A 72089-nucleotide genomic window follows, 5' to 3' on the forward strand; every position below is an offset into this window, starting at 1 on the left:
CAATTTTGAATGTGCAACCCCCCCCCCCCCCCCAGCTAGCCAGCCCTTCAAGATTACTTATCATTTTAGATAAAATATAAGTTTTGCCTCAAAATAATTTTATAAAAATGCATTTTTACAATCAAATCAAACGTTTATGATTTGTGTATATTTTTAAAGTTAAAAGTAACCCAACTACTTTTAAAAAAAACTTACTCAGTGTAGCTTAATAATGAGAGCAAAATATATATTAAAAACAAAAATAAAGTTAAATTGAACGAAAAAAACTTTTATTGGCACACAAACCTTTTCTTAAAACACACTCAACTTTTCAATTTTAATGATTTGTTGATAGGCATTCTTTATTTTTTAGGTATAAGGTCGAGTCCATTTTTCTTCTTATTAGAAAATCATTAAAAATCTATATAATCAAACACAATAATTATCTTTCTAATGTCTATTTCCTACAAAGAGGGGTTCAAATTCAACCTCTCCACTTGAGGATAACTTTCAATTTTATTTCTTTTATCTTTTCTGTTTATAGTCTATTTTCAATAATACTCATTCAATTTTATAGATTGTCTTTCTTTCTTTCTTTCCTTTTTTTTTTTAATTATTATTATCAATAATACCCTTCAAACTTGTCTTACCTTTTTACCCCCCTATTCGATATTAACCTTTAAATTTTATGCTTTTTTTAAAGACTTTATGGAGCCTTTTTTAAGATTCTTATAGGATCTCTTCTAGTTCGAAAAATTAACCTTTTTTTTTTTTTTTTCTTTTGTATGTATGATTTCTTTTAGGCTTTTGAAATCAAATTCGTTATATTTATTCTCTTTCTTCTTCCCTCCACCTCTCTCAGTTTTTTCCTTCGTTTATTTTTAGGAATTATTTTCTCAATCACTCATTCTCATTTTCTCTCTAAAATTTTGGCTTTCCCCACACACTTTTTTGATTGGAGTAGTTCTTACGATTGCGCATCCTGACCCCAATAAAAATTCCCTAAAAACTTTTTTTTGTATCTATTTGACTTGTGATGCATATAATTTCATTAGGGGGGTGACAAGTTGCATATCATATAATACCCGTTGCTTTTGATCGCTTAAAAATAAATCATTTTTATAATTGCATAAAAAAAATGTTGCACTAAAAAAAAAATGAGATTGAACTATATTGTTGTCCTTATCAATTTGTTCTTGATTGACAAAAATCTGTAATTATTTGCTTTCTTGTTATTTTTTTTCTTATGCTATCGATTGCATTCCATATGTACATCCATAAAAGATGTGTGTGCATTCATCCACTATTGTTAGTAACACTAAGAAAATAAAATATAAAAGGAAAAACTCAATTTAGAAGAAAAGATGAGGATTTCTTCTGTAACAGTGGAGCGAAAGATTTTCGAGTTTAAGGAGGTATGGATCCAGCGTAATAGAGGAATAGAGATTAAGGAAAAAGGGAGAAGATTGGAATCGACACTTCAGCTATTGGAGGAGGAAGGAGTATGGGCTGCGAAACAACTCGAGTTAGCGAGAACTTCATCGAAATCATTCAAGGCAAAGTATTCGAAGGGTGGAAGAATCTTTCTGATTCAAGGTGAGCAGAACCTTTACAGCAGATTTCTGAAATTTCAACAGTAGCGATCCCAGAAGGTGTAAGAGGAGTAGGATGGGGGGAAGTTAGTAATGCTGTTAAAACTTGGTTCAACCCAATCGAAAAGATGAAGGCGCAGGTGGAAAATGGAGGGTTAATCAACCCGTGGGTGAAGGATATTATTAAAGTTCCCGTCGATGAAGCAGAGCGTCCAGCTTGGTCAGGGGAGGAAAGGAACTCTAGTAGTGTGAACAAGCAAGCTCACAACAATGGTTCATTGTTCGGCAAATGGAGATGGGCTTTTATCGTTAGCTCAAGTTCATTATTGGAGGCAGATTGGGATGTATTCTTGTCTGATATGAAGAAAGGCTTACCCCAGCTTTCCAAGATCAAACTGTTAGTTTGGGAACCTCGCACTCGAATCTTGATGGTGGGTAACAGAGACGAATTCTTAAAAGTGAAAATGAGAAGTACAGTCTCGTCGGGTGACGCTTCCTTCAGTTTACGTCCTTGGTTCGCGGATTGCAATACTTTAAAGCCAGCACGGAAGGAGAAGGGTACTTGGGTGGGCATCAGTGGCTTACCGTTCCATTTATGGATCAACCACGCATTCCAGAAAATAGGTTACCAACTCGGGGGTCTTCTTGAGGTGGACCCAATCACCCTATCTTGCGCAAGATTAGACAGTGCGAAGCTTAGGGTCAAATGCTCGCCATGGAACATGCGTCGAGGCTTGAATCTATGGTTCGATGGCTTTTGTTATAAGCTAGGTGTGGAGGTGACAGGTGAGGTAGGTGAGGGGCAGAAGTATTTAACAAAGCTGAGAATAGGGATTAATGGAGGCGGCAGCAGTAGCAGCTTTGCAGAGAGAAGTACCCAGGTGGCTGACGAGCATAGTATGTCAGGAAAAGACGCAGGCTTGAATCTATTGTTCGATGGCTTCGTTTGATGATTTTGTTTTTAGATGGAACTCTTTATGTAACCATTGATGTTGTTTGCTCTTCTTCTTTGTTGCTTTCTATGAGGCTTTCTCGGCCTCCTTGTATTCTATTTTTTCTTTCTCCTTGAAATATATTATACTTTTTTATATATATATATATATATATATATATATATATATATATAAAAGGATGAAGTGCATTGAAGAAGATTTAAAAAATTCAATTTATGAGGTGCAATTAATAGGATTATTAATTTAAATAAAGAAATATGTATGGGGCACGCTATTTGCACCCACATAGTTGCTCGTCTCACTCACGTTACTGCTTTCTCCTACCTTCTCTTATCGAATCTAATTTGATTTCCTCCTTCTCCTCCCTCTCTCATTTGTCTCTCTTGCTTTCTCATTCTTTTTTTTTCGAACTTACATAAATTTTAATTGGGGTTTTGTGGTGCAAGAAATTATAATTTTAGAACTTACAAAATATATTAGCAATAATCATGAAAACCTCAGCTATTAATCTAGTATTTAATAAAAAATATCAATAGTGAAAAAATGATTCAAACAAAACTTCATTTGATAGGTTAGTACCAAATTCATGAACATAGATTTGGTAGGAATTTATTAAATCTAACTAAAATGATTCAATAAATTCTCAAAGCGTTCCTGTTGGTAGGTACCTACCAAGTCCTTTCAAGTGGATTCGGTAGGATTCTATTGAATCGTTATGTAAATTTTCAGTAATTTCATATCATACAAAGTTTTTCTATTGAATAAAAAATTAATGTTTTTTTTTCAAATGGGTGTGACGAGTAATTTTACTATTTATTAGAAAATAGCGTTTGTGTGCAAATAGTTCTATTGTTCAACCCTTACTAATAAATTGCGATCTCAATTATAGGTTCCCTACAGTAACTAGTGTGATTAATAAAAATCGGCGTGCCAATAGAAATTCTCATAATAAAACCACCGCATCAAAAACCCAAAACTATACGCTCTCTCTCTCTCTCTGTGGAGAAGCTCTTCTTTCTTCTCCACTCGCTAGGGCTTCTGGGTTTTTGCATCAACACGGTGCGGAATAAGCTCCCGCCGTGATCTAACGTACGCTGCCGGAGGTAAGATCCTTAATTTACACTTCTCACAGATATATTTTATACTTGTTTATATTACCCGACATATCTTCCGCTCTCTTATCACTCTTAATCAAGAACAGGAAAAAAAAACCAAAAAACCCTAATAGTTCCCTTCATTTTTGTGATCGATTTTCAGGGAATCTTTGATCAAGGTTTGGACTTTGTGAGGGGATCTCTTGGGTTTGATTTTGATCACTGTATTACGGAAATCAATTAGGGGATTTTTACACATTTTTCCTGGTTAGGAAGAAATCTAGGGTTAGGATTTTATGCTTTGGCAGAGCACATCATCCGTTGATCGGGACAACAATTTCAGTCTGGTTCTGCGATGGCCAATCCCGGGATCGGAAGCAAATTCGTTTCCGTTAATCTGAATAAGTCATACGGGCAACCTTCTCGTTCTTCAGCAAATGCCGCAACAAGCCGAGTTCGGCCAAGCAATCATGTCGGAGGCAATGGTGGCATGGTTGTTCTTCCGCGACGAAATTCGGTTATGGGTGTGCAGAAGAGTGGACCAAAGCTTTCGGTGCCACCCCCCTTGAATTTGCCATCATTGAGGAAGGAACATGAGCGATTCGATTCTTCTTTGTCTGGGAGCGGTTCGGCTGGGGCTGGAAGTTCTGGTTCTGGATCTAGACCTACTTCTTCGGGTATGGGCTGGACGAAGCCTGGACCTTCTGTACTGCAAGAAAAAGATAGTGTTGATGTTCGTCACTTATCAGGTGGTGGAGGGCAGAAGATTGACAGAGTGGATTCACCGTCTTATTTGGCGGATAGTGGAACAAGAGGCAGCAGTGTTTATATGCCTCCCTCTGCTCGGCAACCACCAGCTGTGTCAGCCCTTGTTTCTCCACGAGTGGAGAAAACTGTGGTTTTAAGAGGCGAAGATTTCCCTTCCTTGCAAGCTACCTTACCTGCGCCATCAGGGCCTAGTCAGAATCAAAAGCAGAAGCAGAGAGTGATCGAGGAAGCATCACGTGAGCAGTCGGGCAGTTCCCATTCAAGGCCGCTCCTTCACATGCGTCCACAGATGCAACAACAGACACCCCTTATTACTGATGGAGCTGTGAGTCATCGGTCAAGTGGTTCTGACATGGTGGCGCAATCACGAAAACAGAATGATTACTTTCCGGGTCCGCTTCCTCTTGTTCGGCTGAACCACACATCTGATTGGGCCGATGATGAGCGTGATACAGGACTCAGTCTCGACAGAAATCATGGTTTTTCGAGAATTCGGAATAGAGAATTTGATAGTCCCAGGGGTGGTGTGTTGGCACACACGTCGGTTCATGATACGCGAGGTTTGCATGATGATGAATCTGGGAAGTTTCCTTCGAGGGATGTTCTCAGGGAGGGTTCTTATGGCAGAGATGTAAGAACTCCTAGTAGAGAAGGTCAAGATAGAAACTCTTGGAGAGCTTCCCCACTTACAAAACCTCGATTTGGTGCCCAGGAAACAAGAGCTGACATAATTGGTGCTGGTGCACGGTCTTTCAATCAGAATAGAGAAACAAATAATGGGAGTAAGTACGGTCAATTACCTTTTGGAGGTGATGTTCGGGATGGTTTTGGTAACCCAGTCTTAGGAACTCAGAGTTTTAGGTATGGAGGGAGGGATTCAAGCTATAGCCAAGGAGATAGGCAGAATGGAAACCTTATTAGTGGCAGAGGGGCTGAACAAAATATACGGGATTCATATGGTGGTGATCCCTCCAATCGTTACAGAGGTGATTTCTTCCAGAATAGCTTAACACCAAAAACATCTTTTTCTTGGGGGAGTAAAAGGGTTCCTGTTAATGACCCAGTATCTAATTTTGGTAGAGAAAAACGTCCGTTCAACAATGGTGGAAAACCATATGTAGATGATCCTTTTCTGAAAGATTTTTCCACTGATCCTAATATTGATGGAAATGATCCTTTTACTGGGGGTCTTGTTGGGGTGTTTAAGAAGAAGAAGGATATATTAAAACAGGCTGATTTCCATGATCCTATTAGGGAATCTTTTGAGGCTGAACTCGAGAGGGTTCAAAAGATGCAAGAGCAGGAGCGGCAACGGGTTATGGAAGAACAAACAAGAGCCTTAGAGCTTGCTCGGAAAGAAGAAGAGGAGAGAGAAAGGTTGGTGAGGGAAGAGGAAGATCGACGGAGAAGAATTGAAGAAGAAGCTAGAGAGGCTGCTTGGAGAGCAGAACAGGATCGCTTAGAGGCCATGCGAAGGGCTGAAGAGCAGAAAATAGCAAGAGAAGAGGAAAAAAGGAGGATTTTTTTGGAGGAAGAGAGGAGGAAAGAAGCCGCTAGACAAAAGCTTTTAGACTTGGAGGCAAGGATGGCAAGGAGACAGACTGGAGCAATGAAGGATGACAAGTTTCCTTCTGCTATTGGGGATGAAAGAAAATCAACAATTGTTAAAGAAAAAGAGGTTCATAGGGTAGCAGAATTGGGAGATTGGGAAGATGGGGAGAGAATGGTGGAGAGGATCACTAGTTACACACCTTCTGATTCTACCAGTATGAATAGATCTTTTGAGATGGGTTCTAGACCCCACTCATATAGAGATGGTAAACCTGCAAACCCATGGAGAAGGGATGTGTTTGAGAATGGGAGTGGTTCAGGTTCAGCCTTCCTTTTACAGGATCAGGAAAATGGTTACCGCAGTTTAAGGCATGATGCATTTGGTGCGGGGAGAGCATTTCCTAGAAAGGATTTTTATGGAGGTCATGGTGTCATGCATGCTAGTACATCTTCTAAAGGAGGGATTCCGGAGTCCCATATGGTAGATGATTTTACTCATCTGAGAGGGCATGGGTGGAACCCGGCTGGAGATGGAGATCATTATGGCAGGACCTCAGAGATTGATCCTGAATTTTATGATAATTCGGTTGACAAGTTTGATGGTACGGGATGGGGACAGGGTCGTTCTCATGGTAGTCTTCATGCTACTTATCCAGAAAGACTATATAAAAATTCCGAAGGTGATAGGTTCTCTTCCTTTGGGAGGTCAAGGCACTCTATGAGACAGCCTCGTGTTCTACCGCCTCCATCAGTGGCTTCTATGCATCGAAACACCTTCAGAGCCGAGGCTGATAACCTTGGTTCTTCAGCTTTGGTAGGTAGTGATATGAGGTACCATGTACCGAGGAAAAGTGAACCAACTGTGCAGACAGGGTATAACAGGGTTTCTCAGGAGAAGTACAAACAACCTGGAATAATGGAGGCCCAGCAAGAGAATACCATTCCTCAGGAACAGAAGGGAGAGAGGGCTACAACGCCAAGGTGCGATTCACAATCGTCACTCTCGGTTTCAAGCCCACCCAACTCGCCTACTCCGCATTATGACTTGTATGACTCAGGGGATTCCCCAGCGTTGCCAACTGCTTCAAAAGGTGAAGAAATTCATTCATCTGACGATGAAAATGTTTTGTCAGCCACTGAGGTTGGGAACATAAATCCTGTTGAAGACGAAGAATGGGCTGTCGAGGGCAATGGCACTTTGCAGGAACAAGAAGAATATGATGAAGAGGAAGATGGTTATCATGAAGAAGATGAAGTTCACGAGGGAGATGATGAGAATATTGACCTGAGCCATGACTTTGAAGACCTGTGTTTCGAAGAGAAAGTATTAGGCTTTGATGATGGTGTTCAGGTCAGAATACCGAGTGGTGATGAGTTAGAAACGTCATCAAGGAATGGCGAAAAGGCATGTGAGACACAACAGGCTTCTGTTCATGTTTCAGAAGGACCGGGATCTTTAGATGGGTTGGTTGTCAATGAGCAAAGCCTTCCACATGAGACAAAATCTCCTGAAGTTAGCATGGAGAGTTCTTCTAAAATAATCCAGGAAACTCAGAAAGCACTCCAAGATTTGGTTCTCCAACCTTCAAATGTTTTGCATATTGACAGCCTGGAAGCATCCAGTAGTTCCATTCTTCCAGCTAAGCTGCCAGTCACATCTTCTGTGGACACGGGCTTATCCTCTCCTTTAGTCCAGCCTATCGTATCAACAGTTTCTGCTGTTCCAAATCAGTCCGAGATACCTGTTAAGCTTCAGTTTGGTCTCTTTTCTGGTCCTTCACTGATACCATCTCCAGTACCAGCCATACAGATCGGTTCTATACAGATGCCTCTCCATGTACATTCCCATGTTGGCCCACCTCTTACTCAAATACACTCCTCACAACCTCCTTTCTTCCAGTTTGGTCAGCTCAGGTATACATCTCCCATATCTCAGGAATGTTGCCCGTAACTCCTCAATCGATGTCTTTTGTTCAACCCAATGTTCCAGGCCAGCAATCTGTGAACCATGTGGTGAAAGCTGAGGTGTCATCTGTTCCGGTGTATAACGATCCCGGTGTGCCAAAGCTCTTGGATCCTGCTCATGGTGAAAACAAGCTTAGGTCTGAGTCTATTTCCCCAGATGAAGATCAGGGACATAGTGACATATCTGTAACGAAAAGTGGCAAACCTGTAGCTAGAGAATCGCAACACCGGCTGCAAGGCGAACCCACCACATCTCAGTACATTTCAAAAGCTCCAGGCTCAATGTCTGGAAGCAGAGGAAAGAGATTTTCTTATAATGTCAGGGATTCAGGGTCAAAATTGTATGCTCCAGTTTCTGATGCTCCTCAAACAGATCATAGTGGATTTCAGAGGAAGGGTCGAAGAAACATTCGGAGAACTGAGTATAGAGTGCGTCAGAATGTGGATAAGAAGCATGCGGAAGGGTTAATATCATCCAACAACTCTGGCTTGGATGAGAACTCGAGCTTGAATGCAAGGGTATCAGGAACTTCTTCAAGAAATGGAGGTACGAAGGATGCCATTCTTAACAAACCATCGACAGCTTCACTCAACATCTCGTCCAGAAGTCATAGAAGTTCCGGGGAGGATATAGATGCTCCTTTGGAAAGCGGTGTTGTACGTGTTTTCAAGCAACCTGGTATAGAAGCCCCAAGTGATGAGGATGACTTCATTGAAGTGAGGTCTAAGAGACAGATGTTGAATGATCGCCGAGAACAGAAGGAAAAGGAAAACAAGGCTAAGGCTAGGGTCATAAAGGTTTTGTTTCCTTTTCAATTATTTTTCTTTTTTATTCTTTCATCATCCTTTACTTGTCACTATTTTCAATGTACTGAGGAATATATTGATGTATTTCTCTATTTGGTCTGTCCATGCCAGGCACCCCGGAAACCGTCTCCTTCACAGAAAATTGTGGTTACGACTAATTCAAATAAAATAGATACACCGTTGGGTGGAGAAGGAGCAAACAGTGTTCGTTGCGAGTCTGTTGTTACTGATGCAAGGGGCTTAGTGAATGTTGAAATATCATCTGGATTCACTACTAATGTAGTATCACAAGCCTTGCCCCCAATCGGCACCCCAACTATTATTGCTGATACGCAGGCGGATAAAAGATCCCACACTATTAAGTATGTGACAAACAACATGAAAGAGTTGTATTTAGTAGATACAATAGATGTGTTAAAGGCTTACTGTTCTCTCCTGTATTCTTCTACAGTTCGCACCAGGGAGGCCTCATTCCTGCTGTATCTGGTATTGGAACAAGCATTGGGCCTGGCTTATCATTTGAGAACAAGAATGTTGTTTTTGATAATGTTCCAACATCTTTGGGTTCTTGGAGTAATGCGCACATCAATCAACAGGTATACCAAGATTTATTATTATTATTATTGTTTTGTGGTAGTTGTGCCAGTATTTTCAACATGATTCCCTTTCTAAACTGACCGTTGGATAAAGTTTATTTGTATAAATTTTGAATATCTTCTATGTATGCCTTGGGTTTCTTGGAACATCTAGTAGTTTGATGCTATTTTAAAGGTTTATGTTTATTGATTGGTTGGTTTGTCTTGTCCACTTGGTGTATATTTATATGTTCAATATGATATTTTGCATAGACTTCATGTGTGTTGGTTGTAGGGACCCAGATTCTTCTTTGATACTTATATGGTACATATATTTGTGATGTAACTTTCTGAGATCAGTACTTGGATATATTTCTGATGCATCATGGATCAACAAAAGCTTATAAAATATCATCTTTTACTAGTTTAGCAAGGGGACTAGCTGAGGTTTTATATCTAAACAGTGCTACACTTTGTATTATCTAGAAGTGTGCGTATGTTCTTTCTTTTCATACAATTTGTATCTGCTTGATATTTATTTTTGTTTGACTTGGGGTCCTAGCACAATTGTGTTCTGTAATAAAATCAACAAACATCAGTTTTTTGTGGTCTTCCTTTGTAATAGGAAAGGGCTTCAATGTATGCTTCCTTTCAGCTTGTAGCTGAGAGGGGGAACAGATAAACATCAGTTTGTTACTTAGATAGATGTTATCATTCAATTTATATTTTACTATATTATGAACGAATTTGCTGTTATGTCATCTGTTAATTTTTGTGTACTTGCTTTTAATCCTTGGCTGGTGCACAATGCGGAATCGGACATGTGGACTAACAAAAGGGTGTCTTTCTTAGTGAGCATCTAGTTTTAAAGTCTGAAGCATATCTTAGTAGTCTTAATTCTTTAACATGAATAGTTATTGAAGTTGACATATCTTAATATACTAGTTACAATCAGTTTTCATTTTTCCTTCATTTCTGTCATGTTATTTTCGTTGGGTCCTTTGTTTTTGGTTTTGTTTTTTGGATGAAGGGGGTGTCTGGACCTGTAGGCTCGATTAATAGTGGCGAGGCAACTGGCCTCTTAGAGCACCATATCTCGCCCAAATCCCCCGGGTACATCATAGTCACCAAGTCGGGGTTCAGGAATAAGTTGGCAATGGAAAATTTCGATAAAATTGGGAAACATCAGAAAAAAGTTGGGAACAAATCTAGCTAGGTTGGGGCTATGTAATTGTTCCTACTAGTGGGTATTCCTATATTATATCATTAAGTTTCATATTAAACTAGAATGATAAATTACTGATTCCCATATTGATATCATTTATGCATCCACAACAAGTAACTACAGATTCACCACATATTCAAGGTTTATACTATTCAAAAGATAAAAAAATATGACAATTATGAATCCAAATTAAGATTCCTTAAAAGATCGAAAACATCAAATCAATGTCATTCTCATTTGCATCCACATTATTTTCGCATTATTCGTGACTTAATCGTGAAGTTCGTAAAAGTCACATATTATTTAAAAAGTCATGATAAAATCAGGGATGGAAAAAGTCCTGATTTAATCACGATTTTTTCAATAAGTCGGAGACTTTGGTGACTATTACATGCAATACCCCACAAACCACACATGCCAGGTAAGCCGGGATAAATCCCTGTGGGTGGCGGGTGAGGGGGCTTGAACTCAAGACCTCTCCCTTTTTGGAGAGAGGCCCTAGCCACTACACCCAACACTCGTTAGTTTCATTGATTGATTTTGACAGTTGCAGTAGTATTTATTCATTGAGCTGTTGTAGTTTTTGGCTCTGTTCTCCAAGCGCTTTGAATCCATGCTTGCCCATCTGCATGTCAGTTCTCCTGAATACAAGGCACTGTACAAATACAGCCCGGATCCTATAGCCTTCAAACATATGGTGGTCTTAGATGTGCCTTATATTTCACTATTTTGGCTGATCAAGTCCGACTTTAATTTCAATTAGGGAAAATTACTTAATGGTCCTGGTGGAAGGTATTCTTTTTAATTAGTCCTTGACTTTTAGGGGTTAGCTAAATAATCCATTTAGTAAAACTTTCTTTTCTTAATGGTCCCTCAACCTCATCTCAGGTTATAATATCTTAGAAATATTGAAACTACCCCTTTTTCATCATTTTCATATGCTTAGGTTTTCCAATGGCGATTCCAATCATTTCTAATGATTTTTTATCGTGAATGATGAATGGTAACGATATACTTACCATTTTGGACTTTTAGATTTTTTTTTTTTTGACGATTTATAACAAAAAATAAAGGAAAAATTACTTAAAGGACCCTTGCAGAGAGACTTCTTTCTAAATAGTCCTCAAGTTTCCAGCGATTCCTTGGCAGGACATTTAGTAAATTTTTTCTTTCTAAATGGTCTCTGGACCTCACCTCCCACATTTCTCACGATTGAATGCCCTAATCGTTCAAACTCATTGCTTTCATCCAAAAATTGGATTTTTGACATCTCAATCGAGTTTCGGAGACTCCATTCCATCAAAAAGAAGAAAAAGTCATTTTCAAGGGGTTTTTTAAACATTTTGAAGATGTGTGTAAAAAACTAAGGTTTTTTTTTTTTTAATGAAAATCGATCAATAATGGTTCTTTTGGGTTGAAATCATTTAAACAAGTTGTTATCTCAAGGTTTTAGTCAATCTTTCCATGTATTTTAGTAAAAAAAACTCGAAAATTGAAAATGGGTGGGTTTTATTAGTGTTGAGTTCACACTTTTTATTTAAAAAACGGTGAACTCTACAATAATTAAAAAAGCGTCGAGTTCGACAGTAAATAAAAAGTGATGAACTTGACAGTAAATAGTGGTGAGTTCGACAGTAAAAAATGTGAACTCGACACTAAATAAAAAAGTGTCGAGTTTGACAATAAAAACTATGAACTCGACAGTACAAGGGACTATTAAGAAAGAAAATGCTTATTAAATGTCCTTTCAAGCTAACGTTCAAAACTTAGGGACTATTTAGAAAGAAACCCTTCCGCGAGGGTCCTTTAATTAATTTTCGCAAAAATGAAACTAGGGTTTTTCAATTGGTTTGCTTTGTTTTTAGATGAAAATTGATCAAGTATGGTTCTTTTGGTTTGAAATCATCTACACAAGTCGTTATGTCAAGTTTTAAGTTGATCTTTCCATGTGTTTTAGTTCGAAAAACCAAAACGGGTGGGTTTTATAGCGTTGAGGTCAACAATTTTTATTTTTGACTTCAATATTTTTATAGTCGAGTTCGACATTTAAAAAAAAATTGTTGAGCTCACCACTTTCTATTGTTGAGCTCACCAATTTTTATTGTTTGAGTGCGACAATTTAAAAAAAATGTCAAACTCAGACAATAAAAATATTGAACTCAAAAATAAAAATTGTCCAACATGACGCTGTAAAAATCCACCTGTTTTCGTTTTTTTTTTTTTTTTCCGAGTTTTTCCAACTAAAATACATTGAAAGATTCACTTAAAACTTGACATAACGACTTGATTAGATGATTTCAAACCAAAAGAACCATCCTTGATCGATTTTCATCAAGAAACGAGGTAAAACAATTGTAAAACCCTAGTTTTTTACATACATCTTCAAAATGCTTTAAATGGTTTCTTCCTTCTCAAATCATTTTCACTGGAATGGAGTCTCCAAAGTTCAACCAGGATGCCGGAAGTCCAATATTTTTGGATGAAAATGGTTAGGGCAGTTTCTACATTTCAATTGTGAGAAATTTCTAGAGTGGGGTCGGGGGCTGATTATAAAAGAGGGATTTACTAAATGGACTATTTAGCCTAAAAGTCACGGACTAATTAGAAAGAAAACCTTCCGTTAAGGATCGTTACGTAGTTTTCCCTTGCAATTAAGATTGATGAATCGGCCAAGTTCAAAAGGTCACGCACTCACATATTAGCACCATTTATTTCTGTGAAGCACCTTTTGATTAAAAGGTCGTTTGATTTGTGCCAAAGATTATGATGATTTCTCGTGGGTGGATCACTCCTAATTTTTGTCTTCTTTGTAAGTGATAGAGAGTCTGTGGATCACACCCTTATTCACTGCTCTTTCTCCGAGGTATTTGGTCGTCTTTCATGTCTTTGTTTCATGTGTTGGATTTTCCCGAAAAACTTCTTTTTGATGTTAGAAGGCTGGGCTTTTAACGTCTTTTCTCATAGAAAAATGCACGTTTGGGTTATCATTCCTTCGGCCATAGCTTGGGGTCTTTGGAAAGAGAGAAACAACAGAGTGTTCCAAAGCAAGGAGAACAATTCACATACGGTGTATATGAAGATTTTAGGGTTGCTATTTTTTTGGGTGAAGTTAAGCAAGGACTTCTTCGGATTTTCGTTTGAGGACTTTGTTTTTAGATGGGATAGCTTATGTAACTAGCAAGCTCTTGTTTTTGTCTTTCCTATTTTTGCTTTCTTTCTTGGAGACTCTCTCGGTCCCCCTTTGTTATCTTTCTTTTGATATTTATAAAATCTTTTTACTTACAAAAAAAAAAGAAGATTATGATGAAAATGTTGTGATGATACATGGCATGCAATGTCAAATGGTCATCATCATCCTCATCAAAGCATTTCCTCAAAATGTTTGGTTCCTTCATTCGATTCTATCTAAAGTCCGATGTCAGAATAGTATATTCATTAATTGTCTATAGATATACCGTTGTTTGGTCCACGTGTTGTTTTCTCTAAGTACAGGTCTCGGTATCCTTCAGCCTATATCGATTCCCCTCAATCCTTTGAGCTTGTCTGAGACAGGGAAGGTAGAAAGGAGAATAGGAAGTATGACATTCAGTTAGCTCTGGGTATTACTCTCTACTTAGACAACAAGAAAGAGGGAAGTTGCCAATCATACAGAGGTGTACAGTGATGGAAGTTGGGCTAAAAGAGACATGGGTGAGCCGACAATGGAAACTCGTGAGGCAGGGATAGTCAGGACAAAATTGGAGACGGTGGAATGGCTGTTGAATTTGGCAGAAGACTTTGGCTTAATTCCAGAGGTAGAGGATAGGGAGTTTTCCCTAATTTTGAGAGTGGCTGTAAGGGATTTGCAAGATAGAACTATTCTAGAAGAGGATTGCAAACGCATCAATCAAGTGTATGGAATTGAGGATGGTGATGAGCAAGTGGACTATGAGTATCCTCAGGAAATCTGAAGTTATAGGGATGGAGAAAATAATGAGTTTGTGGTGGTCGCCCCCTTGGAGATGATAAGGAGTTTAATCAGAACAAGAGCGGAAAAGGAGTTGGTTAGGATGGAGAAGAGATAGGAGTCTCTATCTGTGGTGGGTTTTTGTTAGGTGTCCAATGTCGCTCACAAAGTTTTGTCCTGGAATGTTAGGGGGTCAGGGGATAGGAGAAAAAGGGCAGCAGTGAAAGCTTTTATCAGGAGCAAAAATCTACTCATTGTCACGTTTCAGGAATTGAAATTAACTAGTTGTGATGATAAGATCATTAAGGAAATTTGGGGGAGAAACATTGACTGGATAACCCTTCCTTCTCTAGGTTCAGCTGGCGGTATCCTTACGATGTGGAATAAAGAACGGATTCAAGTGACAAACAATTTAGTAGGGCCTTTTTCAATTTTTATTTTATGCAGGAAACGGGATGAAGATTTTCAGTGGGTGTTTTAAGGGATTTATGGCCCAACTATTAAGAGGGAGAGACCGCAGTTTTGGGAGGAACTTGAATATGTATCGGGTTACTGGAAGCAACTTTGGGTTCTGGGTGGGGATTTTAATGTTACTAGATTTACTCATGAGAAGAATAGGGGTTCTAACATTACTAAGGGGATGAGAAACTTCAACGAATTTATAGGAAGACACAGCTTGATGGATTTCCCTCTCCTAGGTGGATGTTTCACCTGGTCTAACAACCAAAGCAATTCTAGGTTATCCAGATTAGACAAGTTTTTGGTCGATAATGAGTGGGAGGAAAAGTTTCAAAATGTGATTCAATCAGCTAGTCCTAACCCAGTTTCAGATCATACCCCAATCTTTCTGGAAGCAGGTCAATCTAGACAACACCCTCTTCCTTTCAGATTTGAGAACATGTGGCTGGTTCAACCCAACTTCTTAGACCTCATTAGGAATTGAATGAGTGCCCTTCTTTAGGAAAATCGGGTTTTGTGTTTAAGAAGAAGCTCAAATTCCTGAAAGACAAGTTGAAGCTTTGGAACAAAGAGGTTATGGGGAGTATTGATGAGAAAAAATGGAGATTCTGACAGACATCGAAACTTGGGACAAGAAGGAGGAGGAAAGGGAGTTGAGTTTAGAGGATAAAAGTAAGAGAATGGAACTAAAATTGGAGTTCCAAAGAGTGGCTCTTATGGAGGAGATTAGCTGGAAACAAAAGTCCAGGGTCAAATGGTTGAAAGAAGGGGATAATAATATTAAATTTTTCCACAAAGTTGCCAATTTCCATAGAAGAAGTAACTAGCTTGACAAATTTAATGTCAATGATGTCACGAGGGTAGGAGAGGAGGAAGTTAGGGATGGGGTGGTGTGCTTTTACAAGGATCTGTATAACGAGAAGGAACCCTTAAGACCGCGGCAGGATAATTTAGAGTTCAAGTCCTTGAATCAGGAGGAGAGAGTGTGGTTGGGAAGACAAATAGGGGAGGAAGAGGTTAAATCGATTCTTTTTTCTATGAGTAGGGATAAGACACTGGGACCGGATGTTTTTAACATGGAATTTTTTAAACATTGTTGGGAGGTTGTCTCGAGAGATTTTATGGAGGTCGTTAAGGAACTGCAAGATAAGATGTGTTTGGAGTATAGTCTTAACAACACGTTTGTGGCTTTGATCCCTAAGAAAGCCTGGGCGGATAGGATAGAAGATTTTAAACCAATTAGTTTGGTTAGCTCGGTGTACAAGATTATATCCAAAGTACTAGCGACCCGATTGAAAAAAGTTCTTCCTAGTCTTATTGGCGATGAGCAAGGGGCTTTCATTAGAGGTAGACATATTTTAGACGGAGTTTTAATGGTTAATGAGTGTCTTGATTCTAGGATTAACAATAAGAAAAGGGGAATGATAGGGAAAATTGACTTACAAAAGGCTTATGACCATGTGAGTTGGGACTTCTTAGAGTACATGATGGGGAGGATGGGTTTTGGAGAGAGGTGGATCAGTTGGATAATGAAATGTGTCACAACGGTGTCTTATTCAATTTTTGTCAACGGGAGTCCGACAAGTTTTTTTAGGGGTTCGAGAGGGTTGAGGTAAGGGGATCCATTATCTCCGTTCTTGTTTCTTATTATTGCTGAAGCCTTGGGTAGACTGTTTACAAGAGCGGTTGACTTAGGCAAGCTTTTGGGGTTTAGAGTGAAAGACGGACCATTGATTTCTCACCTACAATTTGCGAACGATACACTAGTTTTCTTGGAGCATTCGAGGGATCAGGTGAGGATGCTTCGTGTTTTATTATGCTACTTTGAGGCTATGTCAGGATTACATATTAATCTGCAGAAGAGTAAGCTTTTCGGGGTAGGAGAGGTGATCGATGTTCATTTGATGGCCACAACGCCGGGCTGTGGGTATGATACCTTGCCCACGTCATATTTGGGATTACCGTTGGGAGCACCATATAATAGTATCAAAATTTGGGATGGTGTGATTGAGAGATTGGAGAAAAGGTTGAGCAGGTGGAAGGCCAATTATTTGTCGAAAGGAGGGAAGGTAACTTTGATCAAAAACACTTTAACGAGTATTCCGGTTTATTTCCTATTGTTGTTCACGCTTCCTAGGTTTGTCAAAATTAGAATGGAAAGGCTTATAAAAGATTTTTTGTGGAATGATAGGAATGGTAGGAGAAAGTATCATTTGGTCAGATGGAAAGTGATTTGCACGCCCAAGAAGAACGGGGGGCTGGGCATAAGGGGGCTTAGATTAGCCAATAGAGCTTTGTTAGGAAAATGACTTTGGAGATTCGGTGAGGAGAGGAGTAGTTTGTGGAGGAAGGTTATTAGGGCCAAGTACGGGGAGATGAGGTTAGGCTGGTATAGTGGAGAGGCTAAAAACCCATATGGGTGTAGTATCAGGAAAGAGGTTCTTAAAGGGACCGAGGATTTCGAGAGAGGGATAAGATTCAAAGCGGGTTTGGGGATAGAATTAGATTTTGGGAGGATAGTTGGTGCGGCAAATCGCCTCTGACAATCCAATTTCCGTTTTTGTACGCCTGTTCAATTAAAAAGAATCGCTCTATCCGGCAGTGTTTTGTTGGTAACGAGTCTAATCCAACTTGGGACTTGGGTTTCAGGAGAAATTTTAAAGATTGGGAGCTAATTGAGGTAACATCTCTCCTTGATCTCATGCATACGGTTCACCTCAACGACAACGAACAGGATATGGGTTAAGGATTCGAGATTCTCTGTCAGGTCTTTCTATAAGTGGCTCACTTTTGATGTAGAGAGCTCCCTAGCGGGATCAATCAGTTGGTTCAGGTTAGTTCCTTCTAAAGTATCATTCTTTGTTTGGTTGGCTTCCCTTGGAAGGACTCTTACGCTGGATAATTTGATTGTGCGGGGTTAGATCATTTGCAATTGTTGTCCCCTTTGCATGAGTGATGGAGAATCTGTTGGTCATATATTAATCCATTGCTTTTTTTCTTATAACATTTGGTCGACTTTCCTTTGTCTTTTCCGTTTTAACTGGGTTCCTACCCGTAAGTTCTCCTCGTTGTTAGCAGAGTGAACTAGTAACGCTTTCCACACCAGAAAAAGGATCCTTTGGGCTATGCTTCCCTCGGGTATTGCTTGGGGGGTTTGGAATGAGAGAAACAATAGAGTGTTCAATAATAAGAGTAGTAGCTTTCATGCAGGTTTCTTGGAGATCTTGGGTTTGTTATACCTTTGGTCAAAGCAGAATATAAAATTCGTGGGGACTACATTTGATGATTTTTTTTTTTAGATGGCACTCCTTATGTACTTACTGACGATGTTTTTTCTTTTCTTTGTTGCTCTTCTTGAGGCTCTCTCAGCCTCTTTGTTTCTTGTTTGCCCTTTCTGATCAATATATTATACTTTTCAAAAAAAAAAAATTTGTCTAGTTGAGAACTTGGAATTTTGTCAAGGTTAAATGTTTAAAAAGTTGGCATTTGATTGCAACTCAGCAAGGACCAAAATAGTCCTTCTATACATTTTACCCAAGTTTTCATGACTTATGTTGATATTGTCTACTCAAATGTATTCAATCTTAGTCAAGAACTTACCTATCAGGAAAAATATCTTAGTAAAAGTCTTGATCCCAAATTACAACAGTTAAACTCATTGGAGCCTTCAATATTGATTTTCTTGTTGGTGTTATACAATATTACAATATACGTCATGGATCTCTTATATGCTTCAATGCAACGGGTGTATGTTAATAGAGTTGTTGGCATCATTTGTCAGGAATATTGGCATGAATTTGAAGGCACAAGCTTGGTAAGCTGGTAAAGTTTGTGAGTGGTAATACCACAGAACCCTGATCAAAATCCTGCCTTCACTCCAACACATAAAAAAAATAAAAGGAAAAATATGGTCATCAATGCCAACTAGCATCATTGACCCATCAAAATATTTGTTAAACCATTATAATTTACGAGATTTTGATGAAATATCTTGTTAATTTTTTACATGAACTTTTTGGTGGTTTCACATTTTTCTCTCCCCTTTCAGTGAGTTTGACCATATATAAGGACAAATAAACGTTACAAAGTTTCTATAAATAATTGGTTTTTTTTTTGCCAGTACAAGTAAGCTTTTAGAATAGGGAAAGGGATGCCTAAACATGCAAATTCGTTCTCACAAGGCAAAACAAGAAGAAATGAAAAAGGAAGAGAGAAGCTACCATGTTACAATTTCCTTCCAATTGAAGGGGAACTAGGTTATACCCCTCCCTCCTTTTCCTCCCACTTTTTTTTTTTCTTTTCACCTCTTTAATTAACGCTACTGTTTTGGTGGTGCCTGAGGTTTTTAGGATATTAATTTTTTTTATGGGGTGTGTGTTTGGGGGGGGGGGGGACTCTACATGGGCTACTGTTTATTTATATATTTTGAATTTTCCTTCTTCAGAGTGTGGTTATTATTATTATTATTATTTAGTTAAGTTATGTAGTGTGTTCATATTTTTTCCAGGCCCTTACTGTTTTCAGTTTTCTGCATTATGAGGGCATCCTAGCTGTGTGCTAAAAGTTGGGCAGATTGAATCAACCTTAGTTTGTAGCATTGCTTGACTTGTTGATGTTTTTGGGTTGTTTCTTCTTAGCTATAACTAAATTTTTTATGACAGGAACACCATTCTGTTTATCTAGGTGGTTCCAACTTCAAATTGTTCTAATCTTTGACATTTTACAAATATGATCCAATTTTTTTGATACATATAATTGACTTTGACAGGTTATGGCTCTGACCCAGACTCAACTTGATGAAGCTATGAAGCCTACACAATTTGATACACATGTTACTTCCATTGGTGATCGCACTGGCCTGACACAGGAAAAATCCTTTTCTTCCTCCTCAAGTCCTCTCACTTCCTTGCTTGCTGGGGAGAAAATTCAATTTGGTGAGCACTCAAAGTACTTGCTTCACAAATTTTGTTATCTCTGGAACAGTTGTCTCCTGGTTTCTGAACTAATTAAAACGCTTGGGGATTCAGGTGCAGTTACATCTCCAACCATTCTCCCCACTAGCAGCCGTGCAGTTTTAAATGGGATCGGGGCTCCAGGTTCTTGTAGGTCGGACGATCCAATTGACCACAAAATGTCTGCATCCCATAGCAATTGCAGCCTATTTTTTGAAAAAGAGAAGCACCCTGATGAATCATTTGTTCATTTAGAAGATCCAGAAGCTGAAGCTGAAGCAGCTGCTTCAGCAATTGCTGTTGCTGCTATCAGTAGTGATGAGCTAGCTGGGAACGGGATCGGTGTGTCCTCTGTCTCAGTTTCAGATACAAAAAGCTTTGGATGTGCAGATATTGAAGGCTTGACCTCAAGAGGTAATAAAACAAATCTTGCAATTTTTTTGCATTCAAGCTTTTTCTTTGAATAATGATAAACTGACTCCAAAAATAGATTACTCAAATCTCAACTGACGAGGAAAGTGCACAGAACCATAGATTTTCCTTGTGCATCTCGAGGAAAAATCTATGGTTCGTACACGTGTTTGAGTAACTTTTTTTTTTGAGTCAGTTTGTCACAACTCTTTTTCTTTTATTGTAGACAAGATTCAAATATTGTTCAGTCTCATTGTGTTGGTAAGCCAGCAGAATGAGATAATAGGAGGAAAGAACCATGTCTAGAACATATCCCAATTCATTGTTTAATTAATACAATCTTTACAGTTATAAAAAAATGCTTAATTAAGCTTACATATCATTTTTTATGTATGTTATAAAAGACATACAGTAAATATAATGTTCTAAACCAATTTTAATACTTAAATTAGGTGAAGAGAATATATACATATGATTTTTTAATTATTATTTTTTGATAAATCAAGGATATTTATTAATAGCATGGTCGAGGAGACCATGAAGCAAAGTACTAAACAAGAGAGAACAAGAAAGGAGCAAAATGAGAACCAAAACCAAAGCAAACTCCATAGTAAGAGAAGCAGCTCTCACGGCGGTTTCCTGGAGATATTGGGCCTGTTGTACCTTCGGTCAAAACAAAACATAGATTTTGCAGGAATCACTTTTGACGACTTTGTGTTTAGATGGAACTCTTTATGTGATCATTGGCTTTTTATTTTTCCTTGTTTTGTTACTTTTTAGAGGCCATCTCGGCCTCCTTGTATTTTGTTTTCTCTCTTTTATCAATATATTACACTTACAAAAAAAAAAACCAAAGCGAACTCCAAGAAAAAAACTACAAACTACAAATCAATGCTACACACCCAATCCCATTTTGCTATGAACGAGGTGTTTTGGTTGAGATGGAACGTGAAAGAAGAGACATTGAGCACCTATAAAGATATTTTTCATGGCTGTGTTACCCATAAATAGTAAGGATATAGGACCCACACAACATGGATACACAGTTTAAGTTTCAGGTTGAAGTATCTGATGTGGATACAAGACCCATTGTGAAGTTATCAGGTTGCATCAGTTCCTGGGCTTATTGTATTGAAGCAGAAATGAATTTTTTTGCAGGTGTGGTGGGTGAACGGCAATTAGGGAACCAATCAAGGGGTGATGAGTCCCTTACTGTAGCCCTTCCAGCTGATCTCTCCGTTGAGACTCCATCACTGTCCTTATGGCCACCTTTACCAAGTCCACAAAATTCTTCCAACCAAATGCTTCCCCATTTCCCTGGTGCCCCACCTTCCCATTTTCCTTGCTATGAGATGAACCACATGTTAGGGGCCCCCATCTTTGCTTTTGGCCCCCACGACGAATCATCTGGCACCCATTCACAGTCACAGAAGAGTAGTGCATTGGGTTCAGGATCTCTGGGGCCTTGGCAACAGTGTCACTCAGGTGTAGACTCTTTCTACGGTCCACCAGCAGGATTTACAGGTCCATTCATCAGTCCACCTGGAGGTATCCCGGGTGTTCAAGGCCCTCCTCACATGGTTGTCTACAACCATTTTGCACCAGTTGGACAGTTTGGGCAGGTGGGCTTAAGTTTTATGGGTACCACATATATTCCTTCTGGAAAGCAACCTGACTGGAAGCACAATCCTACCTCTTCTGCGATGGGTATTGGCGAGGGAGAACCCAACGCTATGAATGTTGTTTCTGTGCAGCATAATTCCCCTGGCATGCCTGCTCCCATCCAGCATCTGGCCCCAGGGTCGCCTCTCTTGCCCATGCCTTCTCCTTTGGCCATGTTTGACATGTCACCTTTCCAGGTAGATTTCTCACCGCTATTTTACCGCTTTACAATTTACTTGGGTACTTTATTTACAGTAACTGATGATTGATGTGAACCCATTGCTTTACAGTCCTCTTCTGATGTACCAGTCCAACATCGCTGGTCACCTATTCCAGCATCATCACTCCATTCTGTTCCGCTTTCAATGCCATTGCAGCAACAAGTGGAGGGCGTACGGTCTTCACAATTCAACCATGGATTGTCTGTAGACCAATCATATGGCAGCAGGTTTCATGAACCTTGTTCTTCAGCACCCCCAGACAGTAACACAAACTTTTCTGTGGCAACTGATGCCACTGCAGCCCAGTTTCCTGATGAACTAGGGCTTGTGGATTCACCGAGCTCTACAACAGGTCAGGTTTCAACCAGGAGTCTCACTTCATATAATTCAACAAATGGAAACAACAAGACCCAGACTATTGTCAGAAAGAGCTCATCCAGAGGTAGTGTCTCAAATTCTGGAGAGAGTGTGGGTAGTATCCACAACAATAACATTGGCACCACTAGTAACAGCCAGAGTATGAGTTCTGCTTTTAAGACTCAGTCATCCCAGCAGCAGAATTCTTCGACCCAGCAGTACCTTGATCACACTGTACGTATGGATGAGAGAGGAGTTTCTCAGAAGGTGGTTTCAGGAGGTGAATGGTCCCACCACCGTAGGATGGGCTTTCAGGGAAGGAACCAGTCTTCGGGTACGGATAAGAACTTTGCGTCTTCAAGGACGAAACAAATTTATGTGGCTAAACCAACAACGAGTGGAACTAAAACAGTGACTTGAAAGTGAAGATGTGGGATCTATCCCTCCCAAAAAAAGGAACGGCAACAAAGGAACAGGCCAAGATATGAAGTTTTCGAGTTTTAGAGGGAGAAGGGTAAACATTGATCCACTTCTCTGTTATTTAGTTAGCAGTGTTGATTGGGGAAAGTAAGTATGGTGAGTCTTGATTTTTTAATCACCGTTTATAGTGACTGCACTTTGATTTGAGTCAGGTTTCGTCTTTTTTTTAAAAGTGTTTTTTGTGAGGGAAGGAAGATGAGGAGGGAGTGGGATCTGTAGTCACTTGTTGCTAAACGTTGTACAAGATTTGGCTTGGTTTATCTTGTTATTTTTCCATATAAATTATTAAATGATAAATGACGATATTGTTTTTCTCCTATCTTGACTTTTCTTTATTTTTACTTGGTGTTCTTGACTGACTAGTGTGCAACCAAAATATGGAGTTGGATCCCATCAGCAGCAGTTGCAGGTTTGAATTCATTTGCAGATATGGAACTTTTGGGAGCAGCAAAACTGTAGTTGTTGGGTTTTGGTGCCTTCTGCACTTTGATGGGACCATAGTCACAATATTCTCCCAACTTTTCATAAAATTCTCCAAATTAAGGGCTCGGAGATTAAATCAATGAATCCACAAATTAGATGATGATTCCTCAATTAATCATGGAATATGGTAACATTTTTACCTTCAATATATATACTTTTTTTCAACATTCATACCTGAAGAAAATAGGGTTTTTAGAGAGGTTGAAACCTAAAAATAAAGTTTGTATAATCTCTGGAATTTTTTAAAATTTTTTAAAATTTTTTCTTCTTCGAATTTATCCAAATGAACCAAATTGAACCCTCACTGAATAACTACCAAATCGGAACGTTGTTACTATCGATGGGACGGGTAGGATCTTCAAGGCAAGACAACCTTTTTGGGCAATGGATAGGATGATCCAATATTGAGATGAGAATCCCCAGTTATATAGTTTTAAGAAATGATGCATTATTAGATCCCCACAACATGAGACATACATAATTTGCAAGCAAGTCTCACACTGCAATTTTGGATTTCAAAAGAATTTTTTTAATGTAAAGCAACATATGATTTTCTTTACTCACGAGACAAGAAATCATTCTGTTCTCAACGTGAATGGATGGGCCATGGGTGGATTGGCAGAGGAGGGTTAGTTTTGCTAAATGTTCCTCGTACACAGATCATAAAACATAAATAAATGAATTAGGTGATAAAGATGTTGATTAATTGTGGGAATCTGCATGCCTAAAAAGATTGTGCCATGAACCACTTGTATCTTGTTTCGATGAATATAGATTTTATCCATGGTTAGAATTTTGTCTAGGCACATTGTCAAAAGAAATTTGGATGCCTTGGTCGAATAATTTTGGATGGGAGAGTGGTAAGGTGAGTTCATCTTTCGAATGTGGCATCTGGAAAGGTATCCTTGTTGAACTTTCATAATTGGATTGCATTTAGGGTAGTAAGGGATCTTGTGTTTGTTTTTTGGAGGACAATTGGTGTGGGGAGAAGGATTAGTTTTTGGTTTTGGAGGATCATTGGTGTGGGTCTTCTCCCCTTAACTAACAATTCTCAAATTTTTATTGGTTTCCTGTGAAAGGTTTGCCTATCCTAGACTTCATGGTTCTCAGATTTGTCTTGGGACTTAAGAATTTAGTAGAAGTTTAATGACTGGGAGATCGAGGTTTTCTCTAACCTTACTAGTCTGCTCTCTTTCTGTTCTGTCCCCATACTTCTGCCAACAAAGATCACCAGGTCTGGGTGGTTAAGCGAAATGTGAGATTTTCAGTTAGCCTTCATGTTTGGCCACAAACCTCTCATAGCCTAACGTTCACTCAAATGGGGAAGTATCCTTTGTGATTATTAGTATTTACCGTTCAAGTAAATTCCTTATAATTTTTTTTTTTTTTGTCATGTCTGTCTACATGTTTCTTGGGATAATTGAATTCTTTCTATATTGAGGCTGATTGTGGAAAGGCGGATCCGTTGGCGACTTTAAGGCTAGCAAGTGAAGGTACTCAGATAGGGGAGGGATAAGTACTCAGTGTCTAGTTATCATGTCAAATTTTCTTTTCTATCTGTTTGTTAGTTTATCCCGGCCTCTATGATAACTTTGTATCTTGCACAACTCACCAACTACCTTAGGATCTTTGACATCTTGTCTTGTAAATATTAATTATCTCTTAGTTCGAGGCAAAAGATGTAAAATCGTATTTTAGTCCCCACGATAATTATTAACTACTATAAAAAGATCCTTTCACAAGCATCATCATTAAATATGAAGCACAAAAGGGAATAAAAAACATCTTAGTTTAGAGTTTAGACGATATCAGATCCTATATTGTTGGTACAACAAGGTGGCTGATTGTACAAGGAAAGAACAATATGGAAAGCTATGGGTAAGCTGATAACATACACAATGAAGACAAGTTATGCTCCTTTCTATGTTATCTTCAACCACTTCAAAAAGAATTTATGGAAACCTAACAGCAGTGATGTAACAATCCATGATCCAAAATGCAGTGATTTACATTTCCAAATGTTCCATTGTGACTCCACAAAATAAAAACTCACTTCAAGTAGAAATCAAGAACTAGAGCCGGCAAGGGTTTGAACCACAGTCACGTGCCATGGATTAGAAATGTGTGCCACAAGGTTATCAATAGGGCCCACATGAGTCACAGATGCTTGCACAAAGATGCCAAGCATGGCAACCATCGCTAAACGTCCTGCATCACAAGATCCTCATTCAAACAATAACTCTTGATTTGAGAGAAAGATAAGGAAACAATGAGTTATGGGAGTCAGTTGAACCAGACCATTCTTAATCTCTTTGAGTTTCCAGTCATGGGCATTTTTTATATCTTTCGCAAGACCAAGAGGATTGAGCAATGGACCACCGGGATAGCTGTCAAATATATGATAGAAACTTTAAGAATGCTTTGTCAAAATTTTACAACCAACAACATGACAATGATCAACAGGAAGATTGCTCTCTCTTGATATTATAGCAAAAGGAGCTCAGAGTGTTATCATGAAAGGTAGGCAATCGAAACTAACTCCAGCCCAAGTCCAGCAATTTTCTTTCAAAAAGAGATGAGAATGTTTGAAAAAACGAAACAGCTAAGAGAAAAAAAACACACAAAACACAAGGATTTACGTGGTTCAGTAGTGTGCCTACGTCCATGGATCAGATCAAGAACAGAGAATAGAGATCTCTATTTATAAAACTGGGAGTTAATAAAACACCTTTTTTCTCCAAAAAATAGAAAACCCTTAAAAAATATTACACAATTGCCCTTTCCATAACCATAAAAAAATTTGGGGCCGGAGGGGGTCCTGCCCCCTGCACCCCCGCAACTCTATGTACCACCAACAGAATACAAGACATTTACACAACAGATGTATATTGTTTAAGGAACATTACCCAGGTTCTAAACCTTCTAATGCTGCTTCCATCCCAAAGAAGGTTCCCTCCTTCGCTTGAGATCCAGGACTAGTGAAATCCATATACCTTTTGGTTTCCACAAACCTGAAAATTAAGCAAGTTAACAACAAAACCAAAGCATTACAAGTACTGTAAGGGCATAACAGTTGGCACAAGAACTGACATCTAAGAGTTAAGTTTATAGTCCTTTCCACCTTTTTTCTTCTCTGGATCAATTTATCAAATATGGATACGATATTCCTAGATATTTTGCATCTAGCCCATAATTACACAATTCCTTAAAACGTGTTATAGAAAATTGCAAACCATGTTTGATCAAACTGAATTGTGAACCAGGTAACTAGAATTTGGCATGTTCAAAGGTTAAATTAGGTGATTGTCAACTTGCATATTGAAGGGCATGCACATTGAAGCTAGGCTCCATCTTTTTTTTTGCTAGGCCACATTGAAACTAGACTCATGCCTTGTGTAAAAATAAGGAAGTTCTAAAGATGAATTCAGAAAAGGAAAAAAAAAATGGAGAAAAAGTAAAGAAAGTAGAAAGTGAAAAAAGAAGAAGAAAAAAAAAGATAACCGAAACTACTAAATCACTACCCCATCAAAAGGAGTTGAAGAATGAAGAGGGTCCTTGTGCTTGCAAACTCGAATTTTACAGCACCCGCTTCAAACCAAACTGGTAAGTTGCTGATTCCGGTAACACGAAGTAACTGAAAGAAACATAATGACAAGTAATCTTGTTTGAATTAGAATCCATAGAAATTAGTTCTTGTTCCCTTTGAAATCAAACTTTTTTCTAGTGTAGAGCAGTCTGCCTCAGGGCAAAGGATGAATGACTGCATGAAGAAAGTACCACAATAGAACAAAACACATTATGTATTTGACTTTGCTTGGATAAAACTTAAAATTGAAACGAAGAAATATAAGAATTCTCCACAGGACTATTGATCATGAGAACAGTCTGACTTAGGTGAAGATAGTTTTGATCAAATCTAGTGGAAGATTTTCCACAAGAAAACAAACTGTTAGATTACTAAAGATAGTCTCATGATCATCAGGAGTTCTTCAAGGTATCATGTTCCTTGTATTACACCCATCTTGACTCCTTTTTTTTCCATATATGAATTCGTTGTTTAGTGAACAAGAAATGAACTTGAGACAAAGAAATTACTAAATTTATGGGTTTTTAAGAGTCACTTGCTATTTATGGCCCTAATCTCGGGTTACTTTTGCAGAGGTATACAGGAGTTGGATTTGTTCGTCATAGAGTGTCAGGGGTTCGGTATTAGAAAATCCGTTGGAAGCCCAAAACCATTCATCTTCAATTTCTTCAACTGTACCATTAACTATAGTTTGCCCCCACCACAATAAATAAAATTCCGGCTTTGCCATAGGACGCTAATATAAATTGAATTGTTTTTCTTGATTTCATCGTTAAGGATTATCATCGCCGCCCATGGACATGGGAAATTTTGCCGAATCACACGTAAATCTTGTCTCTTGTGTGATAAGTTGCTGTTACTTTCTTTCTCTTTTGCATACTTGTTGGCATGATAATTGTTTGGGATAGTAGAGTATTTGGGTGCTTCCGCACAAGCATCACTCACATCAGTTAGAAGAATTCCAGCTACTCCAGCCATTGCAAAACGGGCATGTACAAGCTCAGCCTGCACATACCACTTTAAACTTTTTGGATCCTCTCCAAGCCCAAGAGGATCGAAACCAAAATCTCCTGCAAGACTACATATCACAATATACCATACTCAGAACCCATTGGAACACAAGTAGTCTAATTGCAATGCAAGAAACTGAAAATAACAAGGGGAAGACGACTTACGTTCCATTGAGGTAAGGAGGTGGGTCAAGGCCAGGAAGCCAAGTTGGGCGCTGGGCTCGAACCAAGATTTGAAAGGAATGTTGGGCAAGTGTCGGTCTTGCTGGCGAGATGGTAACGACACCACATCCACATGGGTAGTTGTTTTTGTTGTTGCCAGGGAAAGAAGAGTTGGATAAAGAAGAGGAGAAAGACAGGAGGAGGAGTCCTCTACTTCCAGTGGTAACAGCCATCTCTTCCACTATCACAACACCCTAACTTCATTTTCTCTCTCTTTTAATTAAATTAAATTTAGTGTGGCTTCCATTCTTTTGGCGTTTTTCACATGTAAAACTAAAAACCAGCCTTACAAATCCACCCAATCCTATCTATCTTTAGCTGTCTTGCTTTTTCATATTCGTATGGACACACACACATATGGTAACTACGTCTAATGGTTCATGATTACAAACTTGAATTAAATTTATTCAATGTTTCCATTATCAATCATCATCCCGCAACAAAAATGTTTAGAGACAGAGACATTCCAGAAAGCAGTGAGACTTTGGACCATGGATTTCAGCACAGTTTAAAAAGTTTTGCATCTCGATCTATGTGTATGCCTAGTTCAAATTTTTTTACTATATCAATATTTTGGCAAAGATATTCCATTTTCGTCTAATATTATATAGGGAAATTTTATCGAATTGATGATATTTATTATATTATTGATGAACTCAACACTTTTAAGTCATGCTTAATTACTATAATATTTTCATGAAAAAATCACTGAATTCAATAATAAAAAGTGATGAGCTCAACAATATAAGATGGTGAGCCTGACAATAAAAATGATGAAGTAGACAATAAAAACTGATGAACTCAACATTATAAATGTGATGCAGATTTTTTTTATTTATTATTTTTTGTGTACTACAATATTGGATAAATGTCCTTGAATATATATATATATATATATATATATATATATATATATCATAGTTGCGAAATAGACATTTGAATTAAAAGTTACAACGTGATCATAACAAAAATTAGAATCTCAATTTTTGTGCTTTATTATTTTTTTATTATATATAAACTGTCGATATAAATAAAAAAAAATACATTCCAATATTTAAAATTAAGAGTATATCATTCTCCATTTGTCATTCATTGTAAAAAAAAAATTATTGGAAATGATTGCAATCGCTGTTGAAAAACCTAATTAAGATGTGAAAAAGATGAGAAAAATGGTAGTTTTGGTATTTCAAAATCATTATAACGAGAGCTGAGGTTTAAGGACCAGTAAGAAATAATTTTTTAATTAAATAAAGTATTAAGATACCACTAAAAAATTAAGGATTATTTAGAAGAAAAAAAACATCCATCAAGGTCTTTTAAGTAATTTCCCCTTAAAATTTTTGTACCGTCTCAATATTTTGGCCATGATATTCCAATTTCATCCAATACAAGGAAACAACGATCTTGAAACATTGCATGTTAGCAAATGTCTAGGGAGTGTTTCACTAGAGATCATCTTGATATTATACTGAACGGGACGTCGCACTAGGACATTATTTAAACCTTGGTGAGGTGCTCAGTTGACTGGATCACCAAATTGATGCACTAGACACAAAGCATCAGCATAATACACTCTTTTTCTGATATTAAATTGATTCATGAATTCATTGAGTGATTCAAGCATAAAAAAGCAGGCTTCATTATTTGAACAATTTCATGCCTGGGCAAGGCTTCATTAACTTGAAGAAAGACAGGTGGCTTTCCCAGCATGTAGACATTGATCCCTATCAAGATTAGATCATGGCGATACTCTGAGAATCTTCCTTTTCTCAAGTACTCGAATGGCTCATCTAGTATTTAGATTATTGGAGATTTTAAACTTAAAAATAAAATAAAATGTAATACTAGAAAAACAACCATTAGCAGCAAATGAGAAGTTGCCAATCAATCATAATGTTTCAACCAAATAAACCTCCCATCTTTAAAACTTAAATCATTAGAAGACGTTAATAACCAACAGTCTAGAATACAGTTGTCTGTCTCAATGCAGTCAACAATAAAAACATAACAAAGGCTATTCAGCGTCTGCTGGATATGCTGAAGGAGCTGACTTTCATTGGAGTCGCGACCACCAGTGGTGCTTCAGGAGACTCGCTGACAGCAAACTTTTCATGCATAAAGCGACTGTCAACAATAGATTCTTCTTTGAGGACAATCTTGTAGCAGTAGCAGCTCTTCAGGCCATCTTGGTTTTGGTAGCATTCATGTGAACTGTTCTTCACCTGCTGGAAGTTCCATATCACACTGAACTTGCCCACCGTTGCAACCAGATGGCGTTCCTGCTTTCCATTCTCCGTGACCTGAGTAAACAATATTGTAACGTATATGTCACAAAAAGGTTTAATTCATCCAAGGAAATATCGTAGAACTAGAAAGCAATAAATTAGAATTTACCCAAAGGAGCCTTTAAATGATTATCTTTTTGGATCTATGACAGAATTCATTAAATCCTGGAAGATCAAACCATAGGGCATTAATACTGCTGTTGAATTGCAATTTAATGATGGCGAAACTATTGAATGCCCATCAGTTTATCTTCCTTGGCTCATTTATCTCTGTAAGATGGACACACCACCGTTTGACAGCGACGATGATGCATCAGTTACCCTTAGTGAGAAGTTTTCAACCTTGACTTCTGTTTCTAGCTAATCTCCTCAAAGTCTCAGTTTCAGTCATTTCCCCATAGGTTCAAACCATCCTCATCCATAATTGCCCAATCTTGTCCTCAAGTGATGGATGCCACTCACAAAGGTAGATCCAAAAACTCATGTCTCTAAAAAAATCTGCAAATTGCACATAGCTTCAAGTAAACTTACCACCCTCTTTCTTATCGCGGGCAAATCTAACCACATTGAAGTGGCGACTGAAGCACCAAGGGTGATCCTACATGCTCCCAAACATCATCAAACTTCACCTACAAATGGAACCTCATGTACTTGTAGATCCGTAAACCTCCCCCACAAAAACCCAGCACAATCTGTGGGATGTCATCAAATTTGTTTAACATCTTAGACATATTTCAAGGTTCTAAGGATAAGACGCAGCAAGCCACCAACTACCCTCTAGTTCTTCTTGTTTAGGTCATACGAAAGTACCATTGGGATCATGATATGTCACAGACAAACTATTACCATATGAAATGCCAAAAAAATAGTTCGAGTAACAACTCATGTGGTAGAATAATCAACTTTATCTCGAGTGAAGCCAATATCCTTGTGACAAAGCAGTCTTGCGAAGTTATGAAATGTAAAATTTGGGAGTTAGAAAATAAAAAATTGGAGCACTCCATTCAAAACTTCAACTAGAAAGCCACAAGGACACTTAACTATGAAGTGATTAGACCGAATTAAGCAAACTATAGCAACTAATTAAGAACAAATCGCTATGAAGGCACCTATGGGAACAAACCCAGTAACCATTTGGCAATCTTTATAGAAAAGCTTACTATCTAGCCATTAGGCAACTTAAACAAGCTAAATATAGGCAATACATCAGGAAGAACTTGGAGGGAGAAAAACATTGTAATTGAGGCCAAGTCCAACATTTAAATGTCCAACACAAGCATTCTATCCGAGTAGATATAAAGAAACAGATTGTCAACCAACCCATTTTGGAAATAGACAGATTCCCTAGTTCAAATTTTCATACAACAATGCAGAGGCGGAAAATGTCTATTCGGTGGGAGCCACCACCGAGGACAAGCCATAGGTAGTCAAGTCTACTTCATTTCTGATCAAAAGCAGAACTGTTCAACAGATCTTTGCATAAATCATACTTTGTCATTGTACATAGTGTTTGCATAGAATGTTAGTGTCTAATAAAAACAAAACCGACCACAGCCAATAATAAAATGATTAGGAATCAAGAATCTGAAATATCTATAGATGTCATTCCCAGTTAACTTTTCAAGAAAACTTTCCAATTAATCAGAATTTAGCATCACATTTATACCAAAAAAGAAGGAAAAAAATAACGCAGATCATTTAAGTGATTGGCCAACAAGAAAACTGGCCTTTTAGTGTTAGCTCTAATAAATGTTCAGGTAATGAAATTATAAAATTCTGACACAAAAAAGTAGCAATAACATTCTACATTAAATGTGATAAACCATATAATAGAGCAAATAAATCAGAAATGAGTTATCTTCCAAAAAATAAAAGATAAATCCTAAATGAATTCATTCATTAGGAATTTAGGAGCACCAATAGATAAAAGAGAAAATTACTTAAAAGGACCCTGGCGGAGGGACTTTTTTCTAAATAGTTCCCAAGTTTTAGGCAGTCTCTTAATGGTCCATTAGTAAACTTTTCTTTTCTTAACAGTCCCTGGACCTCATCTCCCTCATTTCTCACGATTGAATGCCCTAACCGTTTGAACTCATTGTTTTCATCCAAAAAAATTGGATTTTGGGCATCTCAATTAAGTTTTGGAGACTCCATTCTGCAGGAAAGGATTTAAGAAGCCATTTTCAAGGTTTTTTTTCACTTTTCTTCTTAGTTTTTGTATGAAAATCGATCAAGAATGGTTCTTTTGGGTTGAAACCATCTAAACAAGTAGTTATCTCAAGTTTTTAGTTGATCTTTCCATGTATTTTAGTCAAAAAAAACTTAAAAATTGAAAATGGGTGGGTTTTACCAGTGTTGAGTTCGACAATAAATAAAAAGTAGTGAACTCAATAGTAAAAATTGTAAACTTGACATTAAATAAAAAAGCATCGAGCTCAACAATAAATAAAAAGTTGACAGTGAATAAAAAAGCGGTGAGTTTGCAAATAATGAGGGACTATTAAGAAATAAAAAGTTTACTAAATGTGCTGTCAAGCTAGTGCACAAAATTTAGGGACTATTTAGAAATAAATCCCTCTGTTAAGTAATTTTCCCTAGCTAAAATTAAGAAAATCTGATTGAAATGGTTTGGGCACATACCATTGAGATCAATTATTATACCAGTGAGAAGGAGCACTTTAGTGTAAAGGGTGAACATGACGTGGAATGAGATTAGTAAAGAAAAAAAATATGATGAAGAATGGGAAATTGATAAGGAGGGAGGGCTAATGTCCTTTTGTGGAAGCCTCTACAAAGATGAACAGAACATTGCAAGCAGATTCTATTGCATAATTTAATTTCTTTAGCAAATACTGTGAGTCCAATTTATAGTAATTTTTGGAATTGCCATTTTTAGTAAATTATCAATTAGTATTTTAGTTAATTGAAGTTCTAGTAGTTGGTCTAAGGTGTATCCTCGACTCTTTTACATTTTTTTACTTTGTGCCTTAAGGCACTTTTAATGAGCCTTTCACATAGGCATGCCTTTATAAACACTGATAGTGACAAACACCGTGGCTTCAATTGCATCTAGAAGATCAAGTTCAAGAACAACATAATCATGGGAAACACTATAACAATATCTATAGAAACGACAAAATGCACATATATATATTTGTAAAGTGAAGCTGTCACTAAACAACATTGTATGCTAATTAACCTCGCAACAATCATATTTGTAAAATATCTAATGTTACTTCTCGTGTACACAATAACAGAACATAATAAGAGACAGCTGGATTACATATATTAAACAGTAAAAACAAGCACAGCACAAGAGGCATTGACATATATTTTGAAAAAAATCAAAATGAATGCTTACCCATGAGAACTGGCCACCATGGAAAGTGTTGTTCACCCCGGCAGAATGTGAATCCAACGGAGTGAGCTTTAACAGTCTTGGAGCCGCAATTCTATTCCCCATACGACCTTCAAAACCAGTCTTCATCTTTCCATCTTTGTCAGTGAACAAGGTACAGATAAGGATCAGATAAGTGTCCGTTGTGCCCAGTATCCATTTCCCATCGAAAGTAACGTCCACATGGGTTATAGGTGAACCGAGTCCTGGGAAAGCTGTCTTTGCTTGTCTCATAGAAGATGATGAGTACAATCGAATCTTCCCATCAAGAGACCCTACAACAATTGAACCGTCACCTGCAGTCGCAAAGCACTGAAAGTTAGTCCCCCTAGAGAACTGATGCCCTTGGGTCCAATGCAATACAGGGGTGTTAGCGGCAGCGAGATTCTGAACGATTCCTTTTCGGTCACGCATATCCCACCGGCAAAGCCTGTTATCATCCAATCCCAAAAACGTCGACTCCGAAGGATCCAATTGTGCTCCCTTACTATCGTTCGTTATGTCTCTCATCGTAATATCGGTTCCATCCTTCTCGAACTTCCATTCCGTAACTATCTTCCCCGTTTCAATGTCAAGTTGATGAATCCCGGAAGAATGAGGCTTCCCAATGTTCGCCGGGCTCATAAGGAGCATGTTTGTCTCGGCTCTCATGAGAAGTGCCTTTTTTGGGGTCGAATGCGCTACATTTGAACCAAATCTAGAATTCCCACCATTGTTAAACTTTACATGGACACCTTGCCCTTGAATTCCATGGCTGAAATTCCTCACAACTTGAATACCCGAATCACTTACAAGGAAACTATTGTCTAATGCACCCAAAGCCAAGCTCTGTATCCCATCCCCATTGGCCACCTCTTCAAACTCCTCCATCAGATCCTGATTTGACCGTACTGGTGTAGACAATCCAGGAGATTTCAGAAAGTTATCTTCAGCGTCCTCCCAAATCGAATCATCCGCAGCTTCGGGCTTCGCCCAACTAATAAAATCCTTCCCATAAATCTTAACCTTGTTGGCATCAGTGGCTTCAAGTCCATAAATGTTCTCAAACAAACATTCTTGAAATTTGGAAGCAAAACTACGATAATCTTCATCTGAAAAGAACTTCACTGCCCAGACACCATGACATACAAAATCAGCACGACGCTGGTCACCGAACATCTTCAATTGCATCTCGGTCCCAACCTTGGCTCGAACCTTGGAACCCACCTTCAAAATCCACCACTCATTTCCTTCTTCATCTTTGTCTTCTTCGGATTCAGATTCTTGATCCCCAATTAGGGAGGACTTGAGGAAGAAATAGGTGGTGAGTTTCTCAGATGTGATCCATTTGGCTTTAGGGGTGTTACCTCCAATGTGGAGATAGAGTCTAACAGAGTTCTTCAGGTTAGGGTTTTGAGAGGAGGAGGCGGAGGAGGAGGAGGGGTACTTGAGTTTTAGGGCTTTGAGTTTGGCATCTATATCGTCCAGAGAAGAAGTTTGGGTTAGGGTTCCTGAAGAAGAAAAAGGAGACGTACCATCTCCTTTTTCTTCTTCAAAGTCTTGGTAGTTTTCCTCCTCATTTTCTTCACTCTCTGAGTCGGATATCTCCAATTCTTCACGGCTGGAAGAAGCACCCATCGTTCTTCTTCTTCTTCGCACACACACACACACACACACAGAATGAGAGAGAGAGAGAGAGAGTTTAGGGAGCTACCGTTAGGGTTTTTGAATTTTGAAAAGGAGAAGTTTGGATGTGATTTTGTTTTTGGCGGGGTCTAAATTTTCGAGGGTTTGGACTTTGTAGGAGTATCTCATATACAAGGCATTTCAGGTGGGATCCCATCAAATATTTTTTAGATATTTATTTAAGAGACTTTAAATAAGATTTTCTTACCGAATGCTCCCTCGTTTTTGGGCAGTTAAAGTAACTCCCTTCTCTCACATGATCTTCCCTCTCAACTCACCTTAGATTTACACCATATTTTCATTTGATCATTCATGGAAAAAAAAAATGCACCTCAATTAGGATTGTTTTCTTCATTTTTATTTGACTTCTAAGATAAATATGAGAGGACTAAATGTGATCCCCCTCAACTAGTTTAGCAAATCATTTGGATTTATCATTTTGGTAAATTTTTGTTCCAATAAATAATTTGACTTTCCAACCTTACTTGGTATGCTACAAATTATTTTCTGAAATAAATATTATGAATGCTTGGTTACACAACGTATATGATTTGCGTCACGAAAAATTTGCATGAATCGACTAAATTCTTAAGAATTTTTAAAAAATGATTTACAAAGTAAAAAATATCTCAAATCATTTGTAAAATTATTCAACTCTAACCTATGCATATCAAGATTGAGTTTTTTTTTTCCAATTTTGTACATAAAGTGATCTATTAGACAGAGTTTAGTAGTGAATCCATTGCTTCAAGAGAAATCAAGTAACAAATTCATTGCTTTTATCAAACAAAGTAGTCGAACAATATGATTTCCTATAGATCTAGAAAAAATAATTAATGGAAGAGATGGTTCTTGATTACTTAATTATGTCTTGAATATTGGGGCGGTCTTTGTTATAATGTTATTTGAGTGTTTATCGCATATATTAACTGTCATCTATCATATTGTTTTTGAAGTTTATTCAAACTCTTGAAATTGGATAAGGTCGGCTAACATATTTTATAACAATCTTTTTCTTGGTGAATTCCATTAATCTAAATTATTACAATTGTCCTTATTTGGTTAGTAAAGTAACTGCAATGTGAAACATTTTCCTTCCTTAGTAAGATTTTAAGCCTTACTAAGGGTCATTTTACTCAATTGGATTACCACATTAGCAATCCAACACCACTCATCAAAAAACTCATATCAAAAAAAAAAAAAAAAAAACAAATTTTGTTGGATTTGATCCAAGATTTTGAAAATGGATGATTACCAAACTTCCACCTAGCTCCTCAATTTTAAATTAAAATTCAATGAAGAACAAAATGTTTTTTATATTTTTAGAAAAAAGAATTTTCAAAGTTCATAGAATTTTGTCCTCTACATCCCTGAAACACCAAATCATGTTTTTGGATGCCACAAGATGAGCCTAAGGATCCTTAATTATGTCTTGAATATTGGGGCGGTCTTTGTTATAATGTTATTTGAGTGTTTATCGCATATATTAACTGTCATCTATCATATTGTTTTTGAAGTTTATTCAAACTCTTGAAATTGGATAAGGTCGGCTAACATATTTTATAACAATCTTTTTCTTGGTGAATTCCATTAATCTAAATTATTACAATTGTCCTTATTTGGTTAGTAAAGTAACTGCAATGTGAAACATTTTCCTTCCTTAGTAAGATTTTAAGCCTTACTAAGGGTCATTTTACTCAATTGGATTACCACATTAGCAATCCAACACCACTCATCAAAAAACTCATATCCAAAAAAAAAAAAAAAACAATTTTTGTTGGATTTGATCCAAGATTTTGAAAATGGATGATTACCAAACTTCCACCTAGCTCCTCAATTTTAAATTAAAATTCAATGAAGAACAAAATGTTTTTTTATATTTTTAGAAAAAAGAATTTTCAAAGTTCATAGAATTTTGTCCTCTACATCCCTGAAACACCAAATCATGTTTTTGGATGCCACAAGATGAGCCTAAGGATCCTTATTAAGGGTGAAATTCTTACTTTGTAATACTTGCCGGACTCAACTGATTGGTGTCATACCATGCCTAAAACAGTAAGATGTGTATTTTTTATTATGCAATTGGTGTCCGAACCTATAATAGAATTTCTTTCCGTTAACAAGTGGCCAAGACATCATGTTTTTATGTTGTTGCAATTTAAATTTCCCCATTACTTAAAAATCATAGTTTTTTTTTTTTAAATGTCAATATTAAAAATAAATGAGAATTAAAATTAAAATAACTCCTTTCATCCATCTCATTTAATTAAAGAGGCAAATTACCATTTGGTGACGTGAAATTCTGAAAAGATTAGTTATATTCTTATTTGAGAGAAATTCATAATCTCACCACTAAAGTAATGCTATCTTCCAAAGCTCTCAAACCATTCACAATTCTGCATCGAGTAGTTTTTAATTATTGCTCTAAGGAGCTATTACATAAATACAACTATAAAGAGAGTAACAGATGCCCAACATATGGATATCAACAATGGTTGAGGTTTTGAAATCTAACACAAAAGACGCACAAAAATAAAGGAAATCCCTTACTTTTATCTAATAAATGGATACTCGCAGAGAACTTCATCACAAAGGTACCCTTCAATCATTTTGTTTGCTTTCATGATTGCTTCTTCCATTATTCAGTCATTCAGCTAACTCATCGAACCACATCAACATGTCCATGTCTTAAATTTACATAACGTTGGGTGGAAAAATTAAAATCTCAATAAAACAATGATATTGAACGATTAAAAAGCCAACATTCATTTGACAATAACAGGAAGAAAGTATTAATAATACTTAGAATCAAAGATTACGATATGGTAAGACTTTAAGACCAATTAAACAATCATAATAACTAAAAAATAAGAAAAAAGCTATTATTGGCATCTTAACTTTTAATCATTCAAACACTACAAAAGCTTCGTCCAAGTTTTTACCTCAACATTATAACACATTCAAATTACTTCAATAGTGGCCTACAATTAGGATTACACTAATGTAAAATCAAAAATCTAATAAATAAGAGAGAAAGAGTTTCTATTGGCATCCCAACTTTTACTTGATTTTTATAATTGAGGGGTAATAAGTAAAAGTTAAGGATGCCGATAGCAACTCTCAAAAAAAATCTGAAATAACTTTAGGTTAGAAAAATAAAAACTAACATGTTATTATTATAAGACATTTAAAGAGAAGGAAGCCACAGAAGAAAAAAAAAACCTAGAAACCGCATTGATTTAGAAAAATATAGAAGTTCAAGGAAACTGAAAACATAAACCCTAAAGAAACAAAATTAAAAATTAAAAAATTATAAGTACATTACCAGAAACCACCAAAGATTCAAATCCTAAAAACGCGATTAAGATGATAAATTGATTAAGAATCACATTTCAAATTTCCAGTCACAAAATTTAAGAGAATTTGAGCTTAGACCAACTATTCAGTTGGTTTAAAACATTGCAAAGCACCTTTGAGGTTGTGGGTTCAAGTCCAGCTAACCCATTACAAATAAGAGATTTAAAGGAAATTGGTATAATGAATTGACAAAAAAAATATAAAAAAGATTTCAAATTATTTTTTTAGGAAAAAACCACCATTACACCCAAACATATCACAAAATAATGATATTATAACACGTAAGCGAGTTTTAATTGAGAACATAAAAAATATTCTAAGTGCTCACCTATGACATAATAAAAACCAAGGATGATAACCTTATTTTGTCCAACCTCTTCTTTTTCTAACCTATAACATTTAAAAAATATATATATCTGTATGGGATCAGTCCACAGACCTCGAGGCATCCAAGTATTATCCGTAAAATATTTTTAAATATTGTTTTTCCTAGTTGATTAATTAAATTTCAGATTCTCTAAAATAGGAGTGACCGAGTATGGAGACAAGTGTCGCCCTTGTAGCAGCTAGCTTGAAATTCTTATATAATTGTAAGTTTATCAGTTAGATCACCTTGAAGATTAAAATGTATAAACATCACCCATGACATCTTCCAAACTATTTTCCCATACTTTGTTGGGTGGAGTAAAACCCATGGTATCTTATCTTGATGATTATGGACCAGTACAACCACAGACAAATTGTTGGAGCTTACCATCTTAGATTGATTAAACTAATCTTCATTAAGTAATTGGTTAAATTCACTACATATCATTTTTGCAATATCTAGCTAACAGTAGTGATGGATGTGTAAGTGTGAATATAAGAGTTAGTGTCTAAGAACAAATTTGTATATAATGCAAGGAAGTTGTTGATTTGTTGGCTAGGTATATAGCCATCGTTATGTAATACAAAACCTGAATTTATCAAACAGATGTGGCATGCAACATGGACAAGAGTTTGGGAAAGCACAATGACTTTAAATTTGACGAAAAACAACAATAAAAACCATCTATAACAAAATCAAACACAAACCAATCAAGATAGTAATCTCAAGCTTCAAACATTAATAAGCTAGTTATAAGTACTTTAGTGAATCAGTAAAGGAAAAGACTACTTGATAACTATAAGAATCGTAGAAGATGAATTTTTTTTTTAATCAAATAAAATGTACCTGTAAAACTCAAATAAGATATTTGAGATTTCAAAAAAGATATTACCAACAAAGAGGTTGAGAGAGAGAGAGAGAATTTTGGTGCTAAGGGTTTGTTTCTAAAGTATTTGCATGCATTACTTCTTAATCTTCCTAGACATGTCGCTTCGTTGGCTTTTGGGAGATAAAGATTTTGGTGAGTACGGGTGGAAAACTCAACAGATCATAATTATAATTTTACATGTCCAAAATTTAATTTATAATCTAATATAAAATTAATATTAATATAATGAGATAACGGTCGTTGGAATAGAAAATGATTTAAAATGCACAAAACACATTTGATACTTTTTCCTTCCATAAAGTGAGAGTAAGCATCTTTTTCTTTGGAAAAAAATTGAAAAGATATTTGAATATACGACTCAATTACAGAATTAACAAGAAAACCCAAGGGCAAAAAGTTAATTTTTCTTCATTTTAGAATAGACTGATTAAAAAAAGTAGTCATCTAAATGCAATATTTTGAAAATAATTTCTAATTATTATGTGATTTTTGTGGGTGTATGCAAGTCCCCATCCAATTGTTTTGAAAATTAAAATCAATTGGTGCATATCCTAAAAAAAGTCATAGATGTATTCAAATCAAATCAGTTGAAACAAAAAGTTCCAAACATTTTTATGATGTAGACAAAAAAATCATTCGAGTGATTTCCACGAAATTGAATCCTTGCAAACCCGAACCGAGGCAAGATTATTAGCGACATAGAAAGCTTCATACAATTGACCATCTGTCACATCAGGATGAAGGTCCTCATTGAATCCTTGCAAACCCGAACCGAGGCAAGATTATTAGCGACATAGAAAGCTTCGTACAATTGACCATCTGTCACATCAGGATGAAGGTCCTCGATCATATTCTATGAGAGAGAGGAAGATGAAGAAGAAGAAAAACAATATTGTCTTTTTTTGTTTGTTTTGGTATTTTGCTAATTCACATAGAAAAACAATATCAAAAAAAGAAAGATATTTTGGTTTTACAATTATTACTATTTGCTTATGAGGTTAGGGTTTGGAGATAATGTGAACAGTTAGAGAGAGGATACGATGGGATCAAGGTTTGGAGAGAAGTAAAGTGATAATGAAATGACTTTGGGATATGAAAGGAATTTAATAAAAAAAAAAGAAAGATATTTTGATCAAGTGAAAAAATTGTATGAAGCAATTCTCTTATTTATAGGTAATAGATTCATTATGATTATTGTCAGAAGGTGTTTATTTCGAATTAAACTAGCAATTGTTTTTAATTATTAATACAAGTTCATGGGGACGTTAGCATTGTCTAACACTTTTTTTTAATAATACTATTTATTTTATTTTTTAGTAAAAAAAGACAATAATGTATTGGTCTTTTACACAATAAATTCTTGTTTACATAATAAATGCTATGAGCAGTTAAGTATTTTGAATTAAATATCTTTTTTTTAAATATATAGTAAATACTTTGACAATTAATGCTAACATAATAAATGCATTTATTAATGATATAACAAATGTATTTATTGTATAAAAGACTAAAATGCCTTTGTCTTTTTTATTAAAAGATAAAAATGATGAGGAGTATTATTAAAAAAAAAATGTTAGACAATACTAACTAGGGCTGTCACTGGGTCGGATAATATCCCCTAACCTGACTCTTATTGCCTGAGTGATTCAGATATGAGTACAAATTTTTTTTATCAAATTAAGAATTTTGGTAAATTTATCTGCAATTATTTTTATCCAAAATTTTAAAGGATTAGACACGGATATGCATCCTATCAAACCCCAATATCCATTTACCCAAGTTTAATATGGTAAACCACAATAAAATATATGTATAACAAAAAATTAAGATTTTTCCATCATCATCACAATGAGTTATACATATCCGACTTGGATATCTGCTTGAAATTTGAGTATAAGTCGGATATGGATATCCTTTAAAAAAATGGATAAATAGTCGATTATGGATATCCTTAGCATAATCGGCTATGGATAATCGGATATAATGTTGTATAAGGATATGGAAATAGCGTTTCATCCGACCACACCCCGACACGTTGCCAGCTCTAATGCTAATGTCCCCACGAGATCTTAGAAGTTAACATTATATATATATATACTCTTGAAACAAAATATTAATAAATTCAATCGTCACTTTCAAACAAACAGAACGAATTCATTGACCCTAAAGCAATGCTTTTATCATTAGGATTTCATCGCTTAGAAATTACTTTAGAACAATGAATTTATCGAATCAAAATCTAAAAGAGGTAGTGAATTCATCAATTTTAAAAGCAATATTGATTTCACCACTTCAAAATTACTTAGAAACAACGAATTTGTTGCTTTGAAATCCCAAAAATCCAGTGAATTTGTTTCTTATGCTTATTAGCGAAATGACTTTTGATTTACCAAGTTTTGTGAATGTTGTTGAGAAAGACATATTTTTAGAATTTTTTTTTAAAAGAACGGATTGTGATTTTTCATTTATGGTTAGAAATTCAAAATTAGTTTTGAGAATTGTAGAGGATAATAATGATACGTTATCTAGACCATTCACGTGTCCAAGCCAATTAAGTAGTAACTTGAGTGAGCTAGTAAATCTAGTCTTGCCCAATAGTAAGGTAGACCAAGTTAGCAACGTCTAACCTGACAGATAGGGTAAGATAGCACAAATAGAAACGTAGTCTGATTGGTAGGGCATGTCTAATTCGAAGATCTGTATAATTTTGGAATGCACCATATTGAGGTCTAAGATCTCGGAAGAGATCTCAAAGATTCATATTTTGTTTAGAATCCCTAGAATCAAGAGATTCACCGTAATTAAATTTCGATTAAGGGGGAAACCCTAATTCAAAGGAAAGATCTATAAATAGAGGAATCAATGAAGGAAAGATGGTTCAAATTTTTTGTTTATTGACTATCGTTTTCTCTGCAATTCTAACTTAAGCATCGGAGGATTATTGACAAGTACCACACTGATGCTTACAAGAGGAGTAGGAAAACTACTTTAATTCAATAGAGAAAAGTTGATTGAGGCATCACCAGATTCCACCACTATAAGAACTATTTGATAGGATTTTATTTGAATTTTTTTCCCTCTTAAAATAAGAAATTTACCGTCAAAACTACTGATATTTTTTTACTCATTAAATCCTCTGAAAATGGGGATGGCCACCGAAAATTGTAGAGTAGTTATTTTATTTTATTTTTTAATAAAAAAAATTAATAATAACGTGGCGCTACTTCGGCCGTTTAAAAAGACTTGTAAATGAGTACATAAAGTGATCCCCTTATCTCGACTCTGCAACTCTCTCTTTTCCCCCTTTTTGTGCGAGAAGAAAATTGTTTCTTTGTGTTTTAAAAGCCCTAACCGTACTAGGAAAAAATATGGCGAAAAGCCCTAATCTTACTACAGAAAAAAAAAGCTATCAATCGAACAAACCCGATCGCTATCTTCGTCCAAGAAAAAAAAATATGTATAGAGAGCTGAAAGCCCTAATCTTATGATTCTTGGAAATAATCTCTTTCGTCACAGCCACATAAAACCAAGAATCGCATTATTTATGTACAGAAGCTGTGGTTGGAGTTCTGCAGAGAGACAGAGAGAGAGAGAGAGATGTAATTCAAGAAATATCGAATCATGTGGCCCACCTTATATTCGTGTAAGTAAGTGATTGGTCCATCACCCATCTCTTGTCTGCTGTTTGGCTCAGAGCACCCATGACCCTTTCTTTCTTTCTAGAAGAAAAGCCCACGAATTCGCTAGGAAACCACTAATACGCTCTCCACACACGATTGCACTTTAAAGAATTAGGACCGTAGTCTTCTCAGGTGTTTCCCTTTATTTAAAAAAACAAACCCTTCACCTCACGTGCTAATTTAAGTGAAAGCGCGCACATTAAAAACGCGGACCAAATATTTGCAAAATCAGATAGTTTACTGTTGGTGGGACGCGGCACCATTTTTTATTTTTTATTTTTTTATTTTTTTATTTAATTTAATTTCTGCACATGTACAAAACACCTGACAGAATTATCTCCAATTTTCAGTCCGCGTGGCATAAATTCCTGCATTTGGGTGGCAGCCAATTTCAATTCAATTGATTCTCTCTATTTTCACAAAAAAAAACAAGTACATTTTTAATTTTCTCAAACAAAAATTAAATCTACAGAATGTTTACAATCAAAATTAATTTGGGTGGCAGCCAATTTCAATTCTATTGATTCTTTCTATTTTCTCGAAATAAAAAAATACATTTTTAATTTTCTCAAACAGAAATTAAATCTACAGAATGTTTACAATAAAAATTAATTTAATCAATCTCGCGGAAAATATATCTTTGTTAAAAATAAAGTGATATATTTCTCCTTTATTCAACTAAAATTACTTAAAAACTGTTACTGAGCTGAAGTAGACTTTGGCAATTCTCCAACATAATCCATTGACATCCAGCTTTGAATTTCTTCGTCAATGTCCCAAAATACCTTCTCTTTTCCAGTTGTCTCTGTTTGGAGTTCAATGTTTGTCTCCTCGATTATGGGTTTCTTTCCCAATTGTTGCTCTTGTTGTTGCTGTAATTGTGGTTCGGATTGGGAGTTTGGGTTCAATGGTTGATCAGGGAATGGGAAATTAAGCTTCGCACGTGCCCCACGGAATTCAATGGCAGCTTTATCATAAGCCCTGGCAGCATCTTCAGCAGTTTCAAACGTGCCAAGCCAGACCCGTGCGGCTCTACGAGGGTCCCTTATCTCTGCAGCCCATTTACCCCAAGGCCTCTGTCGAACACCCCTGTAATTCTTCTTCTTCTTCTTCTTTTTCTCTGCTAGTACTGCTTGAGATGATGATGGCGGGAAATAATTGCATCCCAAACAACCATCAATTCTACAGAAACTACACGTGTCACCATCAGGGATGGGTAATACTGTGGTGGTTGCTTGATCATTGCTGGACCTACTAGTTGCAGGAGATGAAGGACTTGGACTTGGACTTTCGAAGGTTGAAGCAGCGAGCCCTGATTCATGGACGATGTTTCTATCACCAGAGATTACATGTTTGAGAGCGGCCACCATGATTGAAATCTCTTCTTCTTGGGTGAGTCGTCTAAAGGGAGATGGTTCGATTGCTTCAATTTCATCTCGTTTCGCTCTTTTCGTGTGTCTCTGCATTTCTTCTTGGCCTTGCGAGATAAATCCTCTGTTTTTATTTTGTTGGTTGTTGAGAGCAAGATTAGACATGAGAGTGAAGAAAGCAGTTTCTGTGGGGGGAAAAGGGAGGGGAAGATATTTATATGTGCAGCGCTTAAGGAGGAAACGTGGCTGCCAGCTGTATTCTATCGTTTGCACACGGCTTATTAAGTGTAAAATATTTGTTTCCAGACCTGGGCACGTGCGGAAATTTACAAGTTACTCTAAAGTGCAAAGCTGGTTGATGTACGACCGCGGTAACAGTTGATGCGTTCATTGCTGATGTTACGCATGAATTAGTTGGACGGTTAAGTGACACGTGGCTTCAACTACTTTACATATACTAGTCGTTTTCCTGCCTCGTCCTCTACCATATGATATATTATATATTTTTAGTGGGACGCCCCCTCTCATACTCCATTATATAACCGTAGATCATTTATCTCGAGATATCCAAAATCATAAATATTTTTCTTATGTATTTGTGAGACAACTGATCTACGATTATCTGATAAGGGCGTGCGTAAGAAAGTGATAATACGGGGGCATCATATTATCACCATTCGGCACTGCATTGATGTGGGATTAGGTAATTCTTTCTTTCTAGGGATTAGTATTGAAATCTTAGGGATGCATTATTCATGGTAATGGGAAGTGTTGTTCTCCCGTCTCAACCATTTGTTTACGTGGTCATCAACCAAGTGAATTTTTCTTCTCAACATACTTTATACAAGATCATAAACGTGGCTCATCAAACAATGGATCAAATTGTTAAAATAACTAAAATACAAATCAAATGGGTAGGGATCACAAGAAAATATGAAAGATGTAGAAGCAACATGTGTTACATTGAGATTAGCAAAAACCTAGTCTCTTGTAGGAATAGTTACAATCTGTATAATATAATAAACTACAATTGTAAGACCATAAACATTTTATTTAACTATAATTTTTTTTTTTGTAGAGTATATTTTATTAACTTTTCTCGTCATCTCTCTAATTTTACTATATTTCTTATTTTACTCCTTTAATCCATTTTATTATTATTAATCTTTTACCTCTTAATTTCAATTTTTTTTAGTAATACCCTATAACTTTATTATTATTATTATTATTTTACCCCTTTAATCAATTAATCTCAAAGAGGATGCCTGGGCCACATGCATTGGCAAACTCTAGTTTATATAATAATAAAATACAACAGTAAGCCCACCATTTGTTACAATTATGAGGAGATAAACAGTTCATCCACCATTTTATGTGGGTCTCACTTTATTATCTTCTCTCTTCACCTTTTTCATTTTATTGTCTTTCATCTCTTACTTTTTTTATATTAATAATACTCATATAACTACTATTTTTCTCTTTTACTCATTTAAGCCCCCCTCCCCCAATTTTTTAATAACGCTCTTTTAATTTTATTATTTTTCCTCTTTTTCCCACTTTATCCCTAAAGAGGATGTCGTGCCGTAGGCACGAACGAATTCTAGTGTATATAATAAAATAAATTGGCAGGTCCCACTCTTTTTTTTCCCTCAAGTTTATACCTCATAAATAAAATATCTCGAGGAGGGTTAGTTCTTCCTTCCCTTTTGTCTTCTCTCTTCTTTCCCTTCCCAACTTTATTGTCCTTTCTCTTTAATCCCTTTTCAAAAACACTCCTACAATTTTTTATATTGTCTGTCCTCTTTTTTTTTTTTTTTTCAATAATACCCCTCTAAATTTATTTTCTTTTCGCTTTTACACCCTAAACCCCAAAAAAGATGCCTATGCCACGGACAAACTCTAGTAATATGTAAGTGTTTAGAGATTGCAAGAGGGATAACAACGCTAGTGTTTATCTCTCTGACATTAGAAACATATTTTTTATTAGTCATTGGCCACATGTTCTATTGCATAAAAAGGATTAGGTGCCCTCCTCTAAGAGGTATGAAAGGCAGAAAGTTACCCTTTTCTAGTGAAGGATACAAGTTTACTTAGGAAGATCCTATTTTATATTACGGGAACATGATTCTTAATGGAAGAATAAAAGCATTTCTGAATATGTCCCTAACTGACGACGAGGTCTACGAAAACAATAATCACAATTGTGGAAGATAAAACAATGAGCCGAAATAAGGAACCCCACAGAGGAGATATCCCTAACCTAAGTTGATAACTCCCTAAGATCGATTTGGAAATGGATAACTCCCTAGATCATGCGTTCTAACACTATCAAACTTTTATTCCATCTATGGGATAGTTAATGTAGGTTCCCACTAGTGGAGCTTAGTATACAAACTTCAGATAAACTAGGAGTTGAGAAGGTCCCAAAGGATTGGAGGCAGAATTCGGATTTAACTCCCACACTCCAACCCCAATCTTAAAAAACAAAGTCTAACCCATCTCTTATTCCTCTCTCAAGCTCTCAGCATTGTTAACCTTAAACAGCCTTCTCATATACCATTCTAACAGTTTAACCTATATCTTTTAAAGGGTTCATACAAACAGTTGGTTTAATTGTTGAACCACCAAATTTCTTAAAACCGACAGATCTTTAAAAAAATTCTGGTTTCATTTAAATCAGATCGACTTTATTAAGAAATCCAATTGGTTCAACCAATGGGTTCGATTTAGTTTTTAAGACACTACCCACAATCATAGTAACCATGTTTGGATTCATCAATTATTTAGTGATGGTTCAGTTCAACTAATTTGGATATGTGTTCAAGAAATTTTGGTAAAGAGTCGGGGAAATTTTGGGATTATACAAATGATGTTTTTTTACATTTCTTTCCAAAATCCATCATCTTTGACCTCCCTAAAAACCTTATGTTGTTATGAGATTTCAAGGTTGAAGAAGTTAACGTTTTTGTGGTTGACTAGTAGAAAATGTTACCATATTTGACATTTTATCGATTTAATTTGCTGGTCCCTTTATGCGATGACTTTTACAATGCTCATAATAAGTACGTGGAATTTATGATTATATTAGTACAAGGAAGACCAGGGATGGAATTATATAGAGGCCACCCGCCCCATAAGAATTTTCAAAGTTTAATGGGGCTATTGTGACAGATATTAGTTGTGGATAAAAAAATCCTACTCTATTTCTTTTACAAAATATTTTTTTCATTTCAAATTGCCCCCACAAATATTTTTCTATTTTTAATTGCCCCACATGGGATAAATCCTGACTCCACCCCTAGGGAAGACGGGTAAAATCTGGGTTATGAATTGGTCTTTTTTGCTATAGTAAGATAAATGAGTCGTTATTCGACAATATACATGACTTGGAGGTTGGGGTGCATTATTTGTATGAGATCTCTCTCACGTAGACCAGTGACAGGCATCAGGACCACACAATTTCTCATTCATGTACATGTAAGACTAGGACCCGAAAATGAATTTTTTGGTTTGAAAAATGGTCCTCTCTGAGAAGTCAGTTTGTAAGTTGTAACCTCAATCTTTAAATATGGAAAGAGACCGTTAAGGATCTATCAAAATCATACGCGGCTGGACAGTTGGCACAAAAAGGTAGGTTGTACTACGATGATGTGGGCGTGGGCAAACTTACTGAGAATGTCAAGATGAAAACGATTCTCAATCACCCACACACAGATGCACATCCACAATCTTACTCTCTTCTTTTGCCTCTTCCTCTTTTTCTCTCTCCATTGTTTTTTTTTTTTAAAATGACTCTCCAGATGTTAAATGCAATGGAGCAACTCCAACGCACTATGGGGCGGGTGGCCTCTAAGGATGGTAGATGAGGAGCATCTAATACATCCTCAATTCAAATTGTATATCTACGAATTGACATATTTTGCAATTGATTTAAGAAGTACACATATCACCTCAAGAGACGAATTAAATTTTGTTCTTGACTCTCGATCCAATAAAACTGATAGAGTGGGCATAATCTATACTTTCTGTCCCCACTCCAAAAATATTATGCATCTAGAATGATACTTTGAAAGTTTTGACTTCTTCCAAACTATTTTGAATTTTTTTTGTTCTTTTCTCTTGAATGAGTGCACTCAAAAGTCTTGTAGAACCCTGTTCAAATTAGACTCGCTATTAGTTAAATTTAACATCCATAAGATAAAATAAGACTTAAAATGGGTCAGATACGGTCTAGATATGAGTGTGTCCATATCTATATCTGAATTTTTTTTATATCCAGATTCATATCCTACTCGGATTATACTAGTTGAGATCATATTCGAACCATTTTACTTTTATTAAAATCATATTCGAATTCAATCTGACTGAATTAATTTATTCAATTCGGATAATGTCAAATCATTTAATATTATTTCAAATAAAATTGTTAAAATGTGACTTGAACTCAAAATCCTTCTATTTTGAAGAGAGATATTGACTACTACAATTAGTTCATGAAAAATGACTAAAATATATATATATATATAAGAATACAACTTACAAAGTAATATATCATTCGGATCTTGATAGGTTATATGGATGAAATCATATCAAAATCAGATCCGACTTGGGTCAAGAGACATTAACCCATATTTGAATCATATTTTAATTCAGATATATTTGATGAAATCAAACCCGCTAAATGAAGATTCAGATCACTCAAATTTTGAATAAAATCCGTATCATTTTAAACTCGAAGATAAAGAGAAAGTTAGATCCGTTAATTGGTCCAAATTATGTAATAAATCGATCCTGAGAAGTTAGTTGAAAAGGTTTGGTTTTTAAGATATTGGTTAGAAGAAAGACCAACTGACAGGAGCGTGGGGGATTGACTAAGTGGTTTATGCCATGCATGAGGTGTTTGGAGGGTTAGCCTTATTGAATATTTTCAAAAATTAAATTCAGGTTTTTATAGTTTAATTTTTTAATTTTTCTTAAGTTAGATTTTGAGGATTTTTGTATATATAACGTTTAGTCCCACATTACTCATAAGTGAGAAATTGGTGTATCTTATAAGTAGAAGTAAATATAGGTAATTGTATTTGTGTTATACTTTTAATAAGTTTAAGCACTTAACATCCTCAATTTCTAATTATTTCCTAATATTCTAGATGAAATTGGACCGTACATAATCCGATTTAATAATTTGAGTGTAGACTTCTTTATATCCTGAAAGTATTTGTTCTTTGACTCATTGTGTACTATAATTCTAATTAATAAGAGAGAATATTTATCTAAAAAAAATTGAATCAGATTTAATCTTAGAAATTATTTTTCTTTCTTCGTTGAATTATTATCGATTTTAAAATTATAATTTTCAATAAGCCAAACAGATGGGGTCTCTTAATGTTTTTACATCCTCTTTCGAATTAATATTAAAGTCATAATTCCCAACAAGCCAAACATGTGAGGGCTCTTAATGTTTTTTTGTCTTCTTTCGTACTAGTGGTGTGCGTCCTTTTGAGAAGACTCAAGAGATCAGGGACTCAAAACTTAATAGATTGGCCATTTTAATATCGACAAGTGTCATCACTTGATGAAAAATTTCTGATAACGACATCAGAGAAGAAAAAGACGAGAGGTTTCCATCTCATCCAAATAAGGCAAATGTCCTCTTTCAATACGGCGTTGACCGTCTTACGTATTTTTGAAGGGTCGCATAGTCACACGGTTTGACAAAATCAAATGACCAAGTCAATAACAATTAATCACTGATGTCTATAGTGTCCGAAAGTTCGAAAAAACTGTCACTAAATGTCATTTGTCACGACAGCAACATGAGACGTAACTCGAAACTCATCTTGATATTTTTTGTGAATTAGATGAGAAATTAAATCTGACATGTGATATCATAACCATTGTTAGCAATTGGAAATGCGATAGAAATTTGATTTGTGAAAATTTTGAGTTCTATTCGAGTTTGGATTGCAAAAAATATGATTTAAAATTCGATAAACAAAAAATATGCGACATATGCCTTATACGTGTATTATTCTTCTCATTTAAAAAATAAAAAATTCGATAACATAACAATGATATTAATAATGATGGTGATAATGAAATTGGTGAGGGTGAATGTGATGATAATAATGATGATCGTTGTTAATTGAGTAGGCCAATACTGATTTCCGTTCCAAAAAAAGAATCCTATGTACTATGCTTCCCTCAACTATTATTTGGGAGGTTTGGAACGAGAGAAATAACAGGATGTTCAATAGTAAAAATATAAGTTTTCATGCAAGTTTTTTTTAGAGATCTTGGACTCCTTGTACCTTTGATCAAAACAATACAAAGAATTTGCGGAATAATCCTACGATGACTTTGATTTTAGATGGAATTCTCTTTGTAATCTTTAATGTTTTAGTAGTTTTCTTTTAATTTTTTTAAAGTTTCCTCGGCCTCCTTGTGCGTTGTGGTTCCCCTTTATTAATATATTACACCTTTCAAAAAAAAAAAAAAAAATAATGATGATGGTGATAATGAGGGCATTGAGACTATTGTTCCATTGATTTTATTAAAAAAAAGTCCAAAATTGAAAAGAGAAATTATTAATTTGAAAATTTTAAGTGGTATCTCAAATAAATATAGAGGGCCATGACATTGTTTTTTAAATGATAAAAAAACCATTTGTCATATCAAAAAGTGGATTCTTCCAAAATGTTGAAACATGACTACTTCAAAATCAAAATTGTGTTACATGTTATAACTAACAAGTTTACACTTTACAACATACAATAAGTTACAATAGCATTTTCTTTGATTGAGATTAAAAAAAAAAAAAACAAACGTGTTTTACTCTTTTTTAACTTAAAATACATGAATTATTCAAAATAAATCAATAATCTGAAGAATAATACTTTTATTGAAAAAAATGAAAAAAAAAATTGTGAGTTTTTCGAGAATTAAATGTGAGATTGCCAACAAGGATCATAACATTATTTTTTTGTTTTTCTTTCTATTTTAGAGATTTGAAAAACAAGTTTCAAAATCATCCAAGATACCAAAAAGACTTATGAATCATCCGAGGTATTAAAGATCATCTAGACAGTCAAAGTGGGCTTCTAGGAGTGTTGGTCAAGAGTCCGCTTTGATCACATAATTGAAAGCGAGATTCATGTGAAAGACAAGTTCAGTTATTTGTGGTGCATTTGTATCTTTTTTTCCTCTTATCGTGAGTATCCCACCCTTTGGGTGAGACTAATCCCACTGTCACACGCATCGCCCCCTTGAAAAGTACAACATGCAACTGATTGAATCAAGGGTCAACCGGACCTTGGAGGGTGGCACCAAGGAATTCATAGCTCCGTGGGATTTCGAAAACTTGACCTACCCTTCTTGATGAGCTTATCAAGGCTCAACTTGCCACTAGACCAACCCCTTAGAGTTTATTTGGCTAAAAGAGGATTTTATGAATTCACAGTGACATAAAAATCAATGGAAATCAATTCCACACCTTACAGGGTTGACTAGTCCCTGAGGTGCCTCAAAGAAACTGAGTAGCAAATAACATAACTACGGATCCAAAGCTGCCTTGTATCAATTTCTTCCATATCAATCTTATTTTGCTGGCATCTGCAGGAATTTCTTGGTTCCAGATCAAAGAGAAATCTACCAATTTCTTCAGCAACACAAGCTTATGTTCTCAAAAATCTAGCATAGAATACAGTGATGTAAGATGAGGAGCATCGATACATCCCCGATTCTAATTGCATAAGCATAAATTGACGAGGGAAACATCGGAGCTGAACCCAGTTTTGATTGCATGTTGACGAGCAGCCATGCCTTCTAGCATCTCTCAGTCTCATGGTAACCAAATCCATTTCTAACACAATATGCATGAATTTTCTAGCTGAAGCAATCCTCACCACACACCACCGTACAATGATATTAATGCTGGTAACAAAGATTCATCAAAGAAAGCCGCACTTTTGACAGCAAAGCCATGCATTGATATTCCAATTTCCTGATCTCCTTTACAGACACCTGCAAGACTTAACGCAATCAAACGTACTTAGCTAGAGATTTAAGAGCACAAGAATGAATAGAATCCAAAGGAGCACTCACTTGCGGATAGAAGAATCACAATTGTAACAGACTTAGCTCCTATATTTTCATCAAGCGTTTATTTGAAGAGGAACAATGCCTCGTCAAAGTAACCGTTTTCGCCATACACACTGTGGAGGATATTTCTTGCTAGGTACCGAGGGATGACACGTGGCACTTAAGGATTTGAGTCCGGTACATAGATACGAGGGTAAGCTTGGTGGCTCGGTCACAAACCAACATTGGGTTTAGGTTTCGATTGGAGAAAATCAGGGATTAGATCAAAAGGGGTTAAAATTCTAGTTAGGGAAAGTTCCAAAAAGGAGGAATGTATGGGAACCAAATATTTACTAGATACATTTCAAATCATCAAGGAAGATCTACCTTTTAAATTGGATAAAGATCAAATCGATAATAGGATCTAAAGGGATCCTAGGGTGGGTTTCATCTCTATAAATAGATGGATATAAAGGATGAGTTCTCCCCCCTCTAAATTTTTACACTATTTTTTGTACTAAATCTCTGACTTGGGCATCAGAGTGGTGTTGATGCAGGTATAACCAGGGGAACGAGAAGGGGAGATCGCGAGGTATCATCACAGATCTCAAGGTAGTGCAAGTTTTTGCATCTACACACACCAATCATGGTATTCCATGAAATTATACTTTTCTCGGACATCCCTTCGAATAAAAGCTTGTCTACATCAAGATCTGAGTATTTTGAATACATGGCACTAACCGCATTCTTCACCCGAGAAACCAAATCAAGCGCAACCTTAATTCTGAACCCATTGATGGACTTCCCTTGAAACAACAAATCTGGTCGAGCACAAGAAGGTACGACGCCAGCCAATCAATGTCGTCGCTCGACAAGGACTGATATCCACATTATATGAATATCCACAAATTAACGAATTCCAAGCAAAAAAAGAAAAAAAATTCTCTTTTGGGCATTTCTTCAAACAATTGGTCTGCGAATTAAATAAATCCACATTTAGTATAAAGATCAAGAAGAGCAGTACCCACATGAGCGAATCAATCAAACTTGGATTTTGCTTCTTGTCTCAGGTAGGGTGAATCCGAAAGAGAAGTGCAGGCCTTGATCACTAAGGAGAAGGTGAGATGGTTTGTTTTTAAGTTGGATTGCAACATTTGGGGGTAGAGAACTAATACCCATGTTGAATTTTTTGTTTTCGAGGCAGGTTTTGAAAATAGAATTCCAAAGAAAGACGTTGAAGTATGGAATAATTACGAAAGGCATGGTGTATTTGACGAGGGTGTTTAATTGGGTGTGAGACGAAGAAATAGCCTTTCGTAGTTCGAACAGACAAAGTGCATAACCTGACAAGTGGCGGTTCATTTGCTTGGTCCGTTGTCTTCTTTTGCATCACACGCGCACGCCCGTATAATACATTTAGAAGTTGCTATTGGCACCCCAACTTTTACTTATTACACCCAATTAAAAATTGACTGAATCTCTATTTTGTGTGTTGACTATGACAAAATTCCCAATTCGGGACATTGTTCATTTTAATTCCCAAAACATGTTTTTCTTATGAATTCGTTACTTTTATAATCAATGAATTTGTTAATAAAATACTAATGATTTTACCATATCAATGATCTTGTTGGTACTTTATCAATGAATTCGTTAATCGTAAAGTGATGAATTCACTGGAAAAATATGTTTTGAAAATTAAAATGAAATTGAAATTTTGTCATAAGTTGCTCACATTTTGGGGAATATCTCATTAAAAAACTAAAATAAAAAGAGTAAATGGTTGACAATAATTAAAAGTTGGGATGCTAATAGAAGCTCTCTCATTTTTTTTCCCTAGATTTCTATGCTAAGGGTTTAAGATTTTTATGAGTCTAATCATAATTGTGAACAACTCTTGAAAATGATTGAACGAGTGTTATAATGTTTTGTAATGCTTAAATAATAATTGGAGCCAAACATTAGTAATGTTTGAATTCATCTTCAATTGGGGCATGACAAAATAATTTAAGAAATTGGTGTGTGATAAGTAAAAGTTTGGGTTCCAATAGCAACTCTCGAAATTTAAGAGAGCTTCTATTTCCACACCAAATTTTGCTAATGCCACCTCAAATGTGTGCCAATTCTTTGATGAATTAAGTATTGGCGTCGCATTTGGCTGCCACTTGACCCATAAAACCTAATCTCCTTCTAACCCTCTCATGAAGTTCTCTATTATATTTGGAATTTTTAGGAGCCTTTTGTGGTTGCAATGTACTTTAATTAAACACATACTTTAAATTCATGCATATTTATCTATTTCAAAATATTTAATTATTAATTTTTGATTTTGGACTTGTAGGCTGACTAATAGAGGCGAGGCAACTGGCCTCTTAGAACACCATATTTTGCCCAAATCTCCCGAGTAAATGTAATACCCCACGAACCACATATATTAGACAAGTAGAGATAAATCCTTGTTGGTGGCTAACGAGTGAGCTTGAACTCAAGATCTCAAAATGATTGTCTTATGTTCTACTAATTAAAAATATAAATGATTATTCTATATTCCTATACTTTTGCTTCAAGATGCATAGAGAAATTAACTTTTGAAGAAAGTATAGGGGTTTGGATGGATTTTAAATGGTTGAGAAGTTCCATTTTCCTAATTTCTAAAAATTAATGCAATTTATGTTCTGCAATTTTAAGATTTCCATGAAGAAACATTGTTCAATGAATCTAGCCGGATCTCACTATCTTCTCTGGCTGCAATGGGGTTTTATTGAATATCTCTGTCGACAATAAATTTCAACGGATCTACCTCGAAATCCGTGAAATAAGATCGCAAATGATTTGATTGATTTTTGATGAAAAGTGGATACAGATCTCAATATTTCCTCTGATTAACAGTCAAGTACAAAGAATAGTGATGATGACGTATGTAGCTTTTCTTCTCTCCGAGCTTCGCGCTTTATCGGCTGAGAAGGTTGCTTGGACGGTGGCTTTGCTTTGTGTTTAATCTTCCGTATAGGCTTCTGTAGATTTTCTTCTCTCCGGGCTTCGCGCTTTATCGGCTGAGAAGGTTTTCTTGGACGGTGGCTTTGCTTTGTGTTTAATCTTCTGTAGAGGCTTCTGTAGATTTTCTTCTCTCCGGGCTTCGCGCTTTATCGGCTGAGAAGGTTTTCTTGGACGGTGGCTTTGCTTTGTGTTTAATCTTCTGTAGAGGCTTCTGTAGATTTTCTTCTCTCCGGGCTTCGCGCTTTATCGGCTGAGAAGGTTTTCTTGGCTTCCGGAGAAGGGCTTTATGCTTGATCTTCTCTTTAGTCGGAGTCCGGATCTCTGAAGAACCTTGCTTTGTCTCTGGAGGAGGGCTTGAGAGCTTCTTCTTCTCTAGAAGGAGAGCTTCTGTCTTCTGAGAGAAAGTGATCCAGATCCCCTCTCAATAAGAGAGGCTCTTGTATTTATAGATTTAAAGGTAATTTAGCTTTCCAATTATACCCCCAACTTAAGAAGGCTTAATTGATTTGTTTAAAAGGCTAAATTTGTCCAAATCCAATTTTATGGATTTTATGGATTATTATTGGGCCAAATTTATTTATTTGGGTATAAGGCCCAATATTTAATATGGATCACTTGGATTTGCTGGATCATGGACTTTATTTGCGAAAACCCAAGACCCAGGCTTGTAAGAGGCACATTCCCATTTAATGGACTCAATTTTGATTTGAGGCCCACTAATAAAATTAGGGATATTTGTTTATAACAATTTGTAAATGCCTCCTTAAAATTTTGATGCCTACAAATGCCCCCTCAAGGGTGCTTTGTCGGAAGTATATCGGACGATAATGTACCCTTGATTCTTTTGATGAGGGTGCCACTATTGACAAATATAGACATATTTGATGCCTCAATTTTTCCATTGAGAACTTGGGTTCACTTCCGTAGCTATTAATTATATTTACTTTGTATAGGATTTGAACTTGAAAATTATGAGTATCAAAATTTGAAGAACATTGTGAGCATGCATCTTTCAAAGATTTGCTGTAGATTTAAGTATGGGCCTTGGAAATTGGAATTCTTTTCGGCCCATGAGTTTGGAATGAAAGTGATGATTTATGGACCTCACGATATCCAATTTCATAAAGTAGTGTCTCTGAGGTGCATGGGATAAATACTCCGAATATTCAAACTCAGAAATTGTGTTCTTGCTTTGCAACTTAGTAACTTTGAGATGTATGGGATCAAACCCCCATTTTCTCGTTTCCTTCGATCAATAACACCCTTGCCCATAAAGTCTTGGTGTATTGAGATGTATGGAGTCAATCCCTCATCTCATCATTTTCTTGAACCCAGACACATTAACACTATTACAATGTTACATATATGGTTTGTGTATGTGAGATGTATGGAATCAAAACCCCATTCTTCCCCACCTCAATGTGGTATTAAATTGCCCAATGTGGTAATCTATGTGAGAGCCAACACCCTTAGTAAGAATTAGCAACTTATTTGAGGTGAGGGTAGTCTTACTCATGAAGAGTACGAATGAAACTCATTTTTTTGAATCTCTTTCAATCCGTCTCCAAACACCTACAGCGTGTTCAAGAAGGACTCTTTCTTCAACAAACTGATCCAATCGGTTCGATAAAGCTCTTTCAATCCATCTCAAACACCAACAATCGAATCTAAGAAGGACTCTCCTCCTATAAACAGAACACACGACTGCTGGTTAATGGCTGATTTTTGAAGGGAAGTTGCACCAACATATTGGTTTTTGGAGTGCTGCATGCCTGCTGTTAATATCTGATTCTTGAAGGGATGTTACAACAACAGATTGGTTCTTGGAATGCTACATGCCTACAGGTACCCTTCTCTCCTTCTCCTTCTTCTTCTTTCAATATATATATATATATTTGTGCATAAACAGGGGCTGCAACCTCTACCCACAAAACGAACCATTGTTGGGTTCGTTTGAATCTGATCTAGGAAGGGAGAGATTAAGAAACGTTCGTGGATCATTAGTTGAGTACGAAGTTTCAATGATGAAGAAAAGATCGAAACTGGATTCTTTTAAAAATAATTTGGTTGCCAAAACAGGGGGATACGACTTGATCTTACGTTCTACCCTGTGGTGCTGCTGCTGTGGAGGTAAACTTCTCTCCTTCTCTTCTTCATCTTGCTGTCTAAACGCAGAACATGCTCAACAGGTATATCTTCTCTCCTCTTCGTCTGCTACTAAGGCAACATTGTTGCAAGGATAAACGTAAGTAGACAGGTAACCTTCTTATCTTTTTTTTTTTTTTTAAACTTTCCACCACGTTTTCTTTTAGTCGTTGAAACGGACAATATGTTAGCCAAAGCAGACTAGCTTGGTAAAACAGGGAACTATTATTCATCTGAATAGCTATATTTGAAGCTCAAGTGAAAACTGTGGAGCCAAGCCAAGCCATGTCTTGCCTTCTTCCAACATAGTAGGAGCTGCAGCAGAGTTGCTTAGTTGGTATGGTACTCTTGCACCAATCCTATCTTTTCTCTTTGCCAATCCTATCTTTTCTCTTTGCCATGAACCGATGAAGAGAAGCTTTTCTTGCAATTGGAAGATCTGAAACATTAACTTCAAGAGGCCTTTGAAGATGACTCTCTTGGGTTGAATTGATTCTAAAATCAAAAACCAAATTCGTACCCGAGGCAGCAACATTACTAGAATTGAGTTGTTCAGTTTCAGAAGTCGAAGTGAAGCTGCTTCTACTGCTTGCAAAGAGCATTATTTCTTGTGCCTTCTTTGCTGCAAAGTTGTTGAACACAAGTACTTTTCTAGCATACAATATCGTCACTTGGGTGGATTTTGGATCCATTTCATATCTGAAATTAGCCTTCTTTGGAACGTCTTCCACAGAGATGGATTGATCAAAATTGGAATTTTAAGGAAACAAATCCATGGCCTTCAAGACCGCAGCATTTCGGTCTGATACTTGTCCTGCTCTTTCCGTGTTCAGTGTCTGTTTTGACTGAGGTGCCACACCTCTCTTCTTTAATATTGCAGCATCTTCAGTAGCACTAGTTCATGGATGCAAATCAAGATGGCATTGAGGGTGGAGCAAAAGTAGAGAAGATTGCAATGCTCAATCGTAATCATCATCATTCGACAATTATTAATTGAGTGATGGTAACGAGCAAAAAGAATGAAAAAAGGTTCCAAGCAGTTGAAGCTGATGCAGCCACAATGCTCTTCTTCTTATTCACCTTTCCACTTTTTTTTATAACTAAAATAAAGGCTATGTATGCCCCCACACAGCCACACATACTCATGCTCACACACTCTCACGCACAACACTCTCTTTCTTCTCAACTATTTTTTTTTTTTTTACAGTGAGTTTATTGAACACTTGTCAAGTGATCCATTCATGATGTAGACAACTCTTCACAGTTGGGCGATCCTTTACAAGTACCCACTTTATCTGATTTATCAATGGCATCATGAAGAAGCTCAGGTTGTAGTGCTTGAGCGGTGATACCATCACCCATGCTCGACTTCTTCTTGGAAGCATACCCATTAGATAGCAGACCAGACTCTATGTAAACATCCTCACCCTCACAGGGAACCTTCTTAAAAGACCATTGTGTAAGGAGGCGCAACATCATGCTTATTGACCTGAAGACTCAAACACATAGGCTCTCCACATTGTGCATCAGCAGCACAACCATCTCCAGTCTTCTCACCAACATCAAATGGGGACGCCTCATTGATGCATTCCTAGGACAATTGTTTGCTAGGAATACGATTTACTTCAACACAAGAATGATCAATACATGCATTCTTACTTAAAACTTGGTGAGAAGATCGAATTTCACCATTCTCCTTAGCATCAAAGTTTACACGTTGGGCAATAGTTTCATCTGGAACAGCACAAGCATTCACCAATATTAGAGGCTCCGAAGTCTCTTCAACAGCAGCAGAAATAATAGCTCCCGCATCGGAGCTGAATCTTTCTTGATTATGGAATAATTTTGTTTCTTTTGACAGGTTTGGAGGATTATCAATCTCCAAAGAAGGATATATATATATATATATATATATATATTTTTTTTTTTTTTTTGACGATGGAAGCTTCTCTAGGCGTTGTGCATGCAAATCAGATTGGCATTCATAGAGTTGTAGTGGATGGTGATAAAATTGGTGATCAACAACACAAACTATTGGTATCGATTGTGATGCAAGGAGATTACCAACTTTGATCTTGACAACTAATAGTTTCAGTCTTCTTTATCGCATCTCAACAACTAACACCTTCGATTCTTGTTATTGCTTCTCGACATCTTAAAGCTTAACTCTTTATTATTGCTAAAGGGTAATCTCTCAAACTTACATTTTTTTTTTCTTTTTACCCTTTTGTTCTTGTATACAATGATTTGCAACAGGGTGCATTGATCAAGAAATTAGGAAGCCACGCTCGTCCATTAATTTTTATAATGACTATATTTGTCAATCATGTGTGAGGCGAACATTGTTGACTTGTCAAAAGAGTTGCGTGATGAGAGATGTACCCGTAAAAGAACCATGCGACGAACTCTTTGTCCAGCTAGTTGGCCAATCTCTAGCATAGCTGTTCATCAGTCGTGCTTAGGAGGTGACAACGTCAACTGACTGACAAACGTCAATTGGCTAGAAAAATCACTTGAAGCAGGATTTGTTCAGGTAGAAGAACCATGCGACAATCTATTTGTCCAGCTAGTTAGCCAAGCTCTAAAGCAGTCGTTTATCATTAGTGCTTAAGAGTGGACAATGTCAACTAGCTGACAAACGTCAATTGGCTTGTAGATTCACGAGACTCAAAATTCGTATACGTCGAAGATCCATGCGACGACCTATTTGTCCAGCTAGTTGGCTAATCTCAAAGCAGCTATTCATCAGTAGTGCTTAAGAGTGGACAATGTCAACTGGCTGACAAACGTCAATTGGCTTGAAGAATCACTTGAAGTAAGATTTATTCAAACAGAAGAACCATGCGACGAGCTATTTGTCCAACCGGTTGGCTAATCTCTAAAGTAACTGCTCATCAGTAATGCTTAAGAGTGGACAATGTCAATCGGTTGACAAACGTCAATTGGCTAAAGAATCACTTGATGCGAGATTTGTTCATACAGAAGAACCATGCGACGAGCTATTTGTCTAGCCGGTTGGCCAATCTCTAAAGCAACTGTTTATCATTAGTGCTTAAGAGTGGACAACGTCAACTGGCTGACAAACGTCAATTGGCTTGAGGAATCACTTGAAGTAAGATTTGTTCAAACAGAAGAACCATGCGACGAGCTATTTGTCCAGCCGGTTGGCCGATCTCTAAAGCAATTGTTTATCATTAGTGCTTAAGAGTGGACAATGTCAACTGGCTGACAAACGTCAACTGTCTTGAAGAATCACTTGAAGTAAGATTTGTTCAAACAGAAGAACCATGCGACGAGCTATTTGTCCAACTAGTTGACTAACCTCTAAAACAACTGTTTATCAGTAACGCTTAGGAGTGGATGACGTCAACTGGCTGACAAACGTCAACTGGCTAAAAGAATCGCGGTACGCAAGCTTTATGCACGTAGAAGATCCATGCGACGAACTATTTGTCCAACTAGTTGGCTAACCTCTAAAGCAACTATTTATTAGTAATGCTTAGGAGTGGATGATGTCAATTGGCTGACAAACGTTAACTGGCTAGCAGGATTGCAACATCAATTGGTTGACAAACGTCAACTGATTAGAAAAAATCATGCGACGAATCATTTGTCTAGCCGGTTGGCTAATCTTTAAAATCAGAGCATTATTGAGTATGATTTATTTTTAGATTAATGTGGTTGAACCTGAAGTAATTTTACAGGATGCCTACGTACCCAAAATGGGATCAAACCATAACGTAGTTCAGATGGATAATGCTCTAAGTTTTGCCTAGACCGCCCTATCGGGTTTTCAATCTAGCGAGCTCAAATTTTTTTTTTTTTTTTTTTTGACTTTGGACCGTTCACAGTTTTAACTCATGCGGGTCAGGAGTATCATGTAGTTTAAGCTCGTACGATAATGAGCATTGCTAAACAGTTTAGGCTCGTGCCGAGGAGCATTGTCAAACAGTTTAGGCTCGTGCTGGGGAGCGTTGTCAAACAGTTTAGGCTCGTGCTGGGGAGCATTGTCAAACAGTTTAGGCTCGTGCTGGGGAGCGTTGTCAAACAGTTTAGGCTCGTGCTGGGGAGCATTGTCAAACAGTTTAGGCTCGTGCTGGGGAGCGTTGTCAAACAGTTTAGGCTCGTGCTGGGGAGCATTGTCAAACAGTTTAGGCTCGTGCTGGGGAGCATTGTCAAACAGTTTAGGCTCGTGCTGGGGAGCATTGTCAAACAGTTTAGGCTCGTGCTGGGGAGCATTGTCAAACAGTTTAGGCTCGTGCTGGGGAGCATTGTCAAACAGTTTAGGCTCGTGCTGGGGAGCATTGTCAAACAGTTTAGGCTCGTGCTGGGGAGCGTTGTCAAACAGTTTAGGCTCGTGCTGGGGAGCATTGTCAAACAGTTTAGGCTCGTGCTGGGGAGCGTTGTCAAACAGTTTAGGCTCGTGCTGGGGAGCATTGTCAAACAGTTTAGGCTCGTGCTGGGGAGCATTGTCAAACAGTTTAGGCTCGTGCTGGGGAGCATTGTCAAACAGTTTAGGCTCGTGCTGGGGAGCATTGTCAAACAGTTTAGGCTCGTGCTGGGGAGCGTTGTCAAACAGTTTAGGCTCGTGCTGGGGAGCGTTGTCAAACAGTTTAGGCTCGTGCTGGGGAGCATTGTCAAACAGTTTAGGCTCGTGCTGGGGAGCGTTGTCAAACAGTTTAGGCTCGTGCTGGGGAGCATTGTCAAACAGTTTAGGCTCGTGCTGGGGAGCATTGTCAAACAGTTTAGGCTCGTGCTGGGGAGCATTGTCAAACAGTTTAGGCTCGTGCTGGGGAGCGTTGTCAAACAGTTTAGGCTCGTGCTGGGGAGCATTGTCAAACAGTTTAGGCTCGTGCTGGATGAAACCTTTTCTCCAGCTCGAACGAGTTTGACTTGTGTTGAAGTTAAACCATGAATTTGATCAGTTGGTAGTAGTTCACCCAATCGTACGGGTTCACCTTTTCCGTAACCAGCAATTTCGAATAACTTTGAAGTTTTAGGACCGAACCAACTTTTGGACTCTACTTTTGCGAGGTTGTCTTTATGGTTCTTCACAATTGATGTAGTTGGGACAACGTTTTCCACGGGTGTCCTTACTATGTAAGATTTTTGGAGAGGTGTAACCGGGAATGTCAACTCTTCTTTCAACGTCTCCAATTCGATTTTAGAGACAGGAAGTTTAGTCTTTGAAGAAATCTCTTCGAAAGGTGATTGTCCCGGCTTTCGTCTCGATTGTGGCACGTAACGAAGCATTGGGGTTGGCGATACAACTGTGGATGACGCGTCCACCATTGATTGGCCCACTTTCATCTGTCGAGTTTCTGGTTCTTGCTTCTTACTTCGTTCTTTTTGAAGCGGAGGACCGGGAGAAATCTTATCGGCGTCATTCATAGCATACTTTCCTTTGTCAGGTTTTTGCTTACTCGAAGGAGGTACCGAAACTGGAAATGCTTCTTGAATGACATCCCTTTCAAAATAGAATTTTGCATCTGCAAAATACGTTTCTGCCTTGTCAAACGGTTGATCTTCGGCTATTACACGTTTCTGCACACCATCTTGGTAATACTTGAAGCATTGATGTAATGTGGATGGTACTACTCCAGTTTCATGTAACCATGGTCGACCGAGAAGTAAGTGATATGAAGTTTTACAATCAATCACGTGGAAAAGCGCTGTTGACTCCAAATCTGCAATAGAGAGCTTGACTCTTATCATGCCAATCGCTCTTTGACCTCCCAAGTTGAAGCCCTGAATCATCAACTTACTGCGAGCAAGTTGATCCGATGAGATGCCAACCTGTTTCATAGTACGAATTGGCATGATGTTGACCGCAGAACCACAATCCAGGAGGATTCTTTGAATTTTAGTTTCCCTCACATAACCTGTAACATAAAGAGGCCTATTATGAGGTCGAGACCCTAATTGGAGATCCTCGTCAGTAAAGGTGATTGTGGCCATACACATACTGTCTTGTTGTGGATTTACGTCAGGTTGAACTTCCTGTTTTGAATTGGTCGAGCTTTGCTTTGAAGTAAGCTGAACTTTTTGGAATTCACTGGACAAATCCAAGTCGACTTGCGAATCTTCTATTTCCGAAGTGCTATTGTCTTTCTCAAGTCTTTGATCTCCATTACTGGAAGCAGTAGGATGTTCTTCGGACCTATTACCGACATCATCTTCTAGCACTTCTGCTTCTACTTGATGACATGAAACCGTGCAGACTTCCTTTAAAAGCTTCTTGGGTAAGAATTCTAGAAGTGTGACTGGCACACGAGGAGGATGCTGAAGGATGTCTTCGGGATCTGCAGGTGGAACTCGGAAAGCCTTCTTCTTTGTTGCTTTCTTTCGTTTCTTTGACCCTGTACTTGGTTTTGACTTTCTTCTATTTCTCTTTGGCTTTGGAGCAGAAAGAGTTGGCATGTATGTAGGACGTCTTTTTCGACAAGTGACAACCGTCCACCCTTCGTCGTCGACTGAAGTAGACTGTGAGATACTCGACTTTGAATTTGAAGCCTAATGAGATTGTGGTCCTTGTTGAAGTGAGGTAGGAAATGTGATGATTTTTCTTTGATATGGCCTTGCCCCCAGCGTGGGATGGGCCTTTTCAACATCGGAATGTACGGATATGAGTTGTGATGGTTGAAGTAAAATTTTGGTGATTTGAGGAGATGGAATCTGCGTAGCATACTGACTTATCAAGAGTATTGGATCAAAAGATCCAAAAGTGACAGAGGTCATGTTGGAAGTAGCAACATTTTCGGCACAGTCAAGTTCAATTTTCCCTTGACGTGCCAAATCCATGATTTTCTCCTTGAAGACGAAACATTTTTCAATTGGGTGACTAATCACCCTATGATAACGACAATACCTCGGATCATTGTTGCGACCTACTTCTTCAGGTCGTTTGGATATTGGAAGTTCGATGAGCTTTAACTTCAGTAGCTCTTCGAACATGCCCAAGACATCAGCATCAGGAAAAGGGTACTCTTTTGCCTCAAGCTCTTTGAGAGTTTTCCAAGCTTTTCCTTTTTCTTGTGTTGAATCAGCTCGTGGCTGATCTTCTCTTCTTTTACCTGTGATCTTAACAGGTTTGCTGGTAGTGGTAGACAAGACTTCTTTGGTTTTGAAGGACTTGCCATCCTTCTTTTCTTGCCTTCGAGGCTCGCTTGGTCGTGGAGTCTGATGCACAGCTATACTCTGCTCCATGTCGTGGGCTCGAGTAGCTAGCTCTTCGAAAGTATGTGGCTTGATTCCTTTTAAGATGTAAAGGAGTTGCCAGTGCATCCCTTGAACACACATCTCGATCGCAGAAGATTGGGAGAGTCGATCCATACAGTTGAGGGAAAGATTTCTCCATCGTTCTATGTACTCAATGACTGGTTCATCCTTCCTTTGTTTGACGGCAGCAAGCTCCACCATACTTACTGTTCTTCTAGTGCTGTAGAAGCGGCCGAGAAACACTCTTTCAAGTTGATCCCAACTGTCTATTGAGTTGGGTTCCAAGTCAGTGTACCAATCAAACGCATTGCCGCGGAGGGAGCGAACAAATTGTTTCACCATGAAGTCTCCGAATGTACCGGCGTTGTTGCAAGTTTCGATGAAGTGGGCAATATGTTGCTTTGGATTGCCTTTTCCTTCGAACTGTTGGAATTTTGGTGGTTGATATCCTGCTGGAAGACGCATTTGTTCGATACGTTGAGTGTAAGGTTTGGAGTAAACCAATGAGGACTGTGGCATGCCCCCATACTGAGCACGAATGGTGTCAGTAATCATTGCTTGCAGTTGTTGAACGGAAAGCGAAGCAACAGAGCCTTGTGGTGGATCTCGAGTAGCTTTTCGTGAACCAGAATAGTCTGCTCGTTGTTCCTCTTCGTGCGGAGCCATGTATGCTTCAGGGGTGAATCCTGGAGGATGTGAGGGTCCAGCACTCGACTCATTCTCTTTGTCTTTCTGTTCCAAACGGCTGGCGAGAGTTGCAATTTGAATATCTTTTTCTTCCATTGCTTTTGTTAACTTGTTGATGGTGTCTGCCATCTGAGCAACTTGTTCTTCCATCGTTAGTGCGCCAGCTGTCATTACTGCTCTGATGGATGTGTGAGTTTGTGACGGAGAAGTGATCGATAAAGATCTAGATGATCCCTCGCTTGACTTCGAATCAGATCCAGAATCTGACAAGTCGTCTTCTACCATGTCCGCCCATGATTCTTTCGTGGTAAGTGCCGTTTTCGTGGCACGTTTCTTGGAGTGATGCTGGAGAGGTTCCATTAGCTTGATTCCACCAGTTTTTGTCTTTGTTCGTGTCACATGATGATCGCGACTAGTAACTTGATCAGATTCAAGATTGGAAGAAAGGGTTTTCTTACCTTTCTCAGTAATGGCAGATGCGATAGCGTTGACGTTGCGAGATGCCATTGATGCTTTAGGTGATGTTCTTGCAGTTGACTGAAAGATGAGAGGTTGAGATGGTCCCACCGGGCGTGCCAGAAATTTGTCGACAATAAATTTCTACGGATCTACCTCGAGATTCGTGAAATAAAGATCGCAAATGATTTTATTGATTTTTGATGAAATGTGGATACAGATCTCAGTGTTTCCTCTGATTAACAGTCAAGTACAAAGAATAGTGATGATGTATGTATGTAGCTTTTCTTCTCTCCGTGCTTCGCGCTTTATCGGCTGAGAAGGTTGCTTGGACGGTGGCTTTTTCTTTGTGCTTGATCTTCTGTAGAGGCTTCTGTAGATTTTCTTCTCTCCGGGCTTCGCGCTTTATCGGTTGAGAAGGTTTTCTTGGCTTCCGGAGAAGGGCTTTATGCTTGATCTTCTCTTTAGTCGGAGTCCGGATCTCTGAAGAACCTTGCTTTGTCTCTGGAGGAGGGCTTGAGAGCTTCTTCTTCTCTAGAGGGAGAGCTTCTGTCTTCTGAGAGAAAGTGATCCAGATCCCCTCTCAATAAGAGAGGCTCTTGTATTTATAGATTTAAAGGTAATTTAGCTTTCCAATTATACCCTCAACTTAAGAAGGTTTAATTGATTTATTTAAAAGGCTAAATTTGTCCAAATCCAATTTTAAAGATTCTATGGATCATTATTGGGCCAAACACATTTGTTTGGGTGTAAAGCCCAATACTTAATATGTGGATCACTTGTATTTACTAAATCATGGGCTTTATCTGTGAAAACCCAAAATCCAGGCTTGTAAGAGGCACGTTCCTATTTAATGGACTTAATTTGGATTTGAGGCCCATTATAAAATTAGGGATAAAATTTGTAAAGGCCTCCTTAAAATTTTGATGCCTACAATCTCCATCTTCTTTCTTCTATGAGCTGCAATGGGGTTTTATTGAATATCTCCATCTTCTTTCTTCTATGACTTGTATGGTTTTAAAATCAGGTACCTCGTCACCGTTTCCGTGTTGTTTCATTCTGTTTAAATTTATTTGATATTATGCATTTATGTTTAAATAATTTTTCTTCTTCTTATTATTAAATAAACTATATCTTCTTTACTATTATAATGATAGAAGACCAAATAGGTGTTTGTTTAACACAAAATTTGGAAGACCAAAAATGCACCCATTGTTACATTTAACCTTACTATTGTTACAGTTTAAATGTATTCAATATTATGTATTTATGTCTAAAAATATTATATTTTATTTCTTATTATAAATTATATATATATAAAAAAAAGAAGTCTAGGATTTTTCTAGCCTTAATCGTGGGTTGAGGCTCTCCATCACATGACTGTTAAGGTTATGAGGAAAAAGATTTTTCTAGAGACCAGTTCCAATCTTCAAGGTATTAATGCACTTTCTCCTAGGGATACATTTTTCTTGGGAGAACCTAACATCCTAATAGTCATGTTGATGGAGAACCTCAACTCTTGAGTTGAGGTTATTATTTTCCAAAAATCTATATTTTTACCATTATAGGTGTTATTACCCCAATATTTATATTCAAACTTAATACCATGAGGGTTATTTTTGTCAAAAAAAACAAAAAACAAAAACATTACAATGCCATGATCCTATAACGTAGTTGGTTAGCATTTTTAAAACTATAAAAATATTCTTTTACTACATTATCATCAAAATCTCTTTAATTAATATTTTAAATAACAAATAGGCCTTTATGATACATGTGCATTTGCACATGCCACCTACTTGTTTTATATAAACTACAAAACCCAATTGATCTGATCAATGTAATCAAAATATAACACAAGTCAACTTGGATCTTGGACGAGTCTCTGTGATGGACTATTCTTATTGACCATATCACACTTGTCACCCCCATGATTGGGATGACTTGCCCAAGTAATCTCGATTTCCAAGAAAGTTGGATACGAACATTATGCATTGTATTTGAATGTGAACTTTCTTGGTAGTTTGTTTCATAAACTTCTCTTTGGGTCGTTGGATATGTAGTGATAGAGCTTGGATCTCAATTGCATTATTTGTATGAACTCCTTGTTGGACAAAATCCTTCGTCACAAGTAAATGGAAACTACACCAACCCAAGTACTAATTGAGGTCATGTTGGCCATAGGGGCCAAGATTTTCTCATTGTTAATATCGACATTGAGTGAACCTATGAGCAAGCAACCAACCTCAGCTTATATTGTTCCAACATGTGAGCAAGTTTAAACTTGAATGGTGTCAGTCAACCTTCAAGTTGTCGTAAAGATATTGGGAAGCATCACATACGATAAGGAATCTTGAGTACAGAAAACCAATCCATTTCTTTAACAACATTATATTACCTTCTCAAAAGTCAAAACTTTAGCATATACGTAAGGATGGTTGATGAGGAACATCTAATAAATCCTTGATTGGAATTGTATAAATATGGTTCGACATATTTTACAATTGATTCAACAAATACACGTCCCCTCAAGATATAAATTAAATTCTATTATTGACTGTCGATCTGATAGAAATGATAGAGGAGGTATAAATGAATCTATACTTTCTGTGCCCACTCCAAAAATAGCATGCACCTATCTAAAATGATACTTTGAAAGTTCTGATTTCTAGTTTTGAAATTTTGAAGAGATATTTTTTTGCCATACCAACTTTTGCTAATGCCACCCTAATTCATATGTAAATAATTAGAATTAGCACACGTCTTGGGTGGCATGAGCAAAAGTCGGTGTGACAATAAAAACTCTTAATTTTTATAATCTTCGTTTGAATGTATGCACCCAATGTCTTACAGAGCCCACAAAATTGGAATGGACTATACTTTGGTTGTTGGTTAGATTCATCATCCACAAGATAAAGATCTTGATATATTTGAATTCAAAATTCAAATTAATACAGTTAGGTAGTTATTGTAATAGTCACTGTAATTAATACATGATATTCATTCTAATCTTTTCTTATTTCATTCTTCAGTTATCCCTAATCATGGGCAAGGTGTAAATACAAAGTTATATATAAATCAACATATGCTGATCAATAAAACATAATTTGAACTCTCAAATTTCTGTAATCTGGTTCAAGTTTGCACATGGTATTAAAGTATTTCATATTTTTTTTTGGAATAAGCCTTACTCTCTTCGAAGTTCTGCCTATTATAAGTTTTGTTAGTCATTTTGCCAACAAGGTTTCTTCTTCTTCAAATTTTGGTTATTTTGCCGAATTTTCTTTTTGATTTTTTGATATCCTAATCATCTGCATCTTCTCTTTGGGAATGGTGCCAAACGTCACCTTTGCTTTAGTTACGATTGAAGACTCTTTGAATCCATTTTTTTTTTTTTTTTGCATCATTTAGACAATCCAAGTCTTACACTTGTTTCTCAACCACTCATTAGCAATAACTATGGTACTTGGAGTTGATTCATGATAATGGCTCTCACGACTACGAATAAATTTGATTTTATCGACGGGACCATTAAGTGTCATGTTGATCCTTTTGATCCAAGTTATTTACCTTGGAAACATTACAATACCATGATTTTTTCATGACTTCTCAATTCTATTTCTAAGGAAATTGTAGATAACATCATATATGCTTATTTTGTTCATGAGATCTGGGAGGATCTTTAGGAAAGATTTTCCCAAATAAATGCTCCTCGCATTTTTTAGATTCAATAAAATATCTCGAATCTTCAACAAGAGTAACAATTAGTTGCTACTTATTTTACCAAGTTGAAATCACTATGAGATGAACTTAATAACTATCGCTCTATATCAAAGTGCTCTTATGGTGCTATGAAATCTTTGAATGATTATGAGTAGCAGGATCAAATCATGAAATTTTTTATGAGATTTAATGATTCGTATGTGGTTGTACATGGAATGGATTCCCTACAAAACATCAATCGGGTATTTTCTCTCATCTTGCAAAAAGAACGTCAACAAGAGATGATTGCTGAGAATGCATCACAATTGCTTGATTCAATCGCATTCATAATCAAGGGTATACCTAATACTAATATTCATAACAAAAAAGAAGGATATATTTGAATTCAAATAAATATCTAAGAAATGGGCAAGTTAGATCTCATTAATTCGTCCGAATTATGTAATAAATTGGAAAAGGTTTGGTTGTTAAATATTGATTAGAAGAGAGACCAGGCTGAGAGGTTGACTTTCTGACTTACATCATCATTGTCATGCATGACGTGTTTGGACGGTTAGTCTAACGTGCGGGCTCTTAACGGTTTTTCATCAAACTTGATGACAACTTTCTCTTTCTGTCTTTCTGATAATGACATAAAAGAAGAAAAAGACAAAAAAGAAGTCCCCAATCTCATCCAAATACGACAAATGTCCGCTTTTAAAAACGCGTTGACGGCCTCATACAATTCCGAAGGGGTGCATAGTTAGAGGCCGCGACTATTTAACAAAGTCACACGGTTTGAGAAAAGTAAAAGGATCACGTCAACGGCAATTAATCACTGATGCGATGCCCATAGTAATTGGAAGATCGAAACTAAACTCCCCTGCCATGACGGCAACATGAGACGTCACTCGATCAAGATAAATCAACAGATATTTTTACCGGGCAGACCTATCTGTTGTAACTTAATTACAAAAACTCCCTTAAATTTGTTATCTGAGCAAATTTTACTTTATTATTAACAAATCTTACTAAGACTTATTGGGCCATTTGGATTATTAAATTAGCAAATCCAATATCACAGAGATTTATAAATTTCTTGGAAAACCTCAGATTTAAAATAAAACTAAAAGACAAAAAAAAAAAAGGAACTTTGAACTTGGTCATAATCGTTGAAGATGAATGGGTACTGAACTCCCAAATTTAAAATTATAATTAAATGATGAAAAGTAATTTTATTTTTTTCAAAGTACTTTAAATTTTGTCCTTTATAATCTTGTGCCATAAGATCATGCTTTTGGATGCCACAAATTGATGTGGTTAGAATCCACTTTAAAATATGTTAAGTAACAAATTAATTCCATAAATTTGAATTTTATGACATGGATCCCCATTCTAAGATTTGTTAGGTTACAAACTTGATAAAGTGAGATTTGTTGGATAACAAACTTCATAAGGTTATTATCAAAACTCCAAGGGAGTTTTTGTGATAAAAAT

General features: G+C 36.8%; 4 protein-coding genes across 4 annotated transcripts; 1 reads left to right on the forward strand and 3 right to left on the reverse strand.

The window, feature by feature from the left end:
* The first annotated feature begins 3469 nt into the window (after positions 1 to 3469).
* LOC147407136 (uncharacterized) lies at positions 3470 to 23314 on the forward strand. Its single transcript, XM_086435542.1, is given in 11 exon segments — positions 3470 to 3627; positions 3782 to 7876; positions 7879 to 8700; positions 8821 to 9071; positions 9161 to 9305; positions 19683 to 19848; positions 19942 to 19970; positions 19973 to 20010; positions 20072 to 20280; positions 21436 to 22136; positions 22230 to 23314. Coding segments are annotated over 10 exon segments (6972 nt in total). The 5' UTR covers positions 3470 to 3627; positions 3782 to 3973; the 3' UTR covers positions 22938 to 23314.
* Positions 23315 to 25251: 1937 nt separating this feature from the next.
* LHCA5 (photosystem I light harvesting complex protein 5) lies at positions 25252 to 28487 on the reverse strand. Its single transcript, XM_086435543.1, has 6 exons — positions 28242 to 28487; positions 28012 to 28144; positions 27002 to 27114; positions 26387 to 26491; positions 25779 to 25867; positions 25252 to 25688 (listed from the first exon to the last, which is right to left on the reverse strand). The coding sequence occupies exons 1-6, from the start codon at positions 28469 to 28471 to the stop codon at positions 25546 to 25548; spliced, it is 813 nt and encodes a 270-aa protein (XP_086291669.1). The 5' UTR covers positions 28472 to 28487; the 3' UTR covers positions 25252 to 25545.
* A 1707-nt stretch (positions 28488 to 30194) lies between these two features.
* Positions 30195 to 35750, reverse strand: LOC147407138 (protein CYPRO4-like). The gene is made up of 2 exons (XM_086435544.1): positions 33945 to 35750; positions 30195 to 30598 (listed from the first exon to the last, which is right to left on the reverse strand). Exons 1-2 carry the CDS (start codon positions 35595 to 35597, stop codon positions 30317 to 30319), a joined length of 1935 nt encoding a protein of 644 aa, XP_086291670.1. The 5' UTR covers positions 35598 to 35750; the 3' UTR covers positions 30195 to 30316.
* An 8668-nt stretch (positions 35751 to 44418) lies between these two features.
* Positions 44419 to 45500, reverse strand: LOC147407139 (ethylene-responsive transcription factor ERF109-like). Its single transcript, XM_086435545.1, has one exon. The coding sequence runs from the start codon at positions 45471 to 45473 to the stop codon at positions 44637 to 44639; it is 837 nt and encodes a 278-aa protein (XP_086291671.1). The 5' UTR covers positions 45474 to 45500; the 3' UTR covers positions 44419 to 44636.
* Between the last annotated feature and the right edge of the window lie 26589 nt (positions 45501 to 72089).

Source organism: Akebia trifoliata, chromosome 3, assembly GCF_017979445.1.
Source record: "Akebia trifoliata isolate Shusen 1 chromosome 3, ASM1797944v1, whole genome shotgun sequence".
In the NCBI taxonomy this organism is placed as follows: domain Eukaryota; kingdom Viridiplantae; phylum Streptophyta; class Magnoliopsida; order Ranunculales; family Lardizabalaceae; genus Akebia; species Akebia trifoliata.

What these genes read in the sequence shown, in the direction of transcription:
- LHCA5 (XM_086435543.1), bottom strand. Translation starts at nt 28,471, where the DNA reads ATGGCTGTTACCACTGGAAGTAGAGGACTCCTCCTCCTGTCTTTCTCC. An exon ending in CTGGAATTCTTCTAACTGAT is followed by an intron (nt 27,115 to 28,011) that starts GTGAGTGATGCT and finishes TGTTTCTTTCAG; the next exon opens with TTACTTCGTGTTACCGGAAT. An exon ending in TTAGAAGGTTTAGAACCTGG is followed by an intron (nt 25,868 to 26,386) that starts GTAATGTTCCTT and finishes TATATTTGACAG; the next exon opens with CTATCCCGGTGGTCCATTGC.
- LOC147407138 (XM_086435544.1), bottom strand. Translation starts at nt 35,597, where the DNA reads ATGGGTGCTTCTTCCAGCCGTGAAGAATTGGAGATATCCGACTCAGAG. An exon ending in ATGGTGGCCAGTTCTCATGG is followed by an intron (nt 30,599 to 33,944) that starts GTAAGCATTCAT and finishes TTGTTTACTCAG; the next exon opens with GTCACGGAGAATGGAAAGCA.
- LOC147407139 (XM_086435545.1), bottom strand. Translation starts at nt 45,473, where the DNA reads ATGTCTAATCTTGCTCTCAACAACCAACAAAATAAAAACAGAGGATTT.